Source organism: Pollicipes pollicipes, unplaced genomic scaffold (assembly GCF_011947565.3).
Source record: "Pollicipes pollicipes isolate AB1234 unplaced genomic scaffold, Ppol_2.1 Scaffold_3481;HRSCAF=4094_pilon_pilon_pilon, whole genome shotgun sequence".
NCBI classification, from domain to species: Eukaryota; Metazoa; Arthropoda; class Thecostraca; order Pollicipedomorpha; family Pollicipedidae; genus Pollicipes; species Pollicipes pollicipes.
The window spans coordinates 182,405-253,978 of NW_023596304.1; the positions used below are offsets into that span (position 1 = coordinate 182,405).

A 71,574-nucleotide genomic window follows, 5' to 3' on the forward strand; every position below is an offset into this window, starting at 1 on the left:
CACAGAGACTGAGGCCGTGCCAGCCGGTGACAGCACGGGACGACACGGACAGAAGCTCCCATGCTAGCTGCGTACATTGGTGGGCAATTAATTCCTATATATACGGCCTGCTGTCCTCCGTCGCAGAAACCCGAACACCGACTACGTCGAACCCGTCAACATTCCCAGGACCAGCTCAGCACCTCGACACCCGCCCAGCTCGCAGGCCGCAGTCTCCGCCGCCGGCCGTCAACTCACGCCCTCCGGTTTGCCGACCACCAGATGGGTGCAGCGCGCGTCCAGCCGGCGCTGGAAGGCGCCACCGTGGAAGGTGACTAGCGCCCACACGGTGCGCACGTCGTCGGGCTCCAGCCGGCTGCAGCAGACGCGCACCCCGCGAAACACCTGACCCGGCGCATGGCTGAAGGCAGCCGTCCTGCGGGTCTCGGTCAAGGGGTGGAACTGACAGAGGCTAACTGAGGTGCATAACAAACAGCAGAGGTGAAACACAGCTGAATTGTTATTATCTATGTCCGTGCCACATGGTAAGATCAAAGTGATGAGCAGGTGAAGAGAAGAGCACAGTGTTGGCTATAAGGTGTAATCCAATAAGACAAATGTAAGCACACTGACAAGCTTGACACCTACCCTGCCCATGTCTCGACGTTTGGCCAGCTGTTTCCAGGATGTTAATACATTGCCATACTATTAGACCCCCGCTCGGGGTTCACTGCGCTATTCCGCAACCCGCTCGAGATGGACCAATCAGCATCGAGCCAGATGGCAGTCAATTCAGCATTTAGGCGCCTTAGGCTTGACAAATCAACCTGGCAGGTGCAGAATCAGAGTCTGGAGTCAAAAGGCAACTGGTCAGCAGCCACCACAACGTGCGTGCGGAGGCAGCAGGGAAGCCTAAGTCTCAAAGCACGAATTTATGGTAACATTTTGCACACCCGACCAGATGAATTTCGAAATGCTCTTCCCTGCCAACATACAGGTGGTTTGTGGAACGAAAGTGTGTTCAAATACAGCACTGAGAATCCACACGCACATGCACATGCACACGCACACGCACACGCACACGCACACGCACACGCACACGCACACGCACACGCACACGCACACGCACACGCACACACACACACACACACACACACACACACACACACACACACACACACACACACACACACCATCACAACATAATGTCCTTGCACAAAAAAGCCAAGTAGTTCAACTGCTAGCACGCCAAGGATACGGAAGCAGTTTTCCAGCAGCTGCGGAGAGTGTGACCCAGACTGCCCTGAGAGCAGGCCGCTCATAGAGGTCATGTGCTTCATTAATGACATCTTCATCTGGTAACTCTCCAACAATGAGGTGAGTTGTGTAGTCTGTGAAGTATGTCTCTCTCTTGGCACCACCATTTTCCAACTGTTCTTCAACCTGGGGCAAAAAAAGGCACATGTATTGGGGTTTTAAACATGAAAAATGTCACAGACTACACAACTGTGCATTCTGATCGCTTAGTTGGCTAGAAAGACTGCTTTCTGATCCACCCGTGGCAGGGTGGGTTTTATTTGCTTTAGGGTCTACCTATTTACCCCAAATGGACAGATGGTGGCAGCAGCTGTACTAAAGGTCAGATGATGTTGAAGGGCCAGAACGCCATACTGAACATTGCAGCATTCTGAAATTTTGCCACCAAACTCTGCTGTTGATCTAGACTTACATGATTGGAAAGAAGGGACCAGGGCTCACACAAGCACTGCTGAGCATGAGCTCTCATCAAAGAAATCCATCCATAGGAAAGGTTCAGGTGAAGTCTTAAAAAAATAAACATGAAATTTGTATGAGCAAATTGCACTTAAAACTTGTGATAGTGCATAACAGCATTCATTGTCATGTTGTCACTGAATGATGTCACACAAGATATGAAGCAAATTAATGCTGCAATGCTATGAAATGAAAATGGCACCCGCCACAAAAAGAAAAATGGCATCACAACAATGATAAAATACCTTCAAATGGAACATTTTCCAATGAATCAACACAGTGGCTGTGTGCTATCAAAGCAAATCTGGCATTAACACAATCATTTCAATAGCAACTGAAAATCATGCTATGTGGCAATAATACACAAAAGTCTGCTTCCTGTGACCACCTCCTACAAGGTTGAATAACAGCAGACCTATTTCCAACAAAAGAAAGCAAACCTTACTTTGTATAAGATTTCAAATAGTATTTAGATTCCATGTAGATGCCAAAGTAATTAACCAGTCATCAAAAGTACAATGATTATAAAGGACCACCTCCAAAGCCTAGCAACAGCATGTTGGACTGGGGATAGGGATAACAGGGACAACTGTTAAATAGCATAGCATGATACGCATCTAGGGATAACATGCTGGACCTAGCAGCACCATATACCATTAAAGAGAGCATCCTGCCTGTTTGTACATTTCAATCACTGTTAGATTAGACATGTACAATTTGATCAGCAATGCCAGTCCCCTCAAAATCTGTCTGAATAGCTCAGGATTTCTATCTGAGGCAGCCAACCCTGAGGGACAGAATTTGATTCCTTGCTCACCAATAAGTAAAACATTTGATTTGTCTTGCTTTTTCTGGCATGTGTTCTACAATGTTTGCGTGTGCTGAGTTAAAGTGCTTGTGCAATAAATACCCCAAACACTTAAAACGTTGCTTGAATGGAAAGGTATGCACATATGCAACTATTATTTTGTGAGTTGAGCAAAACATTTGCCAATTCCTCTTCTATCAGCTTGCTGCAGTGGCTCTTTTCCAGACACAATTTGGCTGTGGGAATGTATCACATGAACCATAGGAGGCACTGATTCAAACTTAAGCCAATGCTCTGATAAAAGGCTCATTCCCTTGGCCCATTCCCAATCACAGGTGTTCTTTTATTTGCACCAGCGCAGGTGCCACTGGAGTTGTCATGATGATGGCAGTCCTAACTACAGGGAAGAGGCTTAGTGCTTCCAGTGCTTAACAAATTATGTTGTCAACAAAGTAATGTCAACATAATCTGGGCCACAGAATAAGTAAAGGTTATTTCCTTGCACTGACTGTGCCACAATAGCATTACTCAGTGGCACCATTAGGCATGACTAGTCCTAAGGTTTCACCAAAATATGATTTTGAAATATGTCCTGAAGGTGGTACACTCCCTTTAATATGCCTGACATAAAAAACCAGGCTGTTGCACTCAGCAGCAACAAAAGTCCTCTCACGACTAGTCTGCAAAAAAATCCATCCACTGCCTCAGTGCCTAAAAAATATTTGTGTGCTGACCCTGGTGCAAACATGTGCCAAACTCAGGTCAGGCTAAAATGTGTTACATTCTAAAATCACTTCCTTGAAAAAATTTTGAGTACATTTTTGCATGAAATGGTCATTGCAATATCAAAATTCCTTGGAACATGTGTAAGTTCTACATGCACAGAAATCAGATGACAATGTGCAACAAACTCATGATATCTTGAATGAATGGCATGCCTTTGCCAAAATTATTTCTTTGGTGTCACTGCTATGCTGAACTTGCTCAGAATAACATATTTCAGCAGTCTAATCTCAAGGGGCAGCTGGCAGCCTGAGAACTTGGGGGACTCAGCTCTCCTGTTCCCAGACCAGTGGTTGAACTTGGAACTGAGATGAGTTGATGTAAGCATAACCTTCGAAACTTAGTGCATACATGCCACTTCACCAGCAAATTATGTGTCTGGTTATCACATGCTTGAAACCTCACAAGTTCTGGCTGTATGACACATGTTAGGGGTATGCCATATCGCACATGACATCCCGTCACCACGTATGGTTCAACGAAAACAAAACGTCTCACCTTCGGAGATAATCTGCCGGTGGTGAAGTACCTAATTGAACTAAATATTTGAGCCATACTCTCGTTACCAGTTATTTTAACAAACGCGATGTATCGGCGTTGATCACTTATGACTCAACCCGGTCATAATGAAGCAGAAATTACACTCATTTGGGCCCTAGCACATGCACGCCCCCACACATTTCCCGCGGCCTTGTCTCACAGCACGAGAGCTGGAAGTAGAAATATGGCGGGAACTGGTATTATCACGTATCCGGCTAATCTGATGCAATATTGGCGCATATGCCCTCTTAAGAGTGCCATATCTTATGTTAGATAATTTCCGCTACCCTTGAAGGATTCCTTCGACAGAGTACCACCTCAGTGCCTTCGACATCGGATTTTGTGCTTTTAGTGCAGGAACGGATAATAGAAGCGGGGGTGGGGAGAGAGTCAGAGACAGACATGGAGCTGCCCCATTCTTGGACAAATCTAGCATCAAGCCCATAGTGTTCCACGGCGGGAAACTTGGAAAAATGCATTCGCTCCTAACTGAATAGGCAACGGCACCCCTGCTCAGATGATTAGTGATGGTATTCGCTGCCTATGGTATTTATGTATTTAAATCGCACGTTTTTTGAGTGAATGTTTTTGGCATGCGTTCAGGACTCAGTTCTTTGGAATGTACATATCATTCCTAAATCTGCCGAGAGCTGTAAGTTAAAGTTAAGTCATTTCTATCCTGAATAAATCAAAATCAGGAGCGAAAAAATGGCCAGATATTATTGGTGATTCTGTCGTGGCTCAGTTGTCTGACAGCATTCCACTTCTGGAATATCGATGTCTCGTTTAGCATTGTTCGGGTACTCACCTTAAACTTGCTTTATGTCCAACACCCGATGACCGCCTCTGACCGGTGCTGGCGTGCAACAAGGACGAGCACAGAGGCGGCTATGTATCATTATGCTAGATCGCCCCACTAATCGTCTGGTGAAGCCGTCTGTCGGAGCGCCGTTCCACCGATAAAGCATGCTATGAGATGGCTTCATCGCGATCGTCGCGGTATCAGTCGCGTGGAGCCAAATACTATGAGATTGCTTCATCGCGATCGTCGCGGTATCAGTCGCGTGGAGCCAAATACTATGAGATTGCTTCATCGCGATCGCCGCGGTATCAGTCGCGTGGAGCCAAATACTATGAGATTGCTTCATCGCGATCGTCGCGGTATCAGTCGCGTGGAGCCAAATACTATGAGATTGCTTCATCGCGATCGTCGCGGTATCAGTCGCGTGCAGCCCAACAAAATCCCTTTGCCGTCGTTGTTAAAAGCTCGAGCTGTCCAAGAAAGGATGGTCTGACATCCTGAGAAACTGCACCCGTACATCATAGGTGTGCTCCATAACCTCGAATCACAATACGGATAACGGAAGCGATGGAGAAACGGATAGCGAAGATAAGACAAGAAAGAAACGAATGGCGATGTGTCATAGGTTCTCCTCTGATAAACTCAAGCATGAGCCAAGCTTTTTTTGTGACCTCTGGTTCACAGACAGATCTTATTTTCCCAGTGGTCATACCAACTCGTTATTTATTGGGTTTTAAGAGCGCGCCAACTGCATTGGTTGTTCGCGCCGGCTGTACCAGCCCAAAGAACAGTATGTACTGGGTAGGCTCTTCGCCCGACATGGCGCTGCAGTGACCGCTGCACTCAGTGAATCGTATCGCACATGGCTGATAAAACCCAAGGGTTTTTTTTTTTACCAGATCGTTCTCGTCTTGTTTGAGGAAGGCGGCCGCGCAGCTGCAGTGAAAACGCGACCCTGCATCGAGGTCTTGAGGAATTCTGGAAGTGCCTTTCTAGGAAAAAAAAACACACATACAGACGTGCTATCCGGTGGCATCAACAGAGCGGAACGCACTCTATCGTTTCCATGGATCACTAGAATGGCTCCAGGATCACCTCGCGATGAAGTGATCTGTCGCCGACTTGACGTGGCGAAGCGGCTCGCTCTCCTGACTTGTTACCGCAGACTTCCCGCTGTGGGGGCACCTGAAGTACAATCCCTTACGACGGCAGTCCGCAGACAATCACACAACCCGAAGCAGAAGAAAACAGGATATCCAAGCGATCCCCATGACTCAGTGCCCGAACGCTAAACAATGTCGCCAAACGCATTGCGTTGTGTTTAAGTCGCTCATATTCTTGCATTCTCTCGATTTCGCACGCAGCACGTGTAGGATGCTTATCCATTTAACAATCGCATGGGTGAAATATACGCCCGTACTACTTTCTAAGCGTACGAATTTGTGTCCTGAAACGTTCAAAGGTACTTGTTTCAGTGAGCCGCGGGGCAGACTCCGCGCGGCCTACGGAGACCGCGGTGCCGGGCGTTGAGGTTGTTGCTAAGATTTGCGAGCGCGTGTGTTCAAAACCGTGTTGAATTTTTTCAGTAATCGGCTCGAATGAATGTCAGACATTTCAAGGGAAACCTGGGCTAGCCAATGTGAATCAATGTAAATTGTGTGACCCCGTTTTGATCTAGAATCCACGTTCATTAGTTTTCAATATCACTGAAGAACACAGAAAAACGTTTAGTAGCGTTTCGGAGTTTTATCGGTTTAGAAAGAGTCCATTTAACCATTCCAAAGTGAAGAACGACGGTGAATTATGCTATTCAGTTGTTCAAGGCCAGATTGTTCAAGGTTTGTTGCCTCCCCAATGAACCAAAATGCCTGTTCGCTCGTAGAAACTGGCCTCCCCAGGAAAGCAATGTTGAAATGGACGATTAATTTTAGGAAGCCGGAAAGTCGTGTTTGCCGAATGGCATATATTAATTGGATAGGCAAGATTGCGCACCAGTGGGAAACAGCCGTGGATGTACATCTAGCACAGCAATCATGGCATATGATTTTCCAACATTTGTATCGTGAGCCTGGCCGCTCACTTTCTAAAACGTTCTAACGCATCTGATTTGAATTCATTGAGCTCGTCTGACTACCAGATTTGCTCCAACCGCTCAAAGAACTCATTCTTTTTTTTCGCAGGATAATAGATGCCTTGCCACCCTGCCATGCTCAGCAACGTGTCATGCCCACGCTTGACAGCTTTTTGTATGTTGCCCGACGTAAGTACCGATTCGGCTTGTCCAGTGACTTTCTTGCGCGCCTTTTTGTATGTTGCCCGACGTAAGGACCGATTCGGCTTGTCCAGCGACTTTCTTGCGTGCCTTTTTGTATGTTGCCCGACGTAAGGACCGATTCGGCATGACCAGTGACTTTCTTGCGTGCCTTTTTGTATGTTGCCCGACGTAAGTACCGATTCGGCTTGTCCAGTGACTTGCTTGCGTGCCTCTTTGTATGTTGCCCGACGTAAGCACCGATTCGGCCTGTCCAGCGACTTTCTTGCGCGCCTTTTTGTATGTTGCCCGACGTAAGTACCGATTCGGCTTGTCCAGTGACTTTCTTGCGTGTCTTTTTGTATGTTGCCCGATGTAAGCACCGATTCGGCTTGTCCAGTGACTTTCTTGCGTGTCTTTTTGTATGTTGCCTGATGTAAGCACCGATTCGGCTTGTCCAGTGACTTTCTTGCGTGCCTTTTTGTATGTTGCCCGACGTCAGCACCGATTCGGCTTGTCCAGCGACTTTGTTGTGTGCTTTTGATACGCGGAACTCGGTCTAGTTACAAATAAAGCCATTGTGTTGCTGCGGTAGACTTAGTTTATAGGGAATGCTTAACATCCTTGGTGCGATGCTTCCGCGGCAGGAAAACGTTGACGGGGCTCCAGCGGTAACCGTGGTAAATGAACTGAAAGCTCTGCTTCTGATGGTGTGTTCGTGAGTCCCGCGCTCTTCCGTTCACTCGCTAAGTAACAATTTGGAAAGTGTCTAAGGTTGCTGCACTCGCGCATGTGGTGGGATCGAAAACGTGCATTTTGGAACTGCAGGCGCTCTCGCTCTAGAAAGCATGAGGTTTTACAATATTTGCGCCCCATGTTTTCGATCCACGTGTGCTCAAGAGCGCACGTCGGACTTTTGTGCGCATAGGCCGACCCCTAGAGGCCTCCGATAGAGCTCCCGAAGCGGTCCCTTCAGAGGCTAGTTGCTGTGCACACCTTCACGACGTCCCCGTCTGTCCCGGGCTGCTCAATGGTACGGTGTGATGTGCTGCATGGAACTTTGTGAACTTAGGCGCATCCCGGGTCCATCTACCTATTTCATGCCTTCCTTCGATACCCTGAGGGCCCGCATTTTCTAATGGAGGGACAAGGGCCCATATGCTTGACGTCCTCTAGAGAGCCGCTATAAAGGACGTCTATACAGAGGCGCGTTTGCGCCTATGGTTGATATGGGCGGTGGATGCGCCTGAAGGCGATGTCCATGGTACGGTGTTCATGACGAAGTCTAAGGGCACTTGGTACAACTATCTAAAATTTGGCCTTGTTTGACCTTATTGAACCTAAATTTCATAAAAGCAGGACATAAAAGCAGTACACAAATGATTCCACATGGATTACAACCTACCTATTGAATTTGAAGTCTATAGCTCTCTTAGTTTGTGAGATCTCGGGGGAGCAAATGACCCCCCCCCCCCCCCACACACACACCCGAGCGCGTTGCATGCAGCCGGCCATTCAGGCGCGTGTTACGCCGAAACCCGAATTAACTCATAAATAATGATCACACGCGGAATTGATTTTCTACATAGATGTGGCGATTGGTTCTGCTGACTCCGAAGCGAGCGCAGGTTCGAGTGTTGGTGCTGCTTTGAGCTCCCATTCGAGCCAAAAATCCAACGGCCCCATAACTCCACCGTCAAATGGCGGAAACCATGACACGACACCGTCCTGGGTCAGACAGTGCTGACTAGGCAACGACTGCCAAGTTTGTATTGCTGTGACACCCAGTAGCGCACAGGCCACGGTCTGAGAAGTTGGAAGCATGACGAGCCACTCTCAAATTGCGAACGAATTTCGCCAGATTGCCGTTCGGAGCTCGTGTTATCAAAGATTTTTGGGAAAATGAACACAAAGCGACGAAACAGGCGACGTGACGAGTAGGTCCGTTTAGCGTGATGGCGTGCGCTCTCATTGCCTCTTGTAGACGCGCGTGCAGACGACACCATTGCAGGAAACGACCTGAAACCGGTCATGGTAACTATTAGCACCTGGTCAGACCTGCTCTGCTATGATCCCGCCGGCACTGGTGACCGATATGGGCCAGTGATCGGTGAACGATCAGGTGCGGCGCACAGTTAACGGAGCCTGTTTCCAAGCACACGACGCCAGTGACTTCATTGGTCATCTGGCGGCAGTTTAACAAGATCACAGCAGGTTGTTTGCTACCCCCCCCCCCCCGCCCCCCACCGGCTGAGTAGCCCTTTGTTCACTCGCAAAAACTCTTCCCCGACCAGCTGTCTCGCACACGACTGCAGAAGGGCGGCCGGACCCCAGTCAACGCCATTTGTCTGCATTGAGCCTGCTTGTGGTGCTCATCTCGGCGGGTGACGAGCAGACAAAAGTAAACGGCCATTTTTCAATTTGCTGGCAGCTGGGCGGGAGGATGCGGGGCAGACGGGTCGACATTACGTTAACTGGGGCGACGTGATGAAGCGGGGGCCAGCGGCATCCGAACCACGGCAACACGGCATTGGGAACTGCACCACCCTCCCTCCTTTGAGAACGCTCTGAACCGTGCCCGCGCTCGTGTTCTCGTCTGACAGAAAGGACCATTCGATTTACATTCAGCCCTTTCAAAAGTGAGAAGTCGCTGCATACGCAAATGCGAAAAATGTAACTCAATTTAGGAGAACTCGAACATAGACAAAAGAGCACTGGTCTCGCACAGCTTAGTTGGTTGACTCGTGCCCCCTCCCCTGCCCGTCTGATTGCCGCGGCTAGCCGTTCTCGCCAGCGAGACTTTCTCACCGCCTTGATGCCCTCGTCGCTGAACTCGCGCACCAGCGTTGACTCCTTGCCGTCGCCGGTCTGCTTCTCCGTCAGCGTGTCGCCGTTCTTGGTGACGATGCTCTGGGGACAGGGTACGTCAGGTCAGGGCAGGACAGGGCAGGGCAGGGCAGGGCAGGCCAGGGTAGGGCAGGGCAGGGCAGGCGCACGAAGGCTAACGTCGTTGTGCTGCGATGCGTGTTCAAGTCTGCCTGACACGCACCGCGCTGGTTTGCGCAGACTTGTGCCGGATTCGATTTAAGTGCAGAACAGCATGAAGAGACACTGCAAACCTTGGCGAATCAAGCTTGGTTCGAATTCCTCAATTTTTTGCGACCACGAATCACATTAGTGCTCTCGTGTTAGCCGAGTCGGCTGAATCAGCAGCCTGACTTGAATCAGCATTCTTCGTTGGTCTCAACAAGGCTTCAAAGAACGGCGGTGTTCAGCATTTTTAGTAAGTTACCATTGCCAGTAAAGAAGGGGCAATTGCTTTAAAATCAAGTGAGAACAACCGGCTAAAATTGACAGAGCAATCTACACCGTACGGTGTCCCTAAGTGTGATGTATTAACGCCATCAGTCCACAATTCATAGTTGAGTGCAAAGTTGGTATGGCGCAGAGAAAACCTCGGCGCACGCAGGGTGATTGAAAAGATGCTGCGCAATGTATTCGCAAAGTTCAGTAGCCGTCTGTCAAAATATGTGCAAAGAGTTTGGTGACTGATAACTTGGAGGACGCTCCGCCCTGCCGCCAGCTGCATGTATTCGTGTGGCTATGATAAGCTGTGATGCCATGATAATGCCGGCGCCTGTGATTGTCCCGGTGGCTGAAGACTCGGCGGACACTATCTGGTTCTCAGCTGCATGCATGCCTGTGGTATGATAATGTCCCGGCGGTTGTGATAGTTCCGGTGGTTGTATGAGGACTCGACGGATACTCTGGTTCTCATCTGCATGCATGCCTGTGGTATGATAATGTCCCGGCGGTTGTGATATTCCCAGTGGCTGTATGAGGACTCGAAGGATGCTCTGGTTGTCAGCTGTGCGTGTTGCCGTGGCTATGATAATGTCCCGGCGGCTCGCTAACCGAACCACATGCGCTGGTCATGGCTGGTCTGACCGAAGCGAGCGCCTGGTGTGACACGAGTGACCGCGGTTCCCGACCGGAGCGCCCGTCACAGCACCGGCTGGCCTCACGGGAGACGCCGGGAGCCGGCGGCCGGCCGACTCAGAGCGGGGAACCGTGCTTTGACAGCTGCCATATCGATCGGACGCCATCGGGGCGTCCGACCCCGGCGTGCCCGCGTGTGGTGCACGAGGGCGGCGAACACGCATCAGCCGCCCGAATAACACGACGGCCGCGGCGAGACGCACAGCTGACGGCCGGGCGGAGCATCCGACAGACCACCCGTCAGCTGGGCGGTCAGCTCCGTAGGCAGGGCGACTGTCATGGCTGGCAGTAAAGCGAAGCATCCACCCGGCTCCCGGACAGCTGCGCCGACAGCTCCACAGCCACGGCGGGGTACCCAGCTGGCGGTGAGGCTGGACATCCACCGAGTCCACAGCCGGCGGCCGTGACAGTGTCGCAGCCCACGGCCCCAGCAGCTGCACACAGCTGACGGCAGCGAATACAGCCCGGAGCCCCCCCCCCCCCCCCCGTGTCGAGTCCTGTCACACGTCATGTGTTGGCGGGCCCGGCGTCCGACGTCGGGCTGTCAGGCGGGCGCGGGGGAAGGGGGGGGGGGGGGAGGTACGGTCTCGGCTAGTGGCCGACCTGCGTGGGTCCAACCGACAGCCTGGCCTCCTTGAAACGTGGCCTCTTAGATCAAGAGTCCCGGCACGCGACCGAGTTGTTTCCGCTTCAACTGCCCAGCCTGCAATGGGTCACCTCCTCCGAGTGGCCCTGCACGGTCGCCGGGTCTGGGTGCGGGTTGCTCAGTGGGTCGCTCTGACAGGGGGAGCTGTGACGTCACTGCCGGTCAGGAGTTGGAGGTCGCGGACTGCTAGCCAAGACATGCGGCTCGGTCGAGGACAAAGGGGCAGGACGGCGCTCGCCACTCGCCGTAGCATGTTGCTTTTAAAGAATTGGTCTGCGTCTTTGGAATAGATGAATTTCTGGGATCAGAGCCCACGCTAAGCATGGCTTAACGTGGGCTCTAAGCAGAGCGTGGGGCCTAACGTCTAGCGGTCGCTCATCAAATATTAGGTTAACGGTAGATTCTCGGCAAGGTTAAATGTGCCGTAATACTCAGCACGGTCCGTCCTGCCCTCTGCCCTCGAGCCCTCTGACATCTTCTCCCTGACCTTAAGCGCAGCCGTTGCCACCGGCCGCAGGCTATTCTAGTCAAGAGCAAATAGCGAACGCTTAAAGCGCCTTGAATCCTGTTATCACGGTTGGGTGGATCGGAAGGCAAACGCTAACCAACAGAGCTATCGGGACGGATGTTGTGAGACGTTGTCATGCTGCCCTTGGCATCAAGTGGAGAGGAGCGGGTGGGTAACTGGATGCGCGTCAAGTACCCTAACCAAAGAGAGCCAGTCCGAGACTCCACGTCTGCCCGGCCTGGCACACTGGCTATCCCCGCTGGCGCAAGTTCAATCGGCTGAAGTGGCTTCGAGGCAGCCAGCTTAGGTAAATTCTACACAGCTGTAGCAGCCGGACGGCGAGCAGCTGCCGCCGCGCGCGGTACATGGGTGTTGCGACCGCGTGGCTGGTCTCCCAGTATTGAGCGCTGTATGCTGTCAAGCCGAGATACGAACATTGAAGTGAACGCGGCTTATCCATTTGATATGACGGAGGGCGTCGGAGACCTCTCCGCGTAGCTTATCGCTGATATGTAGGTCGCGGCCGTAAAAAGTTGGTGCCGTAGCATCAGACCATCGATCTCGGGCGATCGGCGTTCGCGGAGTGGCCAAACAGCGTTCGCGGAGTGGCCAAACAGCGTTCGCTCACAAGGCTGTCCGCCATGTGTTGGCAGCATTCTCTTCCAGCTGGGGGTGTCACCCAAAACCGTGCGAGCGATGTCAGATGATACGTTCCGCTGACATGCCCCTCCCCCCCCCCCCCCTCCCAGCGGACCTAGCCGACAGCGTCGACGCCGCGTTCTGGCGCGCGAGGCATCATTTATAATGAAGGTGTCGAAATACTCCCCCGCGTGAACGGAGGGATTCTACCAAAATGGCAACCGGAACCAAGTGCCACACGCGCGCACCGCGATGATAGCGAGTAAACATCGCCGGCTGCCGGAGCGAGTGACGGCAAATATCTTCCGTGTTTACGCTGGTTTCCAAGTGCATACACGGACAGCAGTACTCATCGAATCACATGCCTTCTCTGCATGCCGTCAGTTCGCCCCTTCCCCTTCCCCTCCCCGACGGCATAACGGGTCCAGGCAAGACCTTCTTTGTCATATTTCCTCGTATGCATCTATTCGTGTTCACATTTCTTCGTGCGTGAATATTCCTAGGCGTAAAACTTTGCTAACTCAAAACTTCAGAAATACCTTGGTAACGCAAAACGTTGTATCTTTAAAAGGTCATTCATGCAATTTTTCACACAGCGTTTCCTCGTGCAAACGCTACTTCCCATATACAATTCTTCGCATTGCATACCGCTAAACCCGCAATTGTTCGTGTCGCACAAAACGTTGCACATGAAAAGTTATTATGAACCAAACGTTAAGATAATTGTACATCCTCTTCTTTACATCACATCTATTGAATTGCACAGTTTGGGCTGGAAGGTTTACATGCGCCTGAGCCAAATAATGCGTAAGTTGTGCGCGATTCTTCACGGAGAAACGCTCAAATGGCGCGGCGGCCACGAGCCACCGCCGCCAGTTTGAGCACCGTTACGAGAGGTGGGCGCCCAGCTAAGCACTGCATGACGCAAGCGCACTCAGATCCTCTTCGTTGGCGCTGAAAGTTTTCATTTCTTCGTGTGTTGCAGTTATTCATGTTGCATATTACGTGGACGCAACGCATTGCACCGCGTTTGCGGGCATGCACACAGCGGAGCTTCCTGCTTCGTATGAAGCTCTGACTCAAGTGGTAAGAACAATTATATGTGTCAGTTGGTTTGCCGAATATGCACACTGATATAACGACATAAATTGAGAATTTTACCCTTGCTGCGAAAGCTAAGTGAAAACCAGCATTGCATGCAATGCATGCCTTTTTCGTAAAATGTCGGGTTGCGCTCAACACCTACGACGTATATGAGCACGCAACATGTTTGAGAAAGGCGTGTGCCTTCGTCCTACATGCAAAAACGGATCACGCCGGTTACGTTGGGTGGAGGCAGGTGGAAGCTCAAGTGGACCAACACAACGCCGTTAGCCTGAAGTTGCCCGAAATATAGCATTGTGCTGTGGCGTAGCGTCGGGAACTGTCTGGTTTAGTCCGGGTGCGGTACGGAGAAATACCATACGAAAGACCGCGCATGCAAAGCAATGTGATGCGAATAACTACGTTTGCGTGGTGGCAGGAGTACAATTGCTGATGACAAATTTTGCGGAGACGAACATTTGCGTATTCAGGTAAGCCAAATGATTATTCTCGTATGGAATGCCAAGTATGTGATGTCATGATTACCGCACAAAGTTTTGCGTACGACATGCGTCTCGGACATAAATGGCAAAAGCGATGTAAACTTTCGTCCGGTCACGAGGCACGACTGGCCGGGGCAGGACCACTGGCGGTGGCGCTGGACCGCTGCGGGACGCTGCCTTCCGGTCACGAGGCACGACTGGCCGGGGCAGGACCACTGGCGGTGGCGCTGGACCGCTGCGGAACGCTACCTTCCGGTCACGAGGCACGACTGGCCGGGGCGGGACCATTGGCGGTGGCGCTGGACCGCTGCAGGACGCTGCCGCTGCCACCGTCGACTGCCGGAGGGAAGGGGGAGGGGGGGGGGGGCTGCCGGTTGCCAGGGTACCAGTGCGGCAGCTGGGGACGATCGTCGGCGGCGTTGGCGGCTGGGGACGACCATGGGCGGCGCTGAATAGAGTGGACCAGCTGTCGCCGGCGGCGCCCACGTCTGAGACCAGTCGGCACCGCCGACCACACCCGCTCGGCGCCGCGTGCCGCCGGGCGACGCGGTGGCGCGGCCGGGCGGAATCAACTTCAATTGAAGCTCGGCGTGTCGCCGGGTTCACCGAGGACGGAACTGTCAAGTGCATGGGTTGCAGCGAGCAAATAAAATCTTAGGCACTAAATCAATTAACCTGCTTCAATTCTTTTACTTGTGAGATACATCAACCTCGCGAAATCGGGTTGGTGAGCAAGCGCAGGCGGAACAAACTGAGATTAATACAAGCAGATTGAGCTGCCCACATGGTGGACACACACTATGTCTTCGATGCTTTAATGAATTACTTAACTCACGCTGACTTATTTGCATCTGAGAGATGTAATACATGGTGCATCACATCTGTATTCTGATGAGTGTAGGTGCATCTCGTCAGCCCAACTTCCCACCGCCCTTTCCACGCTAGCGTTAGTTAATAAATACCTATTTATCCGTATTAACGCAAGTTTTTTTCAAGCGGGACCTAATTTGGTTCAGCAGCAGCCCACAGGCAGCATCCTGTGGATTGCACTTCAACACTTAATCCTAAAAACTGCGCCTAATTCTGAAATGCACTTTGAAAGGAAGCGTAGGGTGGAGCCCATTGTTTGTCAGCGGACCTTTGAAAATAGCCGGTGAAGATTACTATGGAAACCTTGTTCATTCGGCACCAGCCAATTCCTAAATTTACATTGGGTTATTTGGTCCCATGCCCAACGGGCCCAAATCACGAAACATCGCGAATGTGAAAAGACGAATAGGTACATGATGCTGAACCCAATATGTCTCCAAGGTAAAAATCTATAGCTACTATGATTGCCTTGACGACAAACCAGGGGGCTCACTCTTGCGCATCATATTCCTCGGGCATTTCAGATTCAGCACCAAATTAGGTTTTTTGTCATGATGCTTGCGTGGAAAGGGCCATTTGGCACCAAACCTAAAACGCATGACAACCTGGGTGAACAGGGTCGAAGCCCATCGTTTATTGTCAGGCCTATGGAAGTACTAGGTAAGTACCACTATGTACCTACGCATTCGCCATTTAATGTTTGCGAATTTTGGTTCCATGTGACTACGTCACGAAATGCCTAAAATGTGAAATGGCGAATAAGTATATAATGAAGAAACAAAGCGGTTCTAGAGTAAAATTCACGGCTACTTTTATAAAAAAGGAAGACATCCCATGGGTTTACTGCTGTCCATCCAAGATTCCGTAAATTCCGGATTTGACTTTCAGTTATGCCCCTATCCTATAATGATAGCGTATCGGGTGCGTTCATTGTTTCGCCGGGCAGCTGTGCATATATTACACCGCTAAGCCTTCATTTTAAGATTTGTGTAGCCACGCGGGCTGTTAACTGATCCCGATTGGCAGCGCCAGGGATAGCCCGAGCGAATCACGAATCTGCAGCGGCACGAGTGGAGACCAGGGGAGCTGTTTTCCCACGACTCCACTTCCCGTCGTATCTTGTAACGCGAAATAACTATAGCCTGTGGAGTGAGCCGAGTTGTGGACAGGTTTTAAAATACCCAGAAAGTGTTGTGCCGCGACTTATGGGAAGAAGTGCTTGCAGGCCTAGTAGGAGCACGGTAATTATATGAACTTGGATGATCGCAACGCTCATGGTGTCGTTGCTTGTTGTTGGCTGTTCATCTACGTATATCCTGGTCTGCTCTGCGTCTGGTAACGCAGCTATCTGTGAAGGTGATTGCTGCTTTTCGCCAGTATTGTGTTATTATATGTGTGTGTATATATATATATATATATATATATATATATATATATATATATATTTATATATCAAAACTTTTCGCGACATATGCGTCGGCGACAGTTTTAAGATTTTCCGTATCCATGACTGGGTTTCCTGCCCTCTACTGACCTTGACCTTCCGGCCGTCCGGGGTGGTGATGTCCCTCTCCACGCCCAGGTCGAACTCCTGCTCGGACGTCTTGAATGAGGAGACCTGCTTCATCGACCAGTGCTGGCCGTTGACAGTGACCGTGACGACGGGCGTGAGGGCGTTGGCTGCCTTGCGAGTCACCATGCCCACGCCTGCAACCCACCCCATAGGCTTTGTATCGCATTGTATGGTGCGTCGTCGACGGCGTCTCTAACCTGGCGCCACTCGAAATGAATCAGTGAGGTATGAGGTCACATCGGGTGAGCTGAGATAAGACAGACGCGTGCTGTGATGTAAGGATGACAGGTAGACAGTAGAGGCCGCGTGGCTTTGGAACACCGCAGTCCTGCAAGATGGCGGCTGCTGGGCTTCACGCTCAACAGCGTGGCACGTTGCGCCGCGCAGGGAGGGTATTTAGGCAATGGAAGTCTGCAACCGCGCCAGAATGTGATACGGCGAGCGGCAAACAAACCGCGAGATGCGGTCCCATTCGCGGGATTCGACTCTCTCTGGATCGAATCCACATGGCGCTTTGGTTCATAGGTGATGGCCAATGACACTAACAGGACCGCTGCTCAGAAACGGGTGGAACAAATGTCGAAATGTACCGGGCGCCAAGTCGCCGCTCAGATACGAGTCGGAGCGCTTTCATACAGCATGGAAGTAGTGCAAGCGGAGGAGACTCGCTCCAGTGAGTGCCGCTTTCAACTGGGTGCATACCACCTCGCCCTTTTATCCTAGTTTTAACAAGGCATCACAATCATAAGAAGACGAAGCAGCACATTTCACGACATCAAGTGTATCGCTCTCGCTTGGCCTTGATAGTCTGCGTGTGCTGCCGCGGCCGAGGCAATGGCAGCAGCGTCGGCAGCTGTCGCTCACCCACGGCCTTCATGTACTCGTCGAAGTTCTCGGACGAGACCAGCTTGTAGTCGCCATCGTACTTGACCATCTTGGCTGCCGGGTGCCGGAGAAGGCGGTGCTTGGTCGACGACGGGCGCTTGAGTGACGCCAGAGGGCCGCCGCCAGCGCGCAGGTGGGCTCCGCACCTGATAACACGCGGAGGACGCCGACCAAAGTCGGCCGTCTGGCTCTCCGCCGGCCCCAGAGTACACAAGAGTCAAGTGCGACGGCGTGTTTTTTGCAGCCCTTTTTGTAATGAGATAGCAGCCGCGAGACCTCGAGACCTGTGCACACTTGTTCCATTAGATTGTACGCTTCTACACGAAACTGGCACAGCTTGACAACAGAAACAGAAATTATCTCGTACATACGGACGTTAACAGCACCAGCTTGACATGGATGTGCATATAGCTTACATTTGGTAATCCGGTGAATTTCGGAGTACATACAAGTCGGGGATGGACCAAGCCTTATTTGAGAAGGTTGGAACTCAGTCAACGAACCATTTTTATAAAAAGTATGACTATCCAGTCTTCACTACTTATGCGAAAGAGGCATTGCATTATTGAATGCAATCATTTTTACAGTTATTCTCAAGTTTCTGTAAGCATAACAAAGTTTAGTTATGCGTTTCATACAGCTGTGATAATTGTGTGGTGGAGTACGAGCGACATAGCTGCGACTGTCTATGCAACTCATTGCAGTTTTATTGTTTATGCCATCAGTATCCGGAGGGAAAAATAACTGTTGCAATGTAGTTACTTTCCATGCTAGGAGTCCATGCCAAACCATAAGCCCTACTTCAAATGTGAAGATCCAGCTCGGCTTCCAACAAAGCTTGTGAAACGTCCGCGCTTCACGCCTTCGGCAGGCATAGGCTTCAATAGTTTGACAAGTTTGGCACCAAATTTAGAGGCATAGTCGAGTTGCCCCGGAGCTGACCCAACATCAGATGTGAGGGTCCCGAGCCTCGCGAGACATGGGTCACTACAACTGGCCACCTTTGGCCAGTGGCATGCCCACACACGCCTTTGCTTGGGTCGCAATCAAAAGCTCACCAATCTACGCGCCGTAGTTGTCTTACCGGCGGCAAGTGAGCAGTAAAGGTGTGGAGGTCATGTTTCTGTGAGGTTATGTCACTTTAGAGAGGTTATGTCTTATTTGCTAGCCCAGTGGTCAGCAAATGACCAAATATATAATGTTTTGATCTTCACACTCCAAGAGAGCATCTTGCTCCAGTCCAGGTGCAACAAAAAGCTTAGCATCCGACGCGGTGTAGTCTATTTACCGGTGATATGCAAGTATGCAGCATGTGATTCAGGGGTGTGGTGTCCTATTCAGTTGGGCAGCCCCCCCCCCCCCCTCAACTTGGGAAGAGAGTTGGGGAATGTCGCAGATAAACATGTTTTCTGACATACTTACATAATTTGTTGGCATACAAACAAAAAATTATAGCTGTCGATGCGTATTCTTAAGATGGAAACTGACTTCAGGCGACGTTGCGTCTAAGCGTGCAACACCTTTCCTCCATGTGCCGATAAGTTTGAGATGCTTTGAGCGTGCTAGAGACGCCGTTGAGCTCAGCTGAGTGTCATGTTTACATAACTTGTTGCTTTTAAGGACGACACAGCCGACTTGACTGTAAAACCGCTTCTTGAATTAGACGTAAAGTCATGCCGTCACTAGCAGAATCCGTATCTGACCTTAGCATCGGCATGCCATTGATCCATACAGGATTGCATGCTGGCTGAAGACCAAACTGTCACGCGTGCGTCAAAAGATTCGGGTGCCATCTTCACCATTAAATAGTCATACCTCCCTTATACGCAGATAGGTTACGCACTCCCCGCCCCCCTCCCCCTCCCATAAACACACACGCATCCTCACACACGCACGCGCTCACATGTATTTCCGTCCACGCGACTGAGATTTAGAGGCGATTTATGTTGGAGTTAGTGGCGAGTATTCTGGTGGCTTAAGATATCGCGGTGCGTTTGCGTGTAATGAACGTTAACGTTCAGTCGCCGTGTCGGGATCCACGTTGGTGCTGTAATGTGCTTGTTAGAACTGCCTGTTGTGTCTGGTAATGCTCTACTGGTGCTAAATTTTCCGGTCGGGTGCTAAAAAAGTGTTTATACTGGGTGCTATCATGAGGTGCTTAGAGCAGAGCTGGATGCTACAGTGTGGTGCTAGGGTAGGGTGCATACCCTGGAGCACCTTTCTAGCATCAAATAAGCCGCTTAAAGCGAGAAGTGCAAGGGAACTGGTCTCTGGTGCCTGGAGTATCACGTCGTGCGCGCTTATCTTTTTGCAGTGTAGCTGACCACGAAATGTATTGGCCATAAGGGTCATGACTAATGTTGGGGCTGAACGTCCGGTTTGACTGACCCTATCAGCGGAGATCGAACCTGCCACGCGGAACGCTCTTCAGACGAAGGGTACAACATGGCGGGTGAAACGTGTTGCCCAGGAGCTGCGGAATAGCAGAAGTGTTGTCCAAGAGCTGCGGAATAGCAGACGTGTTGTCCAAGAGCTGCGGAATAGTAGACGGGTGTTATGTAAGCATTGGGCTGACCACTCCTGAACAAACTTGTTAAGTCAATTCGTCTGATTAGAGCTGGCAATGGTTGCATTGAACTGACATAGACTTTACCTGTGCTGGTATATGCTGCTCAAGGATGGAGCTTAGGTAAATATCATTGATAGAATGGCGATATCTGTACTACGAATGCGTACATAGTTTATTGTTTGCCAGATCAGTCCGCCGCGCCCGCTCATATCAACATTGACCGTTCTTTACATGGCTGACAGAGCAGGCCGCTTGCACAGGGCGGCGGTGCGTATCAGATACGAGACCGCACGTGGCGCGGCTGCCGGGTCTGTCCCCTGAGAGCAATACACTCCAAACTGAAGCAGTCAAATATTAGCACGGAGCACAAACTTCAACATTGGAGCACCGCTCCTGCCTAGCCAACACAGAGCGGCTGAGCATCGGACGGCAGCATGGGTCCTGGACGCCACATCAGCGCGATCTCCTTGCCGTGTTGGCCGTTTGGGTCAGGCGTACGAGCAGCGTTGGACGCTCATCGAGATGACCAGTTGTGCTGCATGTTTGTTTTTGTTTTGTTGCGAACAACTGCCGACGACCATAAGCATATCTTGAGCACAGTGGCATATGATAATAACTTTTAGCTGAGAAATATTTGAAAGACGTCTCTCGCGGTCTGGGACGGGTGAGATGGTAGCAGATGTGAGAGCCGTCAGTTAACGCGGTGAAGATGATGAAAAACTAAGCTAATGAGCCATCATCTTTGGAAAGCCATTTCAGCAGGTCTGATCAATGTGATAGGAAGTTCGCCTTCCATCGGGGTTTAACAGACGGACATCGATGAAAACCGGGCGACTAAAGGCTAACTCGGTCTTGACCGCTCATCTCTGAGTAAGCCGTGTGCGCTCTGAGTTTAAAAATGTTTTCCTACTTCCCCCAGTTTGCCAAGCGTTCCAGAACAGATCTGATGAGTGCGGCGAGCCTAGAGAAGGCCGCTCGTCGGTGGTCTGCACCTGCGACCCCCGTTACCAGCCTAGCGGCCGCGTCTCTGCAGGGGCGGCGCGGGCTGATACAGCTGCCGATCCCCCAGCTGCGCCGGTTCGCGCAGCGGCGACGTCCGTCGACGCACGTGGCGCGCTGCGACGTCTGCGACGCGTGAGTCAGCGCCGGCCGCCCCGCCGCGACGCCGGCCGTGAGTCACGGCCTTGGCTCACCAATTCGTCCACCAGCCACTGTGATTGCGGGAAGTGGCGAGCCGGGCGGAGCGGCGCCGCAGATGGCAGCACGGTCGGCCTCCTCCCGCCCCGGTCCGGCGGGAGCCCTCGCCGCCGACGCCGCCGGACGCGGTTCGGGTGTCCCGGTCGTCGTTGGGTAGCCAGGGCCGATCGGGACGCCGCGGGCGTGTGCTCGACTTCCCGGCGCCCCGATAGACCAGACAAAGTACAAGAGCAAAGTACACCACTTGAGTGCGCTCGGTTGACGGTCGAGCGCCGGGATGTCGGCCCGGGCGTCCGGCCCCTGGCGACAGCCGCCGTTCCCGGCGCCCCCTGCCGATCCCTACTGGCTCTTCGTCGTCCATCGCGGCCCGGCGGCCCGGCGCAGACGCACCGCAGTGTGGAGAAGCGTCGTTGGGTCAAGGTCGGCCCCGGTCGGCTCGTGTTGACCCCGATCGGTCCGATCCCTCCGACCCCTGATCACTTCGGTCGAGTCACCACGACATGACGCCTCCGGGCAGAGCACAGAACGCCGAGTCACCCACCACTCGTGATGGCCAGCGGCCGAACGCCGAGTCACCCACCACTCGTGATGGCCAGCGGCCGAACCGTGAGCCATACACCACTCGTGATGGCCAGCGGCCGAACCGTGAACTATCCCACCACTCGTGATGGCCAGCGGCCGAACCGTGAGCCACACACCACTCGTGATGGCCAGCGGCCGAACCGTGAACTATCCCACCACTCGTGATGGCCAGCGGCCGAACCGTGAGCCATACACCGCTCGTGATGGCCAGCGGCCGAACCGTGAGCCATACACCACTCGTGATGGCCAGCGGCCGAACCGTGAGCCATACACCACTCGTGATGGCCAGCGGCCGAACCGTGAACTATCCCGGCACTCGTGATGGCCAGCGGCCGAACCGTGAACTATCCCAGCACTCGTGATGGCCAGCGGCCGAACCGTGAGAGAACCCGGCCGGGCTGGCAAGGCCCGGCGTCAGGTCCACGAGGGTTTTAGCGCCTGGCTCATTGGGACTACGGCCGGCTTTAGCGTCCGACTCACGGAGATCACGGCTGACTTTAGCGTCGAACTCAAGGAGACAACGGCTGGCTTTAGCCTCCTGTTCACTTGGCGCACAGCCGGCTTCAGCGGCGGTTTCTCGGGGACAACGGCTGGCTGCAGTGTCCGGCTCACGGGAATCACGGCAGGCTTCAACGGCCGGCTCATAGGGATCACGGCTGGCTTCAGCGTCCGGCTCACGGGGATCAGGACTGGCTTCATTGTCCTTCTCACGGGGATCAATGCTGGCTTTAGGGTCCTACTCACTAGGATCATGGCTGGCTTCAGCGTCCTGCTCACGGGGATCACGACTGGCTTCATTGTCCTTCTCACGGGGATCACGGCTGGCTTCGGAAGCCCCACGTGCCATGGCTCGCTGGTTAATGTCCCGGCTGAGCCGCGTCCAGATGTCAGAGTTGGGTCAGGTAAGCCGTTTCAGCAGTACTAAAGCAGGCACTATATCCAAAACTCGCATGAAACCACTGGCGTCCAATGGACGAAGCGCCGAGATGGTGTCTTCAATGGAGCACCGATGAGCACTGTCCCTTACGGCCTTTGTCTGCCTTGCATGCCTTAGCTTTCTCACACTGTCATTCGTCCTGACTCCCTCTGTGAGTGAGGGCTGTCCAGTCATGAAGCTACGCCGATTACCCATCATTACTGGCCTAGCTCACGGGCGTAGACGGGATTTTCTTACTGGAGTGTTCCACATTTGCATAGGGTTTTGAGCTGAAATAGCTATCCTGAAGATCATTCGGTGCAGTTCATAGCTCCGTCCTTTTCAAAACTCAAACATTCTTGTTTCTGAACTACACACCCTCGAAGATGTGCAGACTTTTTCCGGGGAGACTCTTTCAAGGGCACCCAGGAATCTATGGTGTCACAATAACAGCGATCACAAAACTCGCACCATTGCGTGGCTATGCGGTTTGCAATGCCAAGAAGGGTATAATTGCTGAGTCCTCCATATCTGGCATTAATGAGCACGATTTCCGGGTAAAATGGTCGTTAATTGGTTCTCAATCAACGTTGCGCAAGGTACGATGACACGATCAAACGGTGGCATATTGAGGAGCATACTTACTTAACATGAATTGTGTTGTCCAGATCATTTTCCACTTAAAAGTATATAAAGACTATAGGCGAGCTTATGGCATTATATCTGATGCTGACTTCAACATCTTTAAGTGTGGAATATTCCCTTTAAGGCGTGAGGGGGCGAAGCTCAGCGAGGGCTCGGCATAAGCACACCGAAGAAAATTACAAATTTGTACTATCTGGACGTTTTTTCATTGGTGATGGATATCTGTAACAAAATTCACTTTTCGTCTTTAAACTAGCTGCAGCCCGCCACCGGCCACGGCGAGCACATAACCCCCCTACCAGCCGACCGTCGTCTGTAACTTGAGCCAGACTTAACGCCTTATATGCGCCGCGCCACAGACGGGCCGGGTTATGTGCAGCTACTAGGCGCCTAGGACACTGGGAGATGTGGGTCATCATTCAGACTGAGTCATCTGGCCGGCTGGAAATTAAAACAGCGCCATTTTTTTCGCTATCAACATACTAGCAGCAATATGATTCGATACTTCCTATTGCAAGTCCCTCTCATCGTCTAACCAGGCAACCCTTGCATCAGACAGTTTCGGAGATCGCAATGTGATCACGCTCTCTGTGAAGGCTTTTTTTGGCCTATTAGTGCAGCCCACCGTGCGATGTTATATAGTTTCAGGACACAATATCGCATAATTCCGTACCCCGCCGTCGTGACTGTTTCTGTTTAAAAGCAAGACATGCCGCGAACCGCCCGCTGCCGTGTATGCTTATTTATTCTTTTTGAAGACGAGCGGAAGCACAAGACTAACGTTGGTTGCACGTGTGAGCTCTATGTTGCGGGATGGATGTGGTGAGAGCGAGATACTGGCCAAGATGAGCTCCAGGCTTGAAAATGCATCTGTGTCTGACTCGCGAGAAGGACTGGCACAAACGGGCTCGACACTGGCATAGCTATCTCGCAAGCAGTTAGAAATCTGCTACAATATCACTTTACTGTCCAATCTTGAGTGAACGGTGGTAGCTTTCTGTCAGGAGCCATCTACGGTGCCAGCATTCAAGACGCGGGCCTGGTGGAGAAGAGGCCTCGAACACTCTTCCCTACCCTAGCCCTCTGTCTGTGTCTTTGCTTAGCTTGTGTGAGTTCCAGCTTCTGCGCTCGCCTGTATACCCCCACAGTCTTTGGCGGGTAGTCCCGAAGACTTCACCACTCTGTTTATTTGGCGCACACAAGCAATCCGGCCACGTCTGAGCCCGGCCAGTCGGGAACAGTCGGCCACACCGGAGAAGCTGAACTTCCAATCCGTGTAGGTATGCACGTAAGTATTACGTATGTGCATTTCCGGGGTTACGTATCACGTATGTATATATACACATGAGTATTCCGTCGTTCCGTGCTCGTTCCGCGATGTGAACATTACGCACGCTAGCTGCCATAGCCCAGCCAAAGTACACCAGATCGTGACAGGCCACTCCTCCCAGTGCTAGTGTGGGTAGTCAATGACCACGTATTATTTTGAGCCGGTATGAAGGCTGGTCTTAGATACATGCATCCATCCCAGTAGGCCTGCCGTTTCTGGAGTGATCTAAGCCTGATGAAAAGAGAAGGTTCTCAAAGCACACTTAAAATATTTAATTTCCGGTCGGGGAATGTAATGGGTAGCCATGATCTGCACGGCTTTTCCATTTTACGTATTTTAATTTTCCGGCATCTAGTAATGCATAACAGCCGCGCTTATTGTTCACACTCTGATGTTTCGTGTCTCGTGTTTCTCATGTGCAGAGTAGCGTGGCGATACTGGGGTCAGTGGGGTCCGAGCTCAGTAAATTTTGGGCTGGCATTTTGTGTTATGACCATATGGAATGTCACCAAAAACATGTCGACCCCAATAGGATGCAATGCGCAGTTACGCTATACACAGCTATCCTATGGCGGGATTATTTTTGCGCAACGTTCCTCAGAGGTGTCATTTTCTGCCATTAGTTACGTCACACAATCATCACATGTATGCTTAATGCGGACTTATGCAAAACACCTTCAACTCTACATCAGCAGCGTAGCTTCCTATTCAGTTGGGGGGGGGGGGGGGGACAGTGTTTTCAGCCGCTAACTCCACCTAACATCCTCCACAAAGTATCATCGACCTCTTACCGTGGAACTTACGTGGTTTGAGAGCCAATGGGCCTGACCTCCAGGGGCTGTCATATATGTATATGTGTATATATATATATATATATATATATATATATATATATATGTGTGTGTTATCCAGTCGTCGCATGTCTTCAGGAGACCCAGGCCTCCCCGGACAAGCCGACAGAATTTGAACTTACAGCTTATAGCATCTGCCGTAGAGGTGTCACGAGCATCACTTAAGCGCACGCTGGGGCTACGGTCCCAGCACAAAACAGTGTACCTTGCATGGCTGTGAGACTTATAGCTGGATTACATGCCGGCTCTGTGATGGTTGATCTCGGACCATTGAAGTTAACAGCTTGCTGTATATAACTACCTCCTACTGATGTCTCCGACTCCGCGCTTCAGTCCATTTTTGATCAGCTTTCTTCATTGTTCTTGATCCTCAGCTATTTTAACTCACGTGACTCATAGTGGGGCTGTAGCGACGCAAGCCACCGCAGTCGGCGCATGGAATGCTTCCTAACTAAAAATAGCCGTTGTTTACTAAACACGGGTCGTCACACACATTTATCTCCTCCGTTAGACAGCACGTCGATGATACACATTTCTGTTTATTCTCCCGCACTGCTATCTAGGCTGTCTCGGTGGAGATGAGGTTATACTTGGGGACGTGACCGTTTTCCCATCTAGATCGCAAGCGAAGAGGCTCATTACTTTACTTACGACGTACGTTAGAATCTTAAAAACGCAGGTCAGCAACGTTTACGGAAGGCAATATGCGTCCTTTGGTGAGCGTTGTAGGCTCGACAACAGACTTGCAAAGTCGGTGTCGAGCCCACGGAATACGACAGTCTATTCGCACAACACACGTCACGTCACCTATGCTTAAGCCACTGCGAGAGCATACATCCCCGCCACATTGGTGGACCCACGCAGAATTTCAGTCCCTCGGCAGTCGAAATAGAGTGAAGAAGCCAGGATTAACTGAAAACGAGGGTTCAGAGCTTCGCTCCCACAGCGACGACGGAAAACCACACCGCATTCAAACGGTCTAGCGTACGTGTGATGCCCACTACACGGCAGGGGAAGCGGTCTACATGGAGCGGATGCGTCGGCAACATGAACCCCTGAGACCGAGACTAAAACACGTGACCGGCCGGTCTTTCACTCTGATATGGCAGTGTATTAAGAGAATATCAGAAAACGTGTCTCGACTGCATTTCCGATGTAGCAGGTTGACGAAAACCTGGTATTCAATACACGGGAAGTAAGGAATGAAGTAGGCTCGGCGCTTCAAAAATGATGCGGGCTCGGAGCGAACACCCAAGTTTGCATGCCCTACAAAACAACAACGTGAGTCCGTGCCAATTAGTTTAAATCCACTGAGACCAATTCTGAGTGATATAACGTCAGTTTTCCGCATGGAAGAGCTGCATTCAGCAGTAAGACGCGTCAGAGGTATTCTTCTTGGGTCAGACAAGATTCATGACGAAATAGTGACTCGGCCTAGCGTCTGTTGTTCTCTGTCAAGAGGTGCTCCTCTTGGGCCAGACAAAATTCATGACGAAACGGTGACTCGGCCGAGCGTCTGTTGTTCTCTGTCAAGAGGTGTTCCTCTTGGGCCAGACAAGATTCATGACGAAACGGTGACTCGGCCGAGCGTCTGTTGTTCTCTGTCAAGAGGTACTCCTCTTGGGCCAGACAAGATTCATGACGAAATAGTGACTCGGCCTAGCGTCTGTTGTTTTCTGTCAAGAGGTGCTCCTCTTGGGCCAGACAAGATTCGTGACGAAACGGTGACTCGGCCGAGCGTCTGTTGTTCTCTATCAAGAGGTGCTCCTTTTGGGCCAGACAAGATTCATGACGAAATAGTGACTCGGCCTAGCGTCTGTTGTTTTCTGTCAAGAGGTGCTCCTCTTGGGCCAGACAAGATTCATGACGAAACGGTGACTCGGCCGAGCGTCTGTTGTTCTCTGTCGAGAGGTGTTCCTCTTGGGCCAGACAAGATTCATGACGAAACGGTGACTCGGCCGAACGTCTGTTGTTCTCTGTCACGAGGTACTCCTCTTGGGCCAGACAAGATTTATGACGAAATAGTGACTTGGTCGAGCGTCTGTGTCTGCGTGCGCTTATTCGGCTTTCCAGTGTTATGTGAACGGAGGGTGATTTTCCCTGGTGTATGTCGCTGATGGATCGTGGTTCCTATCTTGGAGGCCGGAGGAGATGGATCCGACCTATGGCACCTACGCGCCATCTCATTGGGCCTCAGCACCTTGCAAGCTTTTTGAAGAAAAAAAATTAAACGATCGCCGATCGCTGATCATGTTTTTTTAAACACGGTTTTAAACACGAAATGTCCTAAATGAACATAAAATATGGATTTTAGAAGCACCGAAGAACCATAGATCATTTGCGGATTGTGGATTCCGCAGTGCGACACAAGTGAACAATGACGGCACACAATAAAGTCATGAAAGCACCTAAGGTCACAAAATGAGGAATAAGTAGCCACGCAGATGCCTTTATTCGGGAATTTCTGCACTAGCTATGCTTCCGCGTCCGAGTCGATGGAACGTTGCGGTCCTGTTTCCCTATTTTTATTATTTTTTAATTTTCATTTACACCTTTAATTTACAACTGCCATTGCATTTCAGGGCGGCTCGCAAGACGTTGGCCTAGAGCTGTGAGCCGTGACTCATCCCCAAACCCAACCCCCACCCCCTCTCGACACCTGACCCATGTCCTGTGACCCGGACCCGGACGGAAGCCCGCCGGTGGCGTGGGCGACTGGCGGCCGAGGGGGGCGGGGCGGGGGAAGCAAGGCACGTGCCGCGAGCCCGTGACGGCCGCCATGCGGGGAGGCGTCCTTTGAGGCCATCGCCGGTCAGGAGGCCGTGACAGATAATTTGCGGGCCATGGACTTTGTTCCGAGATGTGTCTATCGGGTATACAGGCGAGGAAAAAACCAACACCACTTCGGTATGACAGAGCTGTTTTCCGCTTCTCGAACGCGTGACATCTTATCTCGACAATACGACTCCGATTCGTCCATAAAAACTAGGCTGATGCCAAGGAACAGGGGCGTAATTTTGCGCGATGAGTTAGGGGGAATGAACAACAACAAAACGACTCAACTTCCTCCAAATACGCAAAAAAGTCTTCCCCTGCGGATTTGCCCCATTTTCTTCCTCCGGTCGGAGAGGTAGGGGAGGAGGAGAGGGCTGAAGCCCAAGTTGGGGAAAGCTTAATTGGACCCCATGGAGTAACTCCATGGAGTTACAGTAGACATCAATCCAGAAGCATGATCCACTCATTCATCACTTCATTCCGTGGAACACTCTTGGGCCCCAGCATGGGTGTTGATATATCAAAATGACTGGGGCCATAGTAGTGGAAACCACCAAGGGGAGGCGGGTACCAAAAACTTCTCATATGTTATTAAAAATTTCAGATAACATATTCCAACCATCGATATTGATCAGATACCGCTGACGTTACTAATTCATCCATCAAATATTTCGGCTGTGTTTGTCACTACTTTATGTCGGAAGCGCTGAAGTTCCGGGACGTGTTACACCCATGGCTGTTCCATCACCATCAGCGGCATTTATAATATGATAAAGGTTAAAACTCGAGCAGTAACGGCTGGCCCGATACCTGCAGTGTTCCGTGCCAGGGTTCGCTCATGATTTTTTTCAGTACTTTCTTTCTTTCAGTACACCACAAAATGAACGTAATTGTCACAGTGGTGCCGCACAGCTCATGCAGTGCGCGGCTACCACGTCCTTATGGCAGGGGACCCACGGAGTCTAGACGAACATGTATAAATCATGCCTTGAGCTACTGCGCAAGTGGTTCTCATGCAACGGAATGAAGGGAAACCTGGCAAAGGCCCGGGCGATAACGCTGACCTGGGAACACGTCAGCGCACCAGAGTCCGTCCACCGCATGGCCGTACATGGACAGGTCGCTTTGACTGATCAAAGGCCCGGGCGATAACGCTGACTTGGGAACATGTCAGCGTACCAGAGGCCGTCCACTGCATGGCCGTACATGGGCAGGTCGCTTTGACTGATCAAAGGCCCGGGCGATAACGCTGATCTGGGAACATGTCAGCGTACCAGAGTCCGTCCACCGCATGGCCGTACATGGGCAGGTCGCTTTGACTGATCAAGGGCCCGGGCGATAACGCCGACCTGGGAACACGTCAGCGCACCAGAGTCCGTCCACCGCATGGCCGTACATGGACAGGTCGCTTTGACTGATCAAAGCAGGTGCAATAACCTGGGTGTCATTGTTCATGAAATCCTGTCTTGCACATCACATGTTCATGCAATTGTGCAGAAGTGCACAAGGATGCCGGCGGTGCTTTTACATCACCACTATTTGATGTCAAAGAACTTCATGTGTCAAACAGCTGAATCACCAGTGCTTCCAAATGCGCTCTTCTGCATCACGATCGTAGGCACTACATAGGTGTTGCGTTTGCAAAAAAGGTGTTACCGGCCGGAGTGAGAGGAAACCTTCGAGAGCACGATCATTGTCAGTGCCGTCCCAAGGTAGTAAGACTGGGCGTGGGTGAGCTCATTGAGCACGTAGTATGCATACAGAAGCATAATCACACGTTTACTGAAGAGCCAGCTCAAGCTGCAACGTCGCTACAATCAAGCAGCGTTGCGCACGACATTGGGAAACAGGCGTTTCGTCTGCCACACGCTCCGACTGAAACGGATAACGTCGCTTTCCATTCGACAGGCACAAGAGCTTGAATTAGTGTGCTAAAAATGGCAGCAGGCTGGCAATTTTTGTTCATTGAAACGACGGGGGGAAAAACATTCCTAACAGGAGGCCATTTGCCTTAGCGTAATCGGGGAAAAATTGAGAAGTATTTTATTAAATGATGCGTATAGGAGTGCCTGTGTTTTGCCTTACGTTAGATAAAGTGCATACGTTTTGTCGATCAAATTGTAATGTTGAGAAGGTGCATGCAAAAGGGTTGCGATGACCACAAATAAGCAATGTAAAAAAGTGGTATCAGGGTGATTTATTCTAAATCTTTGCGGAAAGTGGCAGTCTTCAGTCACTCAGCTGACAGTCTGGAGTGACTAGGCTGACGCGCAGCAGCTCTCTCTTCCTTTCAGTGTACGTCCGGGCGCAAACGTGCATGTGCTGTGAGATGAGAGTGACCCGGTGTTGTTTGCATATCGCTGAAAACTATCGCGATCGACGGAAATGTGTGTTTAAGGGCTTACGGCATAACTGCACCGATCTGAATGCTATACTGCGTGAAAGAATAATACATGAATCGCATTTGTTGTAAAACTTTTGGTGTCGGTTGGCCAAGAATTCGGGGGAAGCACGAACTTTTTCTGAAGATATCGAGCGGAGAGAAAGAGAGAGGGAGAGAGGGGGGCGGGGGAGAGAGAGTGCTGTATGGTTGTGACTTCTGACTTCCCACCTCTTTGCGCAAACTTGTCAAGTGGCGGTCTCGTCACTGCCAGGAACCGCATAGCACGATATTCATGACGATGAACGGCATCTCACGGTTCATTCGGTGGGAGGGCGTCAGGACAGCGCTCCTGTCGGACGGCTCCTGTTTGCTCTGCCACGGTCAGAGTCTTTGGAATCATATCAGCATTCGTACGGCGACAGCTGTAGACGTCATTGCTTTCTTTCTTTCCCTCTCCCTTGCCGCTCCTCTATGTTCTAGTTCCAGGTAGCAGTGGCCAGCTGATGGTCACTGCAGTGGCCCGGCACGACATCCGTGTGCTGGACGGGGTTTGGAGAGTTGGTAATAACCACGTAAAACAATGGCATATCTACTGGATATAACTAGAACATCGGTGGAACCACGATTTGGGTGAGCAAAAAGTCAAAATGTCTGAACGCCTGACGAAGTCGACGCACGGTATGCATGTATGTTGTCGGTACGTATGTACACACAACGGTACGTATGACACACAGTATGCACGGTATGTTGTCCTCGTGCAGTAAGTAACAAATGAAATCACCCATGGTCAGCAGGGACCGCATATATTGTGCACTAAACAAGCTAAAGGTCCCATTGCTGGCACCCTTGCTGAACGATCTTGGCCAGGCGCATGCTGTCAGGATTCTTGTCAACGCAAGTAGGCATGGATAATCCTATACCGGTTTCTTGGACCCAGAGGTCAGACGGTGGCTCCGACGATTCAGAGCGAGGGGAGCCCGCGGAATGGCAAGCGTCCAGAAGAATCTGTTTAGGGCAAACCATATCCACGACTCAACCGCCGCGGGTCCTGTTGGCGCGGCGTCAACCCTGGGGCAGGGTGATCATTTCCCAATTGCTGCCATCGCCATGGAGGTAGGCAGTTGAGGAAAGCCTTACCGAAGATAGGCTTGAACCAAAAACCGCCCACCAAGGTCGGTAAGCGCATTAACCACCTGCACCACCGAAGCGGCCAGAATGAATGAAGATACATATACGCCTGAAACTTGCTATTTGTGCGCATGTTAACGTACTCCCTGGTGATGAAATGCGATACGACCTTCTGGTGTTTTGGAGCCTTAAGCAAGGTGCGCTTGTTCTAATTTTCTCCAAAAATACAACTTTTAGATGTTTATGCTAGAAGCATAACAATTGTTTGATGCAAACTTGCAATTCTGCATATCTCAGTGCCGTCCATTCGGCTGTCTATTTTTGTGACAGGTGCTGCGCGAGCATCCCACTCCGCTCACAGCCTGCATTCAGTCCGATTGAGGTTCGTGAGAACGACAGGCCGTCACACGGTTCATGCAAGCTACCGATCGTCTTACAGCGAATTTGGTCTACCGATCGTCTTACAGCGAATTTGGTCTACCGATCGTCTTACAGCGAATTTGGTCTACCGATCGTCTTACAGCGAATTTGGTCTACCGATCGTCTTACAGCAAATTTGGTCTACCGATCGTCTTACAGCGAATTTGGTCTACCGATCGTCTTACAGCGAATTTGGTCTACCGATCGTCTTACAGCGAATTTGGTCTACCGATCGTCTTACAGCGAATTTGGTCTACCGATCGTCTTACAGCGAATTTGGTCTACCGATCGTCTTACAGCGAATTTGGTCTACCGATCGTCTTACAGCGAATTTGGTCTACCTGTCTCTTGATCTAGAAAATGGCAACACCTAATTATAAAATGCACTGAACAACGGCCTTCTCGCTGGATTTGACGTTAACGTTAGCTTTCCTCTTAACGTTAGGGATTTGGGCAATCTCCCCCCCCCTTCCCGAACTGAGAAACTACACCCCTGCTCCAACAATTTCCTCCACTCTCCCAGTGGGGGATGTCGTTGGGCATCATAATCATTGTGTTGGACGCCGATGGCCGAAAACAGGTTCCAGTAATCAACGCATGGTCGGTTTAATGCTGTTGCAGACTTTGTTGGGCTTATATGGCTTCGGGAACTTACGCCGTGAGTTGATGTGGCGCAACTATGCAACATGCTGCAAAAAATACAATAGGCGAGAGGCGGGAGAATTGGGACGAAGAAGAATAGGGACACACAAATATCTCCGAGATGGCCAGCTCCGGATCACCACTTGTACTTCTATGTTGTTCTCTTTTGTGTCAGCCAACGCTGAAAGCTACCAGCTGACCTTTTCCGGTACATAGGAACGCTGTACGGGGTGAATGCCAAAAAACTACACTTTTCGAGCGTTGTTTCAAGTTGTGTGTTCTGTTCATGTCAAGCCATCTTTTCTTTTGACTATTTCGCATTGTAAGCTCAAATGATGTTAATCTTCTTTCTTGCATTTAAAATTATATAAACCAATTGACAAACGGCGGAGAACTCGTCTAGTAGCTAGCGTGCGCTGCGGGAGAATCGGGACGCCCGTCCCTATTGTCATGCAGATGTTCCAATTCTCCTGCAGGAACCATTAATGCCACTCGTGCATAATGCTATACATACCCATAAATTGATATCTGTTTTTGTCGAAACCCACTCACCTTTTTTCTTCTTTCAGAACCATGCCACGTGTATACGTTAGAAAAGAAAAGGGATACGCGGACGTATCTCATGATTCAATGCTGCTGGCTGTCAAAGATGTAGAAGGGGGAGCGAGTCTGATAAAATCTGCAGAAGCCCAGTGTGAGAAAAAGCGTCATTAGAAGGTATGTCGCAAAGCACAGTGTCGATCCTGCAACTCGCCTTGAGCCCGACTACAGTCATTCGAAGATATTCACTGCTGACGAGGAGCAAGCCCTCAGTGAATATGTGATGTAGTGCTCGAAGATGTCCCATGGCTTAACGCACAAGCAAACACGTGGAATTGCCTACCAAATGGCGGTTAAAAATGACAAACATTTTCCCGCCTCCTGGGCTGAAAATGAAGAAGCGGGGCGCGAGTGGATGAAGGCCTTCATGAAAAGGAACACCCAAGCTGGCACTGCAAAAACCTGAAGCTACATCCATCGCGCGAGCTGGAGCCTTCAACAGGCACAAAGTCGCTGAATTCTTCGGAAACCTGTCTGAGGTCCTGAAACAGACGGGAGTCTCAGGTGCGAAGATTTTAAATTTATATGAAACTGGATTCACGACTGTACAGAAGCCTGGAAAAGTCATTGCTGGAAAGGGAGCCAAAAAGGTCGGGAAGGTCACCTCCGCGGATAGGGGTGAACTTGTCACGATGTGTGTCACTGTGACTGCCACTGGGGCATACCTTCCCCTGTCTACGTCTTCCCAAGGAAGACTCTTCGGGAGAATCTGATGGAAGGCACCCCGGAAGGATCGCTGCAGATGTGTCACAGCAGCGGGTGGATGACGCCCGAAAACTTTGAGAAGGTGATGCAGCACATTGTGAAGCACATGAGAACAAGCAAGGACAATCCAGTCGTCTTGGTGCTCGACAATCACGTCAGCTATGTCAGCCTGAACGTGTTGACGTTGGCGAAGGACAGTGGAGTCCATATCGTGACTCTACCTCCTCACACGAGTCACAGGCTCCAACCGCTCAATGTCACCACCTTCGGTCCGATGAAGACAAGCTTCAACAAGCAGGTAGACAGCTGGATGCTCCAAAACGCGGGAAAGCCCATCAAGCTTCTGAACATGGGGAAGCTCATGGGGCAGGCGCTGATCCGTTCGGCCACCCCACCCAACATCCTGTCCGGCTTTCGAACGACAGGAATCTGGCCACTGGACACTGAAGTCTTCACCAGGGATGACTTCCTTCCCGCAGACGTGACCGACAGACCAGCTCCCTCAGCGACTGCAGGAGCGCCCGTGGTGGCTGAAGATGGCACACACGAAGCGGACACACAGAAAGTGGACACACACGATGCAAACACGCATGAAGCGGGCGCACACGAAGATGACACACACGAAGCGGATACACACGAAGAGGACCGTGTCGAGTCTGGAGCCTCCATCCCTGTCAAGGAGGCCGACTGATCCGGTTATCCTGCAGCTGGAAAGGCCGCCATTTGCAAGCAACGAACCGGATGCAGTTCCTGTGCCGTCACGGGCTCCAGCTGAGGTCCAAGGAGGTGACCCACTCAGCCCAGCATCTCCCGCAGTCCGGCTTGTCTCACCGCAGAAGTTTCGGGGGTATCTGAAAGTGAGTTCCTGTTATCCCAATTTCTTCCTTAAACCGATAAAGCAGCGATGACAAAGTAACATTAAACAGACCCCAGATGGCCCATACGATCCTTAAGAAAACATTGTTCATTATTGAACTGTCTTACATTTTCGGGATTGTTAATTCCTTTTATTTCCATCTTTCCTATGTTCGTTAATTATGTTGTAATTCCGTCAAAATATAGTTTTGTAATGCATAATTTGGTATCCCAAAGTTAATCAAAGGTAATACAGATTATTTTGTATTCCAATGAGCCACGTTGTCCAATGCCTATGCCTATGTTCCATAACCGTATCCTTACAGTTCCTGATCCTCCATCTTTTAAGGCAGGACCCAAAGTGGAGCCGAGTCGTCGGGGGCGGAAAAAAGGAAAGACCATGATAGCTACGAGTACACCAGAGCTGCAAAGAAAAAAAGAGGAAGAGGAGAAGAAGACCCGAAAATCGCAAGCCAAACACGAGCGTGTGTGAAAGCGACTGTTCGATGCCAAGAGCAACACCACTAACACGAAAGGTAAGAGGAGAAAGCTGGGAGGTGCAAAGGACTTGCCAAAGGCTGGCGATAAAGCGTCGTGTCTGTACTGTGGGACGCAGTATAGGCTCAGCTGTGAATCGTGGATCCAGTGTACAACATGCAAAGAGTGGGCGTGCTTGCCGTGTACCGACGCAACAACCTGGCAGGCACAGTTTGTATGTGACGTCTGCCGAGACTGATAGTCCGCTCATCCGCTGTGATCCGATATGATCCGCCGTGTCGCGGGTATTGCAGTGGCTGTGCTGATTTAACGTGATTAGTACGATGTGTAGGAAGCTTTGTGACCGTTTACGTTGTTAGATGGTGCCTAGGATAGGTACCGATATTGCTAGCCATGTGATCCGCTGTGTTGCCATCAACGCATTGGCTGCGCAGATTCAACGTGAGTAGCACGATGTTCAGGAAGTTTTGTGACAGTCGCTTTGCCTGTTTGGTGCTTAGACTGCCGAGACTGTAAGTCCTACGATCCGCTGTGCTACAATTATCGCATTGGCTGTGCTGATAGGCGATTATGCGATGTGTAGGAAGTTTTCGACGGTTGTCGTTGCCTAGTATGAGTCTAGACTGCCAAGGTTGATAGTCACATGATCCGCTGTGCCGCAAGTAGCGCATTGGCTGTGATTATTTAACGTGGTTATTACGACTGCAGGTTGTGTGGCGGTGTCGTCTGGTTGTTGTGTAGAGTACCGGCATTACTGCTAGCCGGATCTTATGTTAGAAATACCTTCCCGTTGTTGGGGTTCTTCTGCCAAAAACGGAATGGTTATTTGGAGGTGGAAAATTCACGTTCTAAAATGTTGTGTCTCAGTTTTAACACGAGATAGATGAATCTGATATGCTACCACTTTCAGCGGAGGGAAACGTTGCCACGACCATTGACAAGCTCCTGAACGCAAGTAGATGGCAATGCAGTGCACTCATTTTATCATTTGCAATTCAATTATAGAACATGTAGCCAAGTAGAAATGCTGTCCCAATGCTCCTTAGTATGTCCCAATTCATACTCACGTCTGCCCCGATTCTCCTGCGTGCGTCCCGATTCTCCTGTAAATGAAGGTCTTTGTTTCTGCTCCACGCGAGTCGTATCCTACCAGAAAGTGAGACTTACTTATTAGTATGATGTAAATAAATACCCAATTCATTTATTAGTATGATGCAATGTTACCTAGCTTTCATACTTTTGCTGCAATGACTCATCAAAGTTGAAGTTGCAAAAGTGTCCCAATTCTCCCGCCTCTCCCCCACTCAAGTAAACTCAGTATGAACGAAGAGTTCTTACCTTGTGACCGGCTCCATCAGCAACACTCGACTTAACATGGTATCGCAGTTTGCATTTTCTTGGTCCCTTTATCTGCGAAACAGTTATGAAAAATCTTTAAAATTATCATCCTGAGCACCCATCATTAATGATCTACTTGTACTCAGACTCCACAAGGTTGGAGAGGCAAACACACTGTTGAGGTGGGCAAATTGGGTTGGGGGGGGGAGGGGCAGTGGCCAGCCCGAAAATACAAATGAACACCCGTGGGCTCCACCTGTCCACGGCCTGGGGCAGCCGATTCTGGAACCGACAATCGATCTCGTCGCGTCGAGTCGTGTAGAACTGCGACTTGACTGGGGTCTTGAAAACAGCAAGTTGCGTGAAAGATAAAGACATACAATTATGTCATTATGTTCAACAATTTCAGTGTTTAAATGACTGTACCTTTTCGAACCTGTTAACAACAGCGAAGGGAAGAATCCTTTTGAACACATTCTTGGCAACATAATGGTAGTTAAAACTGTACATAATGTTTCGCAGATAAAAGCATCGGTAATCAGCCCTAATATAATCACAAATATAATATGGGATAGCCCATATTATATAATTTATCAAATATGATATGGGCTATCCTGTGTCGTTACTAATTAACACTGATATCACCCCCACTACCGACCTTGAAATAACACTAACGAAACAATGTTTTCAAGCGCAGCGGTAGATGAACAGACACCACAGTAATGACTGCTTCCCATTACCGACCACGAACCAGCTGCAGCTGGGAACCAAGGCTGGGGCCGACACAGCTGTGTGCGTTCAGTTGGCGGTGACAGACGGTAGACTGCAACTAGTCAGCGCTTCAGAAATTTAGTGAGTGGGGTCGGGTATCGCTGTCGCAAATGTGTCACAATTTGGGTGCGCTAGTACGACAAACTCGAGTTAAGATATGAGATCAGCATAAACGTTGGCAAATCAGTAATGACCAGAATATTACAAGTTTTAAGTTTTCCAGTAGACATCAGTGTGTGAGCTGAAGACTGTGGTTGGCCGCGTCGCGGGTGTGGAGGGAAAGCAATGCAAATTTCGGAGATCGGCCCACGCTTCGTCTCGCGGTAACCGGGTTAAAGGTCAGCTGACCGCGCTGCTGCAGACGTTAAATGGCCCCTGGCTGCGTGCCCTACACTCGGGCGCGCAGCCAGCCGCCTGAACCCCGATCACGAACAGAGACGATGTTTGATAGATTGATCTAAGCTCTTCTCGTCTCGGGCCCAATCACATGTTGCGTCAACGCCAACACACCAGATGAGGACGATCGTCCAGACAATCATCTCATCCGTACTCTGTCTGGCATCTTGCCGCAATCATTCTGTAAAACTTCAGTCATATTTGTTCGCAAGTGCAGCTGTGTTTTATCATCTGTTTGCGCATCATTGTGGTCATTGTCTGATCCATCGACGCTAGCCCATCGATTCGATGATGGGGTCCGTGAGCAGGCTGTTCCCCGGCCATCTTGGTCTGACATGCCGCTCTTTTGAGCAGTGCATTGGTTTGGCAGCTAAGCTAGCGCATCGGCTGTCGAGTTCAATATTTGACACAGGATGATGCGGAGACTGAGACAGCAGGCACCCGCGGAAAGGGACGATGCCTGGCTGCATCTGCTGCTCACAACACGGCCGGACTGCGGTGAAGGGACTGAAGCCCGCCGGCGGAGACTGAGACCGCAGGCACTCGCGGAAAGGGACGATACCTGGCTGGATCTGCTGCTTACAGCACGGCCGGACTGCGGTGAAGCGATTGAAGCCCGTCGGCGACTCCGACAGCCTGAATAACGCTCCGCCACCTAGATGCCCCTCTTGGTCACATGATCCCATCCCGTTCGTCAGACTGAGAAACGTGATCGCGTGACGATGCAGGCGTGGTTACCTCGGACGCGGATGGTGAAGCGTGCACTTTGACGCCATTGGCACGTGGCCGCAGGTATAAAATGCAAGGAAGTGCGATAACGTCGCGCTGTGTATCGCACACGGTGCTCATCATACCGCCGATCAAAGAGCTTGCCTGCCCGCAGCCCGGCCCGCCAAGCAGCAACAGATCCCTCAGCTTTATCAAACACGCTGCCCGAAAATCCTGCAGCTCCCGCGCTGAAACGTGACAGTTTCATCGGTCCCTCGGGTAACACCACCGCCGGCGACCGTTACAGAAGAAAATCAATACGGCGCGGCTAGTGCGAGAGCGGCGCATCGCTCCCCTCACCAGCGGGCCGTCGAGCCGCAGGGTTCCGCCTGCCGGACCCCTCCCGGGGGGCGAGGGTGACCGGCACTGAGGACGCCATCTGTCGACTGACTCGGACCGGCGCCGGCGCCCGCGTCCGCCGCCCCCGCCGCCGTGGGCGCCGGGCGGACCGCAGCGCATCCGGGCTACATTCACCCCGCTGGTGGGGAGGGGCGACGGACGTTCTGCTGAGCAACGACTCCCCGCGGCCAGACATAGCTCGCCGCCGGTTTGCCATGTTGTACAGCCAAGTACTAGGGTCGCTAGCAACCACGCGCGCTTATAGGACCAGTCATGAGCTGGAGCTGCTGGGTGCTGCTGGGCCACTGTTCACGCATCCTGAACCACCGCCACGCCCGCTGAGACATATAGTGCACGCTAAAAGCGTGTGATTCCCCCGTACTCTGTCAAACGAACGCCTCATCACATAAATCCCTGAACGACCCGCAGTCGTGTACTCGCATGGATCAGTGACGATCTGAGCATTTCTCGCGTGTCTGCCGGCCAGCCCAGTGAGGGACCGCCTCGGCCAGGCTCTGCGGCTGCAGGGAGCACAGCCAGACTGCCCATTACCACGGAAGCGCCGACCAGTCTGACCACGGAGCCCAGTCACTCCAGTCTGACCACGGAGCCCAGTCACTCCAGTCTGACCACGGAGCCCAGTCACTCCAGTCTGACCACGGAGCCCAGCCACTCCAGTCTGACCACGGAGCCCAGTCACTCCAGTCTGACCATGGAGTTCAGCCACTCCAGTCTGACCATGGAGTTCAGCCACTCCAGTCTGACCACGGAGCCCAGCCACTCCAGTCTGACGACGGAGCCCTGCCACCTCAGCAAACGAGCCACTACAACATGTCGGCGAGTGTATTGAGATTCTCCGGGCGCGGTGGGGTTACGAATACAAAACGTCGCTCGAGGCGCGGCCGTCTCGGTCGCGTGTCTGGGTCACGCGCCGCCGGTCCGGCCGGCCGCGCTGCGCGCGACAAATTCCGATTACAGCTCCGAATAACATCGCGACACGAACCAGAAACAGACGTCAGGGGGGGGGGGGGGGGGGCGGCGGCGCCCAGTCGGCGCTGACTAGCTCCGCTGACTGGGGAAGCGCGAGCGCGTACTTGGCGAGTACAGTCGGCCCGGGGCGGCGCCTCTACGGGGTCCGCTTGTAGACACGCGTGGCGGTGACGTCGTCCACGGTGCACGTCTGAAACGGGGGAGGCGTGACGTCAGAGAGGGAGCGAGCGATAGGGGGACAGCGGTTATTGGTCACAGTCAAGGAGACGTCGCTCTCGCCGCCAGCTACGTAGCATGGGACGACAGCAATGCCACGCTGTCGTCGGACATCGCGGGACAAGCATCCATGAGCGGTCGGGCGCTGATGGCTGTCGAGCACACATACACAGAAACGGGGTCGGATTACCACCGTGCAAGGATCGCTAGTTCAGAGCTGAGACCATGCCAAAGCATGGAGACCACAAAGGATCGCCAATTCAGAGCTGAGACCATGCCGAAGCATGGAGACCACAATACGCCCGCACGTGCCGAGCTTTTCCGTTAGCCACTGCGAGCCGCCATCAACACTGCCATGAACGTCATTGCATGACATTCATTGTGCTTTTTTCCCCGCACATGAAGCTCAGACTATAAAACACTTGCAAGATAACGGTGCAACACATCTACGTGTGCCGAGCTTCCCCGTTGGCCACAACGCAATATGAACACTGCTGTACGCTGACATATCACTGCATAATATGCCTAGCGCTATTTGTGCCCAGCACGGAACACTCAGATCTTAGCAAAATTGCAACATATCGGCCATCGGTTAACCACTTAACAGCCCGCGAGTCCCGATAATGCGATAAAGTACATATTGGCTGCATGCAGAATACATTAACGCCGTCGTCCGTTGCCAGGGCGACGGGTTGCTAAGCCGCTTTTAGCATCCCAGAATGCAAACATTCGCGAGAAGACGCGGAATTAGATCGTGTGTCGACGGCAGCCTACGTCAGGCTGATCCATTCGAGTTCGACGGTCCAGCCAGCCAGGAAGCCGCCCACAGGCGTGTTCGGACTCAGGGGCGTCTCCCCGGTCACCGCCCTTTCCCGAGCGCCGCCGGCCTGGGCCACGCGCCGCCGAGACGCGCCGCGCCGGCCGGGCCCGGACGCCGCCCGCTCCAGCCCCATGACGACCGATCACGATCGGTAGCGTCCGGCGCCGGACGTGACGTCACGGCCGCGTGAGGGTGGCGTGAGAGCGCGGTCGGCGGCAGCAGCACCGCCTGACGGAGGCGGCCCACGACCGTCACGGCCGGCGCCCGGCGCATCGGACGCCGCTGTCACCAATCAGAGGGGGCAGCCAGCGGCACCGCCAGCCGGCGCCGCCCCGCCCGGCAGGGTTGGGGGGGGGGGGAGGGGCGCCACGTGGCCGCAGCGCCAGCCGGCTCCGCCGCCCACCCGCGGTGTTAGAACTCGCAGACGGCGCCGGAGGGCCCGGGCTGGCTGGGGCGGATTGGGCCAGCGCAAGGAAACGCAACACAGCATCGTTGCAGGACGTTCGCCATCGCGAGCCAGACGCTATGCTACGTTTACCCAACTTCCGGCGTCAACCGATTGTACTGTGACTGCAGTTGCCCACACGAGGCCCGCGGTGTGGCGGTCTTCCATCGGCCGTCACGCCTCACCGCCTCAGTTCACAGACGTCACTGGTCACACCATCTTACTCAAAACTCCCAACACTTACAAGGAACGGATCAGGTAAAACGCGGAAAATGGGCGAGGTCGTTGCTCTAACAATCCCAGCAGTTCCCGGCTCCGTCACAGCCGCTGGACCAATTGGACGCGTTCGCACATGACAGCCACCTCAAAACGAATTAGCATGACGGAAAGCCAGAATCCAGCTACAGTAGTATGTTAAAGAAGCATCAGGCATGGAGTCTGATTCGCGTCGCATCAAGCCTTCAGGTGACGTGTGTCGGCACGTGTGGGGCAGGGCGAAACGGCGTCCGATTCGCCGAACGGCAGCCTGCACAGCTGTGGAGGCGCGGCTTAGTTTTATCGCACTATATCGGTGGCGTCGCACATGCCGGTTTGTTTGCATATGTTATACTCTGATCGGGCTGAACACCAGCTTGGGAAATAAAGCAATCCCCACTCACTTTCGTCTAAAAATATAGAGCCATGAACATTTAGAAAGCGTAGTACAATTCGCAGCTAAAAAGAACATTTTGGCACCGAAGCGCTGTGAGGTGCAAGTCTTGCTTGCAACAAAACATGTACGTTATAAGTGAATGTCAAATGCCATAGCTGAAAAACGCTTTCAAAGGGAGTATTTCACATTTGCATCGGGTTTTGAACTGCAAGAGCCATCTTGAAAACAATTCGGTGCAGTTCACAACCCTGCCCTCCGTAAGATGTGAACCCCTCTAGCTTCTAAGCTACGCGTCCGCGATGTGCGAACTATTTCAGGAGTATTTCAAGGTCAGCGAGGCATCCATAACGCCATAATAACGCCGTTCGAATCCTTCCATTCCATTACACATGCGACCATCAAGGTCAGGAAAAATACAGTTGTGGAGTCGTTCACAACTGGCGTTCGTGAGCACAATTTCCGGACATAACGACCATCAATTAGCTCTCAGTCATGTTAATGCGAGGTATTATGACGTAGCCAAACAATGACGCACTGATGAACATATTTACTAAACAGACAAATTGTGTGGTCCAGAAGTGTTTTCCACATAAAAGTATACCAATATTTATAAGTGAGCCTATTTCATCAAATCTAATGCTTGCTTCAATGTCTTTAATTGTGAAACATTTCTTATAACGACCTTTGCATCCCACTTTTCCCTTACCCATGCACCAGCCTTGCAAACAATCGGTTTTCAGACAAACCCTGGTAAAATAAACCACGGCAAACCACGTTAGCGGTCGACTGCCGGACGATCCGCAAGAGCGATGCTGCGATCGCAGGGGAAGGTTGAAGTAGACCTCCGTAAGAACCCAGTTCACCGCCAGAGCACACAGACGAATAAGGTCACTAGCAGCCAGAAGGTGCCTTTTGTAGCGAGACAAGCGAGGTGACAGCCTTGAGTGCTATCGTCGTGTAGATGGTGTAGATGATACCAAAACCTAGCCCACTGACGACAGCCATCCTTCGGAACCCAAAGGTGCCAGCCTTGAGTGCTATCGTCGTGTAGATGGTGTAGATGATACCAAAACCTAGCCCAGTGACGACAGCCATCTTCGGAACCCAAAGGTGCCAGCCTTGAGTGCTATCGTCGTGTAGATGGTGTAGATGATACCAAAACCTAGCCCAGTGACGACAGCCATCTTCGGAACCCAAAGGTGCCAGCCTTGAGTGCTATCGTCGTGTAGATGGTGTAGATGATACCAAAACCTAGCCCACTGACGACAGCCGTCTGTCGGAACCCAAAGGTGCCAGCCTTGAGTGCTATCGTCGTGTAGATGGTGTAGATGATACCAAAACCTAGCCCACTGACGACAGCCGTCTGTCGGAACCCAAAGGTGCCAGCCTTGAGTGCTATCGTCGTGTAGATGATACCAAAACCTAGCCCACTGACGACAGCCGTCTGTCGGAACCCAAAGGTGCCAGCCTTGAGTGCTATCGTCGTGTAGATGATACCAAAACCTAGCCCACTGACGACAGCCGTCCTTCGGAACCCAAAGGTGCCAGCCTTGAGTGCTATCGTCGTGTAGATGATACCAAAACCTAGCCCACTGACGACAGCCGTCTGTCGGAACCCAAAGGTGCCAGCCTTGAGTGCTATCGTCGTGTAGATGATACCAAAACCTAGCCCACTGACGACAGCCGTCTGTCGGAACCCAAAGGTGCCAGCCTTGAGTGCTATCGTCGTGTAGATGATACCAAAACCTAGCCCACTGACGACAGCCGTCTTTCGGAACCCAAGTAAATAGGTCACCAATGTACTCGCATGCTTATCATTATGAAACCTTTGGAAGGATATTGCCTAAGATAACATGGGTTCGTGCATGCTAAATCGTAATGGTCTAATGTGTCTCAGCTTATCCGGCGATGACCTTTCCCCGCCGGTTAATGACGTCACAAGGTGCTGGTCTTCGGTCGTTGAGGCTCCGGGTCGGCGATACCGTTACGCCGTTTCCAGCCGTGCTCTTCAGTTTTTCGCAGGTTCCACCTTTCACGTTCCCGTGTTACCCGAATGGGACAGTCTAAATTTGTGTGACATAGTACTGTTACAAGCAAACGGAGTCTGATCAAACAGCTTGGATGACCCTGAGATGACAACAACAAATTATGAGCTGTTCTGGGCAGTGGCAGATCCAAGGGATAGCAACGACACTGTGCCCCCAGCCCCCCCCCCCCCCCCCCCCCCAAGGCGAAAACGAAATACTTCCTTAGTTTACCGACACTGGTATGGAAAAGTCTGGTTCACTGCCCTGAATAGATCCTGGAACCGCCGCTGGTGCTACTCGTCAATGAAAACTGCTTGATGGCACGACCAGCGGTTGCAACAGCCCAGAATACGAAGAGAAGCATGTCAGCGGCGTCGACAGCCGACCGGGCCGCGCCGCTGAAGCTACAATATCAGCGATCGACTGACGTGAACACGCGCCCGGCCCGCCGCCTCGCTCGCAACCAAGCACGTGGAGAAGTTGGCATGCAGAGAAGTTGGTGTGCTATGTCACGTGAAAAACAATGCATGCACCCACATTCACGCTCCCGGTACGTGCCATTTGGACTTCAGGCATAATGGCTCGCCACTGAAACGACTCGAGTTCTTTACCGCGAGCACGGAATGGAGTCAATCGTTGTCGGCCGTTCTGACAGAGTACAACATCACAATTCGATGGTCTGGCACAAGTTCCCATGAAATGTGAAACGCCATTGCCACTTTGCCGCGCGCGGGGTTCGGCCAGAGTCTTCGGCGAAAGTTCGGTTGCCAAACAGAATAATCGACTTACAAAAGTGGAGTCTGGAGTCACGCTGGGTGAGCGCGGCCTCGGAAAGTCATAACCCAAAACTAGGGGAACAGCGCAACACTGTTCTGAAATGTGCACGAGGCCCAAGCTGCGGCCGGTAGCACGCAGGCACGGACGGAAATAAACATGATCAGGCCCAAGCTGCGGCCGGTAGCACGCAGGCACGGACGGAAATAAACATAACCAGGGCCAAGCTGCGGCCGGTAGCACGCAGGCACGGACGGAAATAAACATGATCAGGCCCAGGCTGCGGCCGGTAGCACGCAGGCACGGACGGAAATAAACATGATCAGGCCCAAGCTGCGGCCGGTAGCACGCAGGCACGGACGGAAATAAACATAATCAGGGCCAAGCTGCGGCCGGTAGCACGCAGGCACGGACGGAAATAAACATAATCAGGCCCAAGCTGCGGCCGGTAGCACGCAGGCACGGACGGAAATAAACATAATCAGGCCCAAGCTGTGGCCGGTAGCACGCAGGCACGGACGGAAATAAACATAATCAGGCCCAAGCTGTGGCCGGTAGCACGCAGGCACGGACGGAAATAAACATGATCAGGCCCAAGCTGCGGCCGGTAGCACGCAGGCACGGACGGAAATAAACATAATCAGGGCCAAGCTGCGGCCGGTAGCACACGGGCACGGACGGAAATAAACATGATCAGGCCCAAGCTGCGGCCGGTAGCACGCAGGCACGGACGGAAATAAACATGATCAGGCCCAAGCTGCGGCCGGTAGCACGCGGGCACGGACGGAAATAAACATAATCAGGCATAAGGAATAAGAAAGCTTAAAAACTACACCTTTAAAACTGCGCAGAACTGCGCTTGAAGCAGACAACAGACCAACAGAACTGCACTTGCGCCCACATTCGGGACGCTTCACGCTCATATCATATCGAGCCAACCCAGGACAGCCATCCCAGTTGTAGGAGGGATATCCTGAATCCGTGGGGCTTAGCCTGCTTTCATCACAGGCCTCTTCACCCAAACCACTTGATTTCGCCACGTAAAAGCGATTCAAGGATTGGGACTTACGAAAAAAGCGGACAGACAGAAGGCTGCAGTATCTTCCGACTCCTGACATTTTTTTTTCTCCCTCAGAGGCTTCTTTCTTTGCGCTGTTATAATCTTGTGAAGCTTGGGTTTTTCCATGGAGCCACTCGGACGGATAGTGGCACTTTCAAACGTGGCAGCATGTTAAGTGACGCACCCAGGCCGCAGCCGGTAGAGAGCATAACGTGCCATTCACCGGCGATAAAAGCGCAACAAGATCATCCTAGTGCGGCATAAAGTATCTTCCCTTGACATTTCAGCGGTTGAAAAGCCTTCCGTCCAGCTTTGTACATTCCTTCAGGGCGAACAGTAGCTGACAGTTGCATAGTCCACAACAAATATGACCACGAAATCAATGCACTTCACCCTCAATCCAGATCAAGTGATTCATCTTTAAGATCACGTGGCTAATCGAGACTACTCCAACCCCATTCGATGAGTGCTCTGCTTAAATGCTCCAGCCGGCCCCGACTCGAGGCACTACTCAACGCCACCCTAGCCCTTTGATCAAACCCGCCGCGTCCCACGCAATTCTGATCACGTTACGCCAGACAGTAGTGCTGCTGCGTCACAAGTGTCCGTCAACACCTGCCCCGATCGGAACAGAGGCCGCTCCGCCAGCTGTGTACTGCTAAGCAACAATGTGGGTCCGCGCCCGTAGCGGCCATTCACCCCCACCTTACGATGCTTTTTCACCTTCGGCCTACGAGGGGGGGGGGGGAGGGAGCCCCGGGGGGCCGTACCATTTTAAGTACTACTCAGGCTAAAATCACAGGAAAAATGACAGTGGAAGGCTCTCGTCAACTGTCTTGGACAGGATTGGCTGAGCAATGGTGCATGTGACCTTCGATAGACCAAATCAGGTCACAGGGGCCAAATTAGCGTTTTACGTGCCCTTCCTGTTATCTCAAGCACTTGTCATCAGGAATTGCGAAAAGCACCATTGAAAAGCTCCAACTAGCTCATCAGACGGGCGCCGGTGGAATCAACAGGTGAGACCAGTGATCTGTTATGCCAGGTCAAAGGTCATCCGTGTCAAGGTTATCAAAGCGTGCATAGGCTCGCCCGGATGGGTCAAGAACTGAACAAGCCGCGTCGGTGGGGAAAACAGCGTTCCAAAAACCTTACAAAACCGCATTAAAAATTCAAACGCACAATGCAAAAGAGATCAAAGATCATTAAACCGACAAGTTTAAAGCTTCAAAACTGCATAACATGGTGCTAACTCAGCCAACACAAACTTCATGCTAAAAAACATCCAGAAGTTACTTCGGAAAAACCTTAGCAGGGCCCCTAACGTATAAAGATATTTCAAATGCATTTTGTGTGCCCCCCCCCCCCCCCTTGTAGTGCAGGGATTCACAGGAACGAGCCCACTGAGGCTCACTGGTGGGAAGAACGCTGAACAAGGAACCCCCGGTAGCAGCAATATCACTTACTTTAATCAGCTGAGGAGGCTTAAGCGACGAAGTTGATCCAACCTGTCCCCAAAACCTGATTTCTTACCGGATTTCAGCCACATTAATTTACATCCCAGATGTTAAGACAAAGAAGAAGACGTAACAACATATACCTCGTCGATTCCGAAATGGGGCGCATCGCCGCGGGGGGCATATATATATATATATATATATATATATATATATATATATATATATATATATATATATACCAGGGTACTTAGTGTACCAATAGTTGAGCCATATTATGTATTTCCTCCACCCTGTATTTTCTTTTTGCTCATATGCATTGAGGGGATCAAAGGCTAAGGGCTTAAGTCAGATTTGGAGGGGCTCACCCCCCCCCCCCCTCCCTCCCCCGCTTCTCCCAAAGAACAAAGCACCACCCGACGTCTCTGCTCCAAAGACATACCTTTGTCGGAAGAAGGCCAACACTGTCGATCTTTAATGAGCCAAGTGCGAGTCGCACTTCCAGGTCCGGGAAGTTCCCAACATATTCCCTTCCATGCTAATGATGACAATTGTAAGCACCAAACGTACATCAGTCAGCTGAAGGGGCAGCAACGAAAGGTTGCATTACCACCACCGATACCAAAAACCATAATAAGGCGAACACTTACATCTACCCGTGGGTTGTGCCCATCACAGTTTGTCCACATACAAAGTTATCACTTTTCCGTTATTAGTGGTCTTATAGCTTCCCCAGAAACGTGATGGGGTTTAAAGCATTATACAACTAGTCCAGACTGTTGCATCGCGCGCACGGCCACGCCTCTGAACTGACAGTCGGGCAGCTGTCCACGGCGCGGGCGGCGGTGACTGTTGACAGTGTGGAGCACTGTTGAATCAGCGTGTGACGGGTTGCGATTCAGAGCAGCCACAGCCGGCCGGCCGAGCGCCCGTCCACGTCCCCGGCCCCGACGCCGACGTCGACCTCCTCCCCGTCCCTGTCCCCGACCTCCTCCCCATCCATCCCCGTCCCCGACCTCCTCCCCGTGCCTGGCCTCCTCCCCTTCCACGTCCCGGTCTCATCCCCATCGCCATCCCTGTCCCCCTCCCCGTCCCCGTCCCCGTTTCCGTTTCCGTTTCCGTTTCCGTCCCCGTCCCCGACCTCCTCCCCGTCCCCGTTCCCGACCTCCTCCCCGTTCCCGTCCCCGTCCACCGACCTCCTTCCCGTCCACGTCCCGGTCTCATCCCCATCGCCATCCCCGTCCCCGTCCCCGTCCCCGTCCCGACCTCCTCCCTGTCCCCGTTTCTGCGCCTCACCAGCGTCATGGTGTCGCCATCGAAGGTGCGCTTGAGGACTGAGTCCTTCTCCTCTTTTTCCTTGTTGCCCTTTTGCTCGTGCACCAGGGTGTTGCCGTCCATTGTCATAGTGGCCTGCCGGCGGGGGGGGGGGGGGGGAGGTCAAGACGCCGGAGCTGCAGCAGGACAGCCAGCTGGAGGCACCGGCCGCGGCCACTCAGGCCCACCGTGTCCCGGTGGAGCGGACCGACGCTGGCTCGGCGTCACAGGCGGCAGGGGGCGAGGCCAGCGGGCTGCGACAGCGGGCGGCCGCAGATGCTACCGGGCCGGCGTCGGTAGCCTGGCGCCCGGTCCGGCCGCCGACACAGCGGCGCTCCACCGCCGATCGTCTACAGGCGACGCACGCGGCCGCGGCGCGACGATGGTCACGGGTTCCCGCCGGTCCCGAGACGGCGGCGGGGCGGGGCTGCCGCCACCCTCCGGGTGAGCCGGGGACGGGTCATGTGTCACCGCCTCAGGCAGACCCCGGCCGGCGACGGCGCTGGATGGACGGCGGCTAACGACCTGCACGCTCACTGACACACACAGTAATTAGCTTGCGACACTCTCAGGGCGAGCAGAGGACGAGCAGAGCGTCCAGCCAGCGTTGGCGGCGCCTGATTGCCTCTCTGGGGGCGCGTCGCTCTACCGCCCCCTGCTCAGGCCGCGACACAGCGCAGATGGTCTGTCCGAGCCCGCCCGCAGCCCGACTCCGCTGCGGGCTCCGGCAACGGAGGCTGTCCTACTCAACACGCCCCCGCGCGCGGATCATGGCAGGCTTCCGTGACACCGGGCAGACGTTACCGCCGGCACCGGTCACCAGTCAGTCACCAGTGATGCCGGCACCGGTCACCAGTCAGTCACCAGTGATGCCGGCACCGGTCAGTCCTCACCCGGCGTCACTGAGGATGCCAGCCGAGTGAACGGCCGGGCGCGGCCTCCCTCTCGCCGGCCCCGCATGCCGGGCGTGACTGGCGGTGAACGGGCCGAACCGTCGGCTGACGGCAGCGAGCTGGATCACTGACGACGCGACCGGGCCTGGTGATTCCGGTGCACTGCCAGCGACGTCGGCAGGCGCCGCCACTGACCTGCACCTTCCTGCCGTCAGCCGTCTCCTCCTCGAACGGCACATCCAGCTTGAACTTGATGACGGTGGTCTTGAACGTAGTGACGGTCTTGAGCTCGTACTCGCCGTCCGCTTCCGTGATCTCCACCGTCGGCACAAGCGTGTTGCCCATCTTGCGCATCATGAAGCCCACGCCTGCCGGCACAGACCCAATGTGAGGCGCTGCCCTAAGACTGGAGATGTCGAAAGCGCCAGCACTTCCAAACCGACATCAGTGGCCATGAGAGACATATGCTAGACAATCAGGGCTGTTCAACTGGTGAGGTGTCGTTTGACGTGCACGGGCTGCCGCGCTGGACACCTTGTGGTGAGGTGTCGTTTGACGTGCACGAGCTGCCGCGCTGGACACCGAGTGGTAAGGTGTCGTTTGACGTGCACGGGCTGCCGCGCTGGACACCGTGCGGCCCGCGCATGTGGATGGAATCGCCGCACGCCGTGGCAACTCGACATGCCTTTAGTGCCGTGCGCCAAATCCGAACGGCGCCCGGCGAGCCGTGCCGCCTCCGTATCCATACACGCCGCACGTGTGACGGGTGTTCCCCCGCCCAGTGACCGCACAGCGGAGCGCAACGCACAGCCGCGGAAACCGAACACAGGAAACGGTTCGGTGACTACTAGTGACGTCTGACTTGGCGTGATATAACATACCCGCCAATGGCCTCTACTTTCTCTGGCCGTTGTCAGCATTTCCGAGATATGGCATTAGTGGCGCTAGGGTCCGCACCAGCCACTCAATCAGCTCATAGTTCGAGACAGACATGCACACCACTCCGCCTGCTACTGGAGCCGGAGTGAATCGCAAGCCGTAGCTGAACCACCCGCTAGCGGTAACGACAGGCTCCTGGCGTACCTGCTGGGGGGGGGGGGAAGGTAGAAGGGGTAGGAGAAGGTACGTAATGCGCACTAAGCGGCTGTCTACACTACGGGCATGTGTTACTTCAAGAACACTGATACAATGCGTTGTGTGACGCCAAATCATGACTGCATTTCGATGCCACCATCCCCTCAAAGGTTACTGATTATATCAACAAAATGTCTTCATTATCGATGGGGACATAAACGCTGGCTACTAATGCGGCGGAAGCGAATGAGGAGTCAATGCGTTAGCGCTCGCTCCACAAAACCCCATTTCCGTGATCCTCAGGGGCGAATAACGCGAATGTCAACGAGTTGTTCGGTGTCGCGTCCCTTCCTACTCTGATCCACTACCCCCGCTGGTGCCTGGCGGGCGGACCTCGTCCCCTACGTGACCGGCGCGGTGTCGCGCCCGCCCCCAACCAACAGTCATCCGAAACTGCGTACGTGAACCAACAAATGTAGGGATACCTGTCCATTGTTTCCAAGAATTTCCTCTCACATTGGCCGCCGACGACAACCAATGGTTAGCACTGCTTGGTTTTTGAATGTCAGTGTTGAAGAGGACAAGGTAAGGCTGGTGAAGTTGAGCGTCACTGCGATGTATTGTGCGCCCCCAGTTAACGCGTCAAGAAACACATCTGCAGCAGTTTCATCTTCTGATTCTCGTGTAAGTTGCTCACATCCCACATCAGCTGACACTGACCCACTTTGTCGTAATTCACAAAATATTCAAAAGTAATGTCAGCAGCTATCTTAGTCACGGCAGATCTCCCATAAGACCTGAGAGTGAGTTCTCTAAGACCAGGGCACAGGATCGTACTCAGGTCCAGGGCTCGATCCCCCTTCCATTTTGCACCTGAGCCATCAGCCTAAGAACATCAAGCTTGTGGAGAACTCCCCCCCCCAAAAAAAAACAAAACACAATCAAAACACTAATGTGAAAGAAGGCCATATTACCTATAACGACGATTTCCCAATGTCTGCATCCCTTCGCCTAAATACAACCCTCAAACGAAGACGCTTCAGCTGAAGGTAAAAATTGAAATATGTAACGCTTTAGCCGTCTCCAAATGTCCGACATGGCCGGCCGACCTGTCTGTATTCGCGAGCACACGGGGATGGCCGACCTGTTGAACTCCCCATCCGATGTTGCGAAGCCACACCGACGTATCGGACACCTCAGTGGTCATTTCCCAACATAACTCTGGCAAACTACATAGGCCGTGCAAACGCTACGATCCTCTTACGTTGAATACGCCCTGGGCCCGGCAGTCCATATCACGTGCTGAGGCTACACACGGGGCCGGCGATTGGTTAAGACACGCTGATGTTAGGTGTGACTGGGTATTCCCGAGGTACTACGATATACCACAGCAGCGCCACATGGCAGCACTGACAGGACCCTGCACCAAGTCGCTAAACGTTGACCGTTGAAAAGCGTCCGAAGCAGTACATGATCGGGATCTTTAGAACCTCAGTACAACGCACTAGTCAATCGCTGTAGACTGGTGGCCGGCCCTACCGCACTGGACCCCAGCCCACACAGCTGGCCCCCACTGCGAGTCAATCGCTGTAGACTGGTGGCCGGCCCTACCGCGCTGGACCCCAGCTCATACAGTTGGCCTCCACTGCCAGTCAACGTACGCTGTGCACACCAGATTCAACTGGCACACCAGATTGCACACCAGTGCACAGCAGGTTCTCCATTCAACAATGTGTCTTGTTTGTATGACTCCCGCTGTGTGCAAGATACACGCCAAGTAGGGCTTTCTGTTCGCACCCTGCAAACACCACTTATATAGCATCATTTTAATTCAACGGATAATCTCATCTCCGGTATGTTTGCTAGACTGATAATGAGGAACCTGCTTCTTGTCACACCAGAAAACTTCGGTAACACAGCCCGATGGTGACAAAAATAAACTGTGTCGATTTCGAGCCTGATCACAGTTCAACCCACAATCACACTGACCCACAACAACAGGAACCAAATCGACCAGCTGATCAAATTTGCAAAGCTCCTGATAACTCAATATAGATGCATAATGCATATGCTGTACATACTGTGCTTTAAGCGCACCAGTTTGGAGCGAACTACTAAGGTGTTCCGCACCAGTTATGATCCGTCTGGACACCCACAATTCGTGTGTACGGATGTGTGAGCACACATGTCTGGCTACTGGCTACATTTTTCGCGTAATTTTACCAAATACTTCACACTGGGCATCACCACAGTAGTGCCACGTTCTCATAATACTTAATATCGGTTCAATAGCCAGCAGATTCTGGGTGCACCAGACTTGCTTCGAGTAACACAAAATTAGTGCAGCTGATTAGATTCTGGTTTGCCGTGTTCTCCCCGACAAGGATTGCGGGGTGGTTTGCAGGTTGCATACCAATATGGTAGTTGAGGCCATGAGAAAATGAAGGTTCACAAGCGCCGCGAATAATCGTTGAGCTGTTGCCTTCCGGCAATCTTGTAGAATGACACACTAATTGTCCTGGATGACAAAGCCAATTTTGCTGGAGAGATCCCGGATCCCGTGGCGTAGTGCCTGCACATGTGTACCGCACGGTGGCGGATTCCTCCTCTCCCGACAGCGGACGAAGCATCAGTTGCCCCCACAAGATGCCGAGAGCGGATATCCACAGACGCTTCAGTCCGAGGGGCGGTAGAAGGCACGATGCACCAGGGAGGCAGCCACCACCTCGTTTGGACCAAAGTAAACTACACCACGAAACCACAACCCGGTGATAGCACGCTACCGCTCCATGGTTGCCTGAAACCTTGACTTCGACAGCTTGGCATGGAACGAAACAGAACCCATCTTGACCCCTTCACGACAACAGGTCACAAAGCCCAAAAACACGTTAAATATGAAGAGAGATTTAGTGTAACATACTGATATACGGTAGACGAGCATGTGGCTAAAACTCTCCACCACGGAAAGAACGCCAAATTTTCGTGCGATTGTTCCGTTCGGCATTGAAAACACCGTTACCAAAGCGCTGATCAAAAGTGGTCCAGCAAGTATTCAAAAAGCGTTTTAGCTTACTCCCGTAAGCTTAGGCTCCACGCTTGTAAAACACGTGCCATGACGCACCATTAACCATTTCAAACGTGTAAGTGTCGGCATCTAATGTTCTTTTCATGTCCAGGTGAGAATGCTTTCGGGGCCCAATATCACAGCTTTTCACCATCCCTCCGGAGAAAATGCACCTCGCGATCACTTTTGTACGCCTACCAGCGTTCACCGCGCCGTGTCATGTGAAAATGACACGCCATGTGACACGCCATGTCAAAATGAATCCCTCCATTTTACCTAGTGATGTAGCTAAAGCTTTTGGGGCTAAAGAGGCGGCAGAGACACGCTGGGACCGAAACCCTCGGTACTTTTGACGGTGAGAAGCGCTCGTGGAGCTTCTCAAAATAAAAACAGTCCCCTGAGGTATCAGAGTAAGACCACTAGCCTAAACCCTCCACCAAATAAAAATACAGGGCCCCTAATAGTCTTACAGCCGCGCAGAAGTCTTACAGAAACAGTAGTCTTGCTTTCTTAAAGCGGTTGGGGGAGAGGTTGAGCCAATAAAGTTGACCTTGTCTACCTCAGTACCCTGCCGTTTCCCTGGATTTCAGCCACTATGATTTGAATACTTCATTTCAAAATTTTAATATCATTTGGCCGGTTCCGAGATTGTTCTGTTTTGAAAACTGAACTCCCATCTGAGGCCAATGTGATAGTGGCAATCTGTAGTGATTTGATTGATAGTTAAGCGTTTATGTACCGCGTGTACCAGCAGTTCAAGCACATGGCGCATCCAGAATTTCATTGCCCCAATTTTCTCTTTCTTGCTCATGCATTGGGGGATAGGCTTAGAAGAGCATCGAGGAGGTCAAATCAGCATAGGGTGGCTCGGTCTGGGGGGGCTTATAGGGGCGCTCAGCCCCCCCCCCCCTCCCTCTGAAAGTGTACAAAGTGACACCTCTGTTCCCAAGCAACAAAGAGGGACCTCTTGGCCTTAAAGGCTTTCTATTACTCACTTGGCGCACTGCTGGGCAAAATCCTGAATGGGTCACTGTCTTAACCAAGCATGGATCTGTTTTGATTGGATTTTGAGAAAATGTCTTGCGCTGCCTAAGTAGTAATGCGTTACTAAACTCATCGGCGAAGTTTTTTATATGGTCGGGAACACACCAGGAATGGACGTTGATAATGTTTAAACGACGGCCATATGCGCCACCACAAAATTCCTAAAGGCGGGTCGAGGTGGAGGGGGAGGGGGATCGGGTTTACGCCCTCCGAAAATAGAGTATACTGTAAGTGTGCACTTCTGCCATTGGTTACGATTGACTGAAGTGATATTATAACATCCTGGATACCGAGTGCTTGAACTGAAACCGACATGACGCGAGAATGAAAAGTGCAGTTTGGGGATCCTCGTGGGAATCGGGGACAACTTCGGGATGCCTGCGATAAATGACGGGCCTGGATCCCACTTGAGAGTGCACTTAGAGGTGCAAGCCATAGCGTTTCTTGCGCATTTCGACAAATATAACTGTTCTATGCCGCAGCTTGTAACATGGCAGCTGATGAGACAGGCGTGTAGCGATACGACGCTGAGTGCAGACTGCGGAAAGGGGCGCCATTTGTCCGCCCACTCAAAGCTAACATTAAAACCATGCTGTACGTACCCAGAGTTTTCATATACTCGTCAAAGTTCTCGCTTGATTCCATCTTCCACTTTCCTACCATCTTATCAGTCATGTTTGCACTTTTTTAGATCACGACGCTGGCTATCAGTACTTGTCACGTGCGCCGCCCTCCAGCTCCCGATGCGACGCAAGCAGACGACGGAAGCTGACGACGGATGCCGGCTTTGGTCGAAAGCGCGTCACTTTTGTCTTTCTGGGTTTTAGCTACCAAATTAGACAAGGGTTGGGCGTTTCTGGTCTGTATCTCAAGCTACTGGATTGCGGAGATACGAGTCCTGCGTGGGATGGGGTCCAACCTTCATTGGTGGTTGGTAGTGGTTCGTCGAGAGCAACAGACAAGAAGGATGACATTTATGGTAAGCCCATCATGAAACTTGACAAATCCGCCCTCTACAGCGTGGTGGCGACAGCGCAATGAGCACTCTCTATGCCCTCTAAGTGAGGGACAGCCTTGTCACATCGCGACATTCACGGGCTCAAACTGATTGCCTGCTCAAATTACAGGTTAGGGCAAAAAGATACAAGCTTTTAATTGGTGGCGTCTAAACTTAACCCGCGCCCGGTGGGGAGGTAAAGTTGATTCCAACACGGGTCAAAAACGAATACTCGCAGCAACACCAAATTTTCAGCGTTTGTTCATCTATCAATTTGGTATCGGTTGTGCGAATTTGAAATTTTGATTTGCCAAGGCCAGGTGAAACAAGTCGACTTCTAAAAAATTGGGCCACGCATGACTTTTGGGTGCGTTATTTTTAATTGTTCAAACTTGCAATGGTAGCATAAAGTGATAATATCTACAGCTTATGCATTTCAGTTTTTCAAAACAGGTGAGGTAGTCGCCGAAAGTCATGGAAACTTTTAATATTTTCTCGTAAATAATGCAAATTTAAATGTGCTTTTGTGCAACCACAGAGCACGTGGCATCGGCCCAGGCTAAGAACTCTACAAAGCACATGCTGAGCTCAAATTAGTCGGATTTCCAAGATAGTTTTGGGCGCAGAATTAGAATATGCCGGTGAAAACATGCTGTGATGTCATTATAATGTATGATGAGGTCGTAATAAATAACGTGAGGACATGCAAGGTCACATGAGGCTATCCAAGGTAGATGATCTCCGTTGTCAGAAGTTGAAAAGCTAGATGAACGAATGCGACGCGTTAACCCTCTCTATGTCGTGTTTGTGAAGCTGGTAGGATATAATTTCATACACCAACGTGACTGTTCTCAGTTTGTTACAAATACATTGTCAAGCGTAGAGAGGTCTATGCATAATGTATCCCAGAGCTATGCGATCTTGAGTATCTGTACATGTACAACACACTAATTCTGGTGACAATAAGGTATTGTCGTGGTCACTTAGCCCCGTTAGAACTTCATTTTTCCCTTCCGTTTTGAAAATGGAATTAACTATTTTCGTTTTATTGAAGAAACATTTTGACTTAAAAACTATGCTCTGGTTTTACTGACCATGTCATTCATTTCAGAACATCCGTTGGATTGCCTTTTTATGTAGCCTAGGTTTTTTTGGCTGCCTGTTTCCAAGATGATTCAAGATTAACATCGCATAGCCGTTTGACGTGCTTCAGCATGTCGGGTGAAAACTAGGCTTTCATATAACGTCGGTGTCTCACGTGACCTTCGCAAAACTACTGCTATTCAACTGTCTGGTTTAGAGTTTTAAGCATTCAGTGAAGTGCCGGAGCTCACGGACGTTTTCCGTCGGCAGCAAATGCATGTGATGGTGCGTGACCCATGATCACACGCATTGCCACGGCTGCGCCATACGATCGTGGGGGCGCTTCCGCCTCCCGCCAACTGGCATCTGCCGGTTTAAACAATCGGCCGCCTCTGGGACTGATCCTCGGTACGCACCACATGCTGGAGTTGGTAGTGTGAACCAATCGCACACGACTGCGGGAAATGACACAGACATAAATATATGGGCAAGATATACCAAAATGATCGACTTTTAGATCGCAAGCTTCCAACGAGTGAGAGCCACACGGTCGACGCCTGAAAAGCCAGTGCAATAAATTCCGTCCTATCAGACAAAAACACAAGGAAAAATATCGATCATTACTGAAATCGGTTGGGTAGGGGACTGAGCAGATGACATTGAACTAACCTAGCCTCCAAACCTGATTTCTCCCCGGACGGCAACAGTGATTTGCGTCCCTGTTGTAAAAAGCTTATTTTAGAAATGTCTCATGGATTTCAAAACTATTTTGCTGTTAAAGAACGACTTCACATTATACGACAATGTGAGGCTTCTTTTCGTGAAAAGCTTGGCATGTGGTGTAATGTGGAGAAAACCGTCTTAGCAATTCGAGTCCTTGCGTTCAACGGAGATAATTACCATTTATTGTTGATCTCAGATGGTCCGAGGCGCAAGGAACGGTTTGGCGTGGAATGGCGTGACCTGACACGTACGGCCGAGAGCCTATGGAAAATTTTCCGGTTCCCTGCCAGGGCGTGCCTTTATCTAAAGACACAGCTAAAGTTGCACGAACTCTCAACAGACATAGCGATAACTGCTAGGATAGGGTAGGTAAAGGCTGGTGATGGAATGGGTCTAGAGGGTGGCCGTCTTAACAAAGCGCGGTCAGCCATTTGACATGTGCTGGAAGTCGATATGAGAAAGATGGGTCGTGGGTCTTAGTGCTTCGGGGTGATAAGATGGGAGCTCTCCTAACGAAAATAATCGACCCCCATTACGGCAGCAGGTAGAAGTTCCGTGACACTACCAAAAATATTGCTTATTTCGCGCAAGCTCTAGTTTCACAGCAGTACTCATGGTCAGCTTTTCCGCAATATTCCATCAACTACATCCCCGATGTTTCCACTCCGGAACACACCGCACAAAATGTGTTGATTGCATTCTTAACATCCTTTTTGTGATACAACCAGGTAGCAGATGTACCGCCAAAGTGTATTTAGATCGTCCCGTCCCGCCACGCATTCTATTCTGTCCCGATAGCTCAGCTGGTTAGGAGGCTCTCCTTCCGATTCACGGACCTGTGGGTGGATGGGCTCGGCTCACTGCAGGGTTCGCTATTTGTCTCGACTGGGATAGCCCGTGGCCGGTGGCAGGGCGCACTAACGGTCAGGTAACGCCAGAGGGCAGAATGGAAGGTGCCTAGTATTACGGCACCTTTAAGGGAGTGTTTTGCATTTACATGGAATTTTGAACTAAAAAAGCCATCATGAAGATCTTCCGGTGTTGTTCACAATTAAGTCCTTCCTAAGAACTAAGCCCCTCTAGTTTCTGAGCTCGCGAAAATGGGGAAAGCTACTTCGGGAAGGGTGTTTCAGTCACCTGGGCATTCATGACGTCAAAGTAACGTCACTCAAATCCTGTCATTCCTTAAGCCAAGCGATGGTCAAGGCCAAAAAAATGCACTTGTGAAGACGTTCATATCTGGCGTTCGTGAGCGCGATTCCAAATAAAGCGGCCGTCAACTGGCTGTCAATCAATGTTGTGCAAGATGAGATGACCTACTTCAACCATGACGCACTGAGGAGCTATTTACTAGACGGATAATTGTACTGTCTGGAGCAGTCTTTCCCACTTGAAAGTCTGCCAATAGTTATAAGTGAGCTCGTTTCATCGTATCTGATACTTGCCTCAATATCGTCAAATGTGGAACATTCTCTTCAAGTTTCCATCGCAAAATATCTTCAGCTAACCCGGAATTTTACGACCGGGTAAAAACTCATCAAACAAGCATCGTTTAGAGTGGGTGCTCATCCCAAAAATACTCAAATCAAAAGGTCTGGACTAAATCTAACAACACTCACGACCGCCTAAGCGACACTGCATTACGATGGTGCACACCGCACTGCTAGTAAAAGAGCAGCTCTTGAATACGAAAGTGAAAAGGGTTTGGGGGTATTTGCATGTATCTTCTGATCCCCAGTCGTGTAAGCGTAGGCGCGCCAACGTATCCTTTCTTTTCCGTGAGTACGGACGCAAGGAGAACCGAGTGAGCTCTCCCGATTGCGCCGCAAGTTCTCGGCTTAAAAATACATTAGACTCACAAAGAGGTCGGAAAAGTAGAATAAAGATTCTGTGTCTAAGCGGAACTATCGTTTATACAAGGCTACCCAGAAAATAGCCCACGCTTTACTCAAGAGTGGCGACTGTGTTGTTGCACAGTGAGGCTGCAACGGCTTTCGAACAGCCTTTTTTAAGATTTCGTTCGAACCGTTTGAATGGATGCATTTCTGGGACCAGAGTTTACGTCAAGCATTGCTTGTTGTATGAATCCTGACCCCTACGATCCGGTCGCGCAATTCCAGGGTAACGGCAGAATTTGGTAACAAAAGTTTATTGGGCCAAGTTTTCGGCACGGTCCGTCCTGATTTCTGGCGTCAAATGACCTTGAGCGCGGCCGCTACCACAGGCCGCAGGCCATGCCTGTCAGGGCCAATAACGAGCGCCTGAAGCGACTCGAACCCACCCCGTCCCGAGTGGGTGAATCGAGAGGCAGGCGTTCTAACTAGCTGAGCCACCGGGACGGATTAGCTCAAACAAAAACATGGTATTAAATGGCAACACATCATAAAAGCAATGACAGTCATCAGTGAACTCACCTTCGTCAAATCACGACTCGGCAGGAGATCCCTCTTTGAGGACCAGAACGAGTGTCTTATAAATTTCACCCCAAAACTGTTACATCGCTAACGCTCTGATGCTCTTCTGGACGGCTCTGGGACGACTTCACAGGATCGACCGGTACGAAGAATGGCTCCAGCGGAAGGTAGGAGACGGGGTGCTCAAGTCAACATCGGGGTGGGCTCGAGTCAGCATGGGCGAGCGGGAGAGGGGCTCTGGCCCCCAGAAAGTATAAAGAGTAACATGTCTGCTCAGTGCTCACTTTAAATCTTTCCATTCTAATAATATTTAATTGTCCTTAATATCAATGCTAGATGCTTTTGACGTGACAAATGTCAGCGGAAAGGTGCCTTTTGCCTAAGCACTTCCGGTTTCTCTTCTAATTTTCACGCTTCACCTTCAGTTGAATTTATTTCACTTTTCACTCGGTCTTTCTTTTCGTGATTCGCATTCAGAATCAGCAAAATAGTGCAGGCCTTATGCAGCCGTAATCACTGTCATTTCCAAGAAAGTGCCTTTGCTTCCGGTCACAATTCAGCTTTAAAAATATTTAGCCTGGATCGATTCGGATCGCTCAAAGCTGAATCCAGCGCATATCTGACCAACAATTGCTGATTCATTTGCAGGTTTTGAACGGTATAAGCGTTTAGCGGTTTGATGGGATATCGTAGAAACATTTTCCCCCCGATTTCGGTATATCGAAGAAGATACCATGTGAATAAGGAAACACGGTCAGCAAATGATTTTTTGTACGGCGTCGGACGGGTGATGTGAGAACAGGCGCCAGGTTTATCCCTTATAAGCTGCAAAATTATATCTTCATGACTGTTCGGTAAGCAAACAGGTTCTCTGATGGAACCCTCACGAATCATCCTGATAAAGAGTTGTCGGGCAGTGATAAACGTCCGACCCGGCAATTTCAGTTCATGAAACAGAGGAATTGACGACGATTCACGCATCAGGTGGTTTTTGATCGAATAAACATCTCGGGTAGGTGTTTGTAGCAGTTATCTCAATCACGTGGCTGTATTTTCATGGCTCGGGGTATCGGGTTGAGGCCAATGAATTTCGCACTGGAAAGGTTGCCATTGCCCGCTAACCATTCGATTTCTGCGAGTTGGGTAGTGTTTAGAGGTCTTCCTGGTGTATTCGGGCTTAGTTTTTTATCAAACATGTTTGTTGCCAACGCCTGACATCTGTCCTCAGAGACGTCCCACAACGGGTGAATCCATGGCTTACGTTCGAGCGCACATCATTAGCTGTGCACAGCAACTACCAGTATAATTATCCGTTCTCTCCTCGTTCAAATGTGTTTGCTTCGTGCTGCTGCAATGCCGGTCGGTCGGGGTTTGGGCCCAGACTCGAACCGTATGGTACAAATGTATTGCAGTTCGTAGATTTTGCTTTAGGGAAAGGGGAGGAGGGGTTTCATTTGGCTCACACTGCAGTGTTGGGAATTAAGACAGCCGGATATTTAGGCGATTTTGTGACAAGGCTACCATATTCATCAGCTGAAAGACGGAATCCTTTGTAGGCAGTTGCTACGCATACGTGTCTATCTCGATCGCCACGGGATACCCATCCTATTGTGAAAATTGAATGATGACGTGGTTGAGTGCATGAATCTGTACCGACTGGAATCCATAGTCATTCACTTACATTTTGCAGTGACCGAGATTCAAAAAGGTAGGAAAGCAGGTACAGAGTTGTCGCTTTGCTTTCTGTTCACCTGATGCAGTGTGCATGGGCTCGCGTATTAAGAAAATGCACTGGGGATGTCATATGGTTTAGTTTGTTATTTTACATTGGTCTCTTGGCAGTTAGTTGCTAGATCTGGGTTTTAACCTGGACGGTCTGTTCAGGGTAATGAACTGCATTGAGATGCATCGGTTCGTGTTACATATTCAATAATATGGGTTTGATTGTCATTCAATTTGTGTTATCCTCAAAGTTCATAGCATGCATCTAACATAGGGAGATGGCAGATTGATAGTACCATTGCGCTATGAACCAAGTCGGTGTAGGTGCACTTTGCTTCCTAATGCTAGAAAAAAATCATTGTGCACCATTTGTTGTGTTTAAGGTGGAACATATAAATTATCTCAAAACAGGTAGAATCATGCTCCTACCTTCAAATTTTAGTAAATACGATGGCTAGCTCCTGAGTGCCGCACGCACAGCACAATGTGGCACGGCACCGCCTGGACTCCCCAGAGCCGTTCCTGCGGTGTTGCGTAATTGCAATATTTCTGCTTATCAAGAACCATAAAAAATTATGGGACCAAGGTAATAATAATAATGCAATGAAAATTGTTTCTTATCATGTTTAGGTACATTTATGAAACACACAGGCCAGAATAGTCCAGAACATATCCTAAACTAGCCTAACCTAACCTAACCTAACCCAATGTAACCTAACCTTACCTTACCTAACCTAACCTAACCTAACCTAACCTAACCTACCCTAACCTAACCTAACTGAGAATGGACCAGAACCGAAGCTAAGCTACACTAACCTGACCTGACCTGACCTAACCTAACTGACCTAACTAACCTAACCTAACCTAATCTAACCTAACCCACCAAACTGAACCAAACCTAACCTAACCTAACCTAATCTAACCTAACCCACCAAACTGAACCAAACCTAACCTAACCTAACCTAACCTCCCCACCCTATATCCCCTTCAACCCAGCATCCCATTGGCATCCATGTTCCATGCCACATACAGGTACCATATAGCGAGCTGTTATTTAGCTGCCATGTTCTCATTTTGCTTTACATTCCCCACCCAATCCCCCTGCAACCCATCGTCCCGTTGGCGTCGAGGATCGGTGTCGCGGCTGCTGTGTGTGGCGCTCGGGAGCTCGCCATCGTAATTATAAAAAATTTGAAGGTAAGAGCATGAATCTACCTGTTTTGTGATTATTTACAATATGTCCTGCCTTAAACACGAGTAATGGTGTACAATGATTTTTTTCTAATGTTTGGTAGGAAAGTACACCCTGACCACCAAGTCTAAGGTTTTGTGTCCATCAGCTTCTGTTGAGAACCTGAAATCAAATTATGATTGTTTTTGTCATTATGCATGCCAGTTTACTTCACATATTGCTGGATTATTTAGTTCCGGTGTGTATATTTTCTTGTGTCACATTGTTTTTGAGACACAAATTTTATTTAAGATCATGTAAGTTAATTTTTAGTTAGGCCTTGCCTGCTGATGCTTTCAAACATCCTGCTATATCCTCAGCAACTTAATAAGGGTCATAAAAAGCAAACAACAAAATGTGATGCTTTTTATCATCGCAACACTATTTGTTATCTTGTGTGTGTGAAAACAACCAAGCATTTCTTCACTTTGAATTAGGTTTGAGCATTTGTGACAAAAAAGCTGACTACTTACTCTTTTGGTAAGCAGATAATGGCAAGAGGCTGCTGTAGCAGGATCTAGTATACTGTGCTAAGCTTCAGCTTGCCACAAGATGACTTTCCCCATTGCACTTTGCTTGCATATGTGGATGCTGAAGGAATAGAGGTTAGGCTGGGACAGTGACAAATTTGTCATGGGGATGTCCAAAATCTTTGAGGACTGTCACATATTTAGAAGGACCATTATAGAATCCCATATCTCATCAACCAGGGGAATCCTATACACACCAAACAACAGTTGATATCAGTAAAAAGTATCATGTAAGACCTAGTGCCATCATCAACCTGTTTTGCTCAGGCATAAGGGTCTTTTTGAACATGATAGGAAGATGGGTTGCAAATTGCAGTTTTGCATAAACTTATATTTTTAAAGAAATAACTTTACCACCCTACTTCCACTGACCACACAATTACCTATACTGGCAAAAAGCCGTACCATGCCATCTAAGCATTGGTTTAGTCATAGGATCACTCTGGAAGTATGAATTTAGAAAAAAATAAAACTTCAAGTTATTACCATAATTCACCATGTCACAGTAAGTTGACAATCACATAGGCAACCATAAGTTTTGGTGTGATGCATTTCAAATTTGGCTTTTAGATGTGAATATGTAAAAAGTCTTGTCAAAGCAGAAGTTAAATGTTAAATCAGTCAGTAAAATGCACAATGATACTTCAGCTTAATTAAATGAAACATGGCACATGCAGCATGCATCAAGTTTGTTTTACCCTGCCACTCTTGTGCATTCTCTGATCTATTTTACTGGTTTTGGCCACTCAATTTGTAAATGCATCCCATTCTTACCTGTCTGGTACTGATCATGTTTAGTACTCAAAAGGCTCAGTATGGAGGATTTTTTCAGTACATTTTTTTCATTACATGAAAGACTGAAGGCCATACTGGTCACATGCATTCATAACAAAGTTGAAGGAGCTGTACCATTGCATTGCTCCCCAGAAGTAATGGGTATGCCTCATGTCTGTGTGTTATTATAATTGTCAGCTTACCTTGGCTTTGCAAGTAGACATTTATATACTTACGAGGAGCTACAATGGTGCAGAAGTACTCCTCTGCCAGGGATTTAGGATGTCCTGTTCTTGAGTGCACCTCTCTACCTGGGTGTAGATCATGACTCAGTGAGGTTTGAGGACCTGCCAGCTAGCTGAAGGTGCTCATCTAATTTGGTTTGGGTCATCACTCTGTGTGTGTCTGTGTGCCATGGCTTGTGAGTGCCCCTCCACCAGGATGCCCTGCTTGTTAGGTTTGCTGGCACCACTGTTCACTGTTTTGAGTCTGATCTTGATCTTGACCTCAGCTTCAACCTCCAGAACCTTTGAAGCTCTCCTGCACTTGACTAGATGAAACTGTTCTTGGTATTGTGGTTCCATCTACCATTGGATTAGACAGACCCACCTGGCCATGGGGTGCAATCTACTGGGTCCTTTTCAGTGCCCCTTTGTCTGAGGCCAGGGTGCATGTCTGTAGATGTCTCTCAGCATCCTTCTCCTTTGGTGGGTGGGCATGTCTCTCTTTTTGGGACACCTCCGTAGTGGTAATAGGGCCACCTGTACCTGTATGTAGAAGCTCCTCCATACTGGGACTTGAGGGGCATCTATGCTTGGGCTTAGGACTCCAAATCTCACATTGGCTTTGGGCGACCCACCTTTCCTTACAGTTCATCTTGAGGTGTTCAACTATCAAGGACCCAGGTGATGCTCCACTTGTCCTTTGAGGTGCCCCTGTACCCAAGCCCCAGGCATGGAACACCTCACTGCCTGGCCTGGAATGTGCACCAGCACATACAACACTACGGGTTTGAGTCTATGCATGCATGGACCGCTTTAAACCTAAAGCTGGGGCGCAGGTTTACTCAATACGAAGAGGCACTCATCTACCAGGGCTCGAGGATATTCTTTCTGTATTTAAGGTGTCTTAGGGTGATGATGTTTCTTTATGAGTTCAGGGTAACATAGGGTGACAATTATGATTAAGGGTTATACAGTCTCGGAGTTGTTTTTTCAATGGGTTTTGGGCGCTGCTCTGGTTTGGTTTTGTGACATTTATGTTTCGGTAGCCGGCAACAGCGAGCCCCATAATACGACGGAAGGGAAGTTTTTTGAAGACGGAATAATGACGGAAATCATCTTTATCTTTAAATGATTGCCCTAAACCTTCCGTATCTTTTATAAACTGTGGAAGAAAACACCGATTCGTATAGATAAATGTGCATGGCTTCAAGCATTGAAGCTCTTACTTGTTTTTGGCAGCTTCCCTTAACTTCTCTGTAGCTTTTCTGTGTTCTGTTTCCATTGCTCCAAAACAAGTCCATGTATACCAACTTCGATGTTGTCGTGCGTACTGTGCTGGTTAGTATTGTAAGACCGCTTGATCCTAGCAAATATTTGCTTATGTTTCAGGCCATCTGAGATCCAACCTACTATGCGACGTCCTAACTTCCCCGGTAAGCCTTCTTTGTAAAGGATTTAAGACATGCGTCTCCATTTTCGTGAGAAGCATGAAACGTCTCTTAACTGTTATTCTGGTTCTGTCGTACGAACGTATTGTAGGTTTTGTTGGAATAAAATTGTTATTTGTGTTTGATATTCTCTGTTGACGATGTGCTGGTCCATGGGCTTTTGTTACTTTTCATTCCACGTCTTCAGATGATCCTGCCGTGGTGGTGTGTACCATTATCAGATAGTTCAGATGCTGCTCGACCTGCCCAATGATTTTGCTATTGTTGGGCTACGTCGTCATGACGTCTTTGATCTGCTCCGTCGATTTTACCACTCGGGCTGCATCGTCATTTTGTTCATTTCAGCGGATCAGCCCATTCGTGGAAATGAGGGAGTTGAAGAAGAAAATGACTTTTTGGAGAGTGAACTAAAAGGAAAGGTCTCAGCTCTTAAATCGGTAAGGCCTCTTTTGTTTCAGAAAGTATCTCCCAATCAAATAATGTTTTGCTGCGCCCAATTGCATCGTCATTCATGAGAAAGCTGACTGATATGTTGTAACGTCATTTAAACCAACAGACCGCGTGAAAGCGTTCTGGAAAAGGTGCGGAGAAAATAGCCAATGACTAATAAGATGGCTCGAAAAGGCAATTTTACTGTAACCAATCGAATGTATTGTGCGTCTGACGATTATCGCGAAGGACATTCGCGTGTGCATGAGCTTAAAAACAGCGCGGGCATTGTCTCGGCCATTTTTGAACCTGGATCATGCTTCATTTTTCGCTAGGAATCTAAATTCCTGTATCATTATTCTTCACGCACCAACTTGTTCATCTTGGCTTCTAGCCACTTGAAAGTAAAGCCTTTCAAGATGGAGCAGCCCAAGCGGAGAGCAGAGCGGGTACATTCGGTTCTTAACTCCGCCCTCATATTTCTGCCCGCATTCGGTGTCCCAACGCATTGCAATCGTTTCGACCCTTCCCCCCATGCCATAAAAAAACATGGACAGAAGAACACGTAATTGCTGGAAATGCTCTCGGCGATTTGAATTGTCTTCTGTCGTAGATACGAAAATCCATTTGGTACCAATTCCACCCACCGAAAGAGTTACTGCAGAAAATCGCACAGGCAGTTAATAAAAGAATAACCGCCTGCACCATCGCCACACTCCGCAGTGTGGCGATCACGGCGCATCGTGCGTTACCATCACAGCACCGACGCTTGTTGACGCACGACTACTTAATTGACCTTGAAACCTAGATGTGTGAGCCACTGAGTACGTAAATGATGTTGGGATGCATGGGATGGACTGAGCGCTGCACGGTCTTGTCAGGCAAGGGAATGCTATAACAGTTATTTGGCCTGGCATATTGCGGATTGCCCGCTGTAAAACGCGGTTTCGATAACTCGACACCGATGGCCGTTATACTGGTGAAAACTTATCCTTTGTTCTCGGTCGATGTCACCTTCAGTGTCAGATGGTTTTAACTTCGAACACAAATGTTTGGCCCATCCTTATTTTTGTGCTAGGTTTACAGTGTTGTGGACGAATGTGATATGGGAAGGCTCATTGCCGCCCGCTTTAGTTTTAAGACAGGTCCCCTGTGATTGTAGTGAGCACCATATCACAAATGCAGTTGGCGCGCCCTGGAGCCCAAATCATCATGATCAGTGTTCTTTTTCATGACATGTTCCAGCTCACCATCGACATTGGAACTGAGGTCCGGTACCAGAACCAGATGCTGAAAGATATGGTAAGTCTGCTGCCATACGCCCGTAGTGCTGGACGCGTACATGCCTCTCAGGAACAGTTCTTGGCGTTGATTAGCTGTCATCGTACAAGCGGACGGCGTTCGAAAATGCGCCCATTGCCGGCTCGTCGGGTATCTTCCTCCAAGCACCACGCGGTCCAATCGGCGCTGTTTCAGTTGGCACTACTTTAATAGTTGATTGGTCCTGCCGGAGCTTTGCCTACTAACTTTGCCCAGGAGGCTTTTAAAGGGATTGAGCCTATCAAACAGGTTGTCTTCTAGTAATCTTCGCCACACGGGGATAACATTGCGGATACGAAAATTTACGTACAAGCGCAATCCCGAACGCCTGGGACGCGGCACTTCCTACCCTTAGCCGTTGAACGTGGCTTCAGTGATCGCAGCGTCGCCCTGATGAAGGGACTTGCACGTGGCGGCCGTCTCTCAATAGGCCCGTGTTAGGCGAAAAGGGTGTCAAAAGAAGACGGACCGTATGATCCAGTCGAGTATGCTGTAACTTTACACTTAGACTGAAAACACCCTGTGATATAGTAAAAACAAAAACGGCTCAGCTTATAAAAATCTCGTTACCACTAATTAGACAGGCATAGGCACTCTTGGAAATCTTTGCTACAGGACATATTGCGTTGAGAGGGCATTTGACCGATATCATGCAGAGAAGCACATAGAATATGTTGCTTTGTCAAATGATTTCCAGTGATGTGCATCAGGGTGGGAGATGCGTTTCTCTCTGGCTAGAAGACATAGAGCCGTTTTGAACTAGGAGGTGCGGTGCCAGATGGTTTCGTCCACAGGCTTTCACTTGTATGCTTAGATGAATGAATGACGTGTGCAAGTCCGTAGACGTGATTTCGAAATTCAAATATTGTTGTCTGGTCTATTGCTGTCTGGTCTATTGCTGTCGGGTCTATTGTTGTCTGGTCTATTGTTGTCTAGTCTATTGTTGTCTGGTCTATTGTTGTCTGGTCTCATAATGGACGCGACGCTTGCGAAGCACCGTAATCCGCAATAAAAGAAACAACATTCTGTGTAATGGGGTCTCGATCTCCAACTGAACCGGTATGGAGGATGAAAACTAGGCCGTGACTGGCGGCCAGGTATGTAACAGGAGTAGAAAAGCCGCACATTTTGTTTGTATGCATACGTTCTAACGCATAATTTCCGCGTACATTTATGGAGTTGTCTCACCCACCCCTCCCCAGCAACTCTGCTTGTGTCCCACTTGTCTCACTTAACGTGAATACCAAAATTCTGTTAAAAATAAGTTGTGACGGCAAGTTAATTGAGACCGTGCCAACATAGTTCAAAGTCCCTGCTGGTAAAATTGTCCTGACGTAGAGGACATTGAACACAAGTAGTAGGAATGAAGGTTGCTGCACCCAGTGGTAGGCGTAAAGATACATTGATTGCAAATGTATGTTTTTTCATATAATGGAAACCGTCGCTGATGTTGCTGTTTTTACATTATTCGTCGTACTTTTGCCACCATAATCTGCGAAGCGAGATCGCAAACGATTCCAAATGGCCCTTTTTCCCGAAAATTATTTTCTCTGGGGTGTATTCAGGTACTTGCTGATAATAGTGAATAATTTCAATTCAACCGGGTATATGTCGCCATTGGTGGCATTTCAATTACAGATATTGTAAGTTATTATTATTAAGCCGACCGTTTTTTATTATGACAGCCGTCAGCTACCCGAGCCATATGTGTTCGTTTGGCATGTTCATAAGTCCAATGTTTGCTTGCAGGATGACGAGTTCGACTCGGCTGGCGGTCTTCTTGGCAACTCGATGAAGCGAGTAATGCGGATGGCGCGCTCGGGGCATAATCGATATATCTTCTACCTTTTCCTCTTTTCGTTGTTCGTTTTCTTGGTGATATGGCTCATTCTGAAGTCCAGATAGCGACCAATACATGTGTAAAGGTGAATCGTGAAGGGCAGTCAGGAAACGGCGTTTCTTGATTGTTTTGCTCGCGAGGATATATCATTTGGTGGAGATGCGAGTGTAAATTTGAAATATGTTATGCATTATCCGGAACGTGGTCAGCGAGTGAATAATGAGGCACATTTTTGCGACAGTTCGGTTCGAAGTGTGTGTGTGTGTGCGTGTTTCAAACCATACAGCATGCCATCTCCTCTGCCGTGTAAACCAATTACGACCTGTGTTGTGACCCTTCAGGTTACTTGGGTAATTCATCTGCCACTCATTGGTCGGCCGAGCTTGTCAGCTTATGAGCCGGGTCAAAGTGGTCGCAAAGTGTTAAATGTTTTATCTGCAATGCCCTTGTAATGCATCGCAATATATTTTTTGAACAAGCCACCGCATTTCCCACCGATGCTGATTTCAGGCACTGAAGGAGGGTCCCACAACCGCACGAGAGATAGAAAAAAGGAACTCAAAACTCTTGGGAGGGGGGGGGGGGGATGGCAGACAGCTTTGGTCCGTTTCGTACCATGCAACGTATCAGTACTATTGTTTGGTTCTTGCCGTGTTGCGAATGTAACTGTCACAGCTGTTTTTACGCAGATGCGCGTTGCGGTTCGCGCCAGTAGCGGCTTTACTGCGAGGCCATCTCAGTTTTCCCTGGCCGACCGTTTGCTGAAGATGTATGCACTGATATTTGGTCGTCCATCCAGCACATACATTTATGCGAATCGCTTGCTTCATTAAACCATTAGCATGCTCTCACATCTAAATAGCTAGGGTCAAATAGAAGCATGATCACTCATTGGAAGACTAGCTGTAGAGGCACATACACAAGTTCTGAAGCGTTGTGATGGAGAGGGCCCGGGTCCCACCATACCATAAGCATGGAAACATAGCTTTGTCGTTATGATGTATACCACATGTTCTGTTGGCCCCTTGCTCCAAATAGATGTTTCCAATGACCAGAAAGAACTCGTTGACAAACCATGCTCACTACAAACATTTGAATGGCGCTCAGAGGTGGCGTTTGCCTCCGAAACCACCAACCAGCACCCACTAAACTCCTCTCACTTTATTTCATTTGACCCATTGAACCCCCACCATCCTACTCTCGAGTAACCCGAGGGTCGGAAGGAAAAGGCCACTATGCAAAGTCATGTGTCAGTGGTCCTGAAAAAATTGTCTCCACTACGCACGCTTTTTCCACCCCCACCATATTGATCAGTGGTTCTTAGCCCTGCGTCTGAATTTATTCAGTTTTCGTCTGATAAATCATAAAATATTGTGCGTGCATTTTCGTGCCCGTGTGGGTGCAGTGCATCCGCGCTCTCTGCAAACGCGCTGCTACCACTATAATTATTCTTTGGCTGCCCATATCCACATGCAAAAACTTTGCACGCCTTGACAAAAGGCAGCTGCCGTTTAAGAAGGGAACCGGGGGCACAGCGAACAATCTACCTGCAAAACAATTAGCATGTTCATCTGAGCGCTGCCTGATTTGCTTTTGACTCTGTGAGATTTAATTTTGATTGCCGTTTCGGAGATTCACTCCTTAAAATTTCCAAAGCGA

General features: G+C 50.5%; 3 protein-coding genes and 1 long non-coding RNA gene across 4 annotated transcripts in view; all 4 read right to left on the bottom strand.

Annotated features, from left to right (window-relative positions):
• Positions 1-4,033, bottom strand: part of LOC119092841 (PAX-interacting protein 1) — a 5,580-nt gene extending 1,547 nt beyond the window's left edge. Inside the window, exons 1-3 of the mRNA XM_037215760.1 lie at positions 3,842-4,033; positions 1,238-1,422; positions 238-415 (exon numbers count right to left, since the gene is read on the bottom strand). Of these exons, the coding sequence (XP_037071655.1) occupies positions 238-415; positions 1,238-1,422; positions 3,842-3,898 (420 nt within the window). The 5' untranslated portion in view covers positions 3,899-4,033. The remainder of the gene's footprint in view (positions 1-237; positions 416-1,237; positions 1,423-3,841) is intronic.
• Positions 4,034-8,680: 4,647 nt separating this feature from the next.
• Positions 8,681-20,093, bottom strand: LOC119092836 (sodium/calcium exchanger regulatory protein 1-like). The gene is made up of 5 exons (XM_037215757.1): positions 20,031-20,093; positions 17,622-17,788; positions 16,719-16,891; positions 9,745-9,846; positions 8,681-8,955 (listed from the first exon to the last, which is right to left on the bottom strand). The coding sequence occupies exons 1-5, from the start codon at positions 20,087-20,089 to the stop codon at positions 8,905-8,907; spliced, it is 552 nt and encodes a 183-aa protein (XP_037071652.1). The 5' UTR covers positions 20,090-20,093; the 3' UTR covers positions 8,681-8,904.
• A 16,674-nt stretch (positions 20,094-36,767) lies between these two features.
• On the bottom strand, positions 36,768-39,391 carry LOC119092817 (uncharacterized). Its single transcript, XR_005093544.1, has 3 exons — positions 39,312-39,391; positions 37,077-37,148; positions 36,768-36,841 (listed from the first exon to the last, which is right to left on the bottom strand). It is a non-coding gene; the product is annotated as an uncharacterized LOC119092817 (long non-coding RNA).
• Positions 39,392-40,175: 784 nt separating this feature from the next.
• Positions 40,176-55,952, bottom strand: LOC119092827 (sodium/calcium exchanger regulatory protein 1). Its single transcript, XM_037215745.1, has 4 exons — positions 55,783-55,952; positions 50,194-50,366; positions 49,088-49,201; positions 40,176-40,530 (listed from the first exon to the last, which is right to left on the bottom strand). Exons 1-4 carry the CDS (start codon positions 55,853-55,855, stop codon positions 40,477-40,479), a joined length of 414 nt encoding a protein of 137 aa, XP_037071640.1. The 5' UTR covers positions 55,856-55,952; the 3' UTR covers positions 40,176-40,476.
• Positions 55,953-71,574: the final 15,622 nt, after the last annotated feature.

Excerpts from the sequence above, each read along its gene's own strand:
- LOC119092836 (XM_037215757.1), bottom strand. The coding sequence starts at position 20,089 with ATGTTGTACCCTTCGTCTGAAGAGCGTTCCGCGTGGCAGGTTCGATCT. Across the intron at positions 9,847-16,718 it reads CGGACGGCCGGAAGGTCAAG|AGCATCGTCACCAAGAACGG; the intron begins GTCAGTAGAGGG and ends CCCTGTCCCCAG. Across the intron at positions 8,956-9,744 it reads GCGACGAGGGCATCAAGGCG|GTCGTTTCCTGCAATGGTGT; the intron begins GTGAGAAAGTCT and ends GACCGGTTTCAG.
- LOC119092827 (XM_037215745.1), bottom strand. The coding sequence starts at position 55,855 with ATGACTGATAAGATGGTAGGAAAGTGGAAGATGGAATCAAGCGAGAAC. Across the intron at positions 49,202-50,193 it reads CTGACGGCAGGAAGGTGCAG|GCCACTATGACAATGGACGG; the intron begins GTCAGTGGCGGC and ends CCCCGCCGGCAG. Across the intron at positions 40,531-49,087 it reads ATGGCGACACCATGACGCTG|ACGTGCACCGTGGACGACGT; the intron begins GTGAGGCGCAGA and ends CCCCCGTTTCAG.